The sequence below is a fragment of the Anas acuta genome, chromosome 4 (assembly GCF_963932015.1).
Source record: "Anas acuta chromosome 4, bAnaAcu1.1, whole genome shotgun sequence".
Lineage (NCBI taxonomy): Eukaryota > Metazoa > Chordata > Aves > Anseriformes > Anatidae > Anas > Anas acuta.
In genome coordinates this window covers 39,487,895-39,559,983 of record NC_088982.1, presented here as the reverse complement: position 1 = coordinate 39,559,983, position 72,089 = coordinate 39,487,895, and the positions used below count along the sequence as shown (strand labels likewise).

The window sequence follows — 72,089 nt, the reverse complement described above, 5'->3', positions numbered from 1 at the left end:
ACTGAAATCCTGCTGTCACTGTCAATATAAAACTCTTTAGGCTGGCATTTAATGTGCCTTAACCTGGAAAGTTATATTTAAGCGAATAATCCAAAAATTTTTTTTTTTTTTGTATGTGTGAACTAAGTGGATTTTAGGATCGCTTGCAGCTGCCTGGCATTATAGATGCAGAATGAATTTCTGTCAGCAAACTCAAAGGGTTCACAGGACTCTGCTCCTTGAAGGGAGCTGCTGTGAGTCCACAGAAAGAAATACTAAAAAAAAAAAGGAATTGTAGTGGCTTGTTTCAGGTGCTGTGTCCCACTACGGCAGTGACACAGGTACAACCACCCTGAGCTGCATGCAGGGAGGGACTGAAGAACATTAAGGGGTGCTTTGTAACTTCAAAGAAATCGAAAAGGCCATGGCTTTTTCTTAACAGAATCTTTTTCTTTAAGGGTTTTCTTTCCTTTTAATTTCTTTTTTATTCCTTTTTATGCTATCTCAGATTTTCTCAAAGGCTGAAAAATGAACTTGACCCCTTCTGGCAGAGGCTGGGCCAAGCCAATAACAAAGTTTCTTTTCTGCTTGGGTTCACAAGCCTAAAGCTCAGTTAAAATATAAACCCACATCAATTGGTTAATGGGTCATTAAACCATTCTGCTTTTCCTCTTCTGTTTCTTTCAGGAAGCTTTGCAGGGTTAATTAGGCTACTCCAAGGGTTAGGAGATGACATTTGCAGCATTCCCCTGGCAGAGTGACACCCAAGGCCACCGCAGCACATCCTATACCTTCTCTGTCAGACTGCTCTTCCCTCTATCTTGTCCTTTTCCTCAGCTGCCATCCCATACACTCATCCTGGAGCCGGGGAGAACAGCCCTGGCTCTGAATAGACAGCACACACCATTACGCTTCTGCACCGGGTGCTCAAGTCTTGGTTTTATGATGCAAGAAACTCTGCATTGTGCAACTTGTTATCAGCGTCTCCTTCCTTTCTTCTTGTGGCTTTGTATAAAATTCATAGGAGATTTGCTAAAAAATGAGGCTTTGTTATTTTGTTAGTCCCTTAATAGCCCTTCCTTTTTATTCTCCCGTCTCTTTGACAGAGGTTTACCTTGCCACAGGCCTGCTGCAATAGTGCAATGCTTTGTTTTTATTTGTATGTTTATTTGCCTGACATTGTCCCAGAACTAATTGTAAGGGAGGTAAATGATGTGAAGTGAGTTCACTTGGATTAAGCTGTGAGGAGATTTCAGAGTCATGTTTTTAGCTTCCCTTGCCTGATGGAGGAACTGAGGTCTTAACATCCAAACGACTGCGCTCTAAGTAAATTAAAAGCCACTATCTGACCTATGCTCATTATAGAGTTAAAACGTGGCCTATCATACCACCACAATTTCTGGTCTTCTATGCAGCCAAAGTGTTTTAATGTGTCTATTTGGCTATATAATTTATTATCCCCAGAGCTTCTCAAAAACAATCCATTTGGCTGAGACAGGGTCATGAGACCTAAAACAGTTTTGTACTAGTGCTCTCCTAGCTGGTCAATAGCTTTTGAACTGTTGGCCATCTAGCAATTGGCAAAGAAAGGTCTCCTGACCCTGTGAACTAAAAATAGATGGAACTCTCTAGAAGGTAAATCTAAAGCTTGAAGGGCATTTAGAGGAAAAGTGCTTTTTAAATTGAAATATTTAGACTTATTCCTCACTTTGTAGCTTCTTTACTCTCTGCTTGCTTTGTGGGATTGCCAGTCAGATTACAGGAAAGAGTGGTTGTAAAACAAACAAACAGAGAAAACATCGGGGAAATAAGAGTAAATATAGATACTTGCAAGCAGTTCCAGGGAAGTCAGGCAGCATTTGTCAGGCTGTCCTGAGTAAAATGAGATTTTAAAGTTGATGTGACTGACAGTATCTATATAAAAATACTAGAGGAGAAATGCCACTTGGATTAATCCAAGATGGAGGTAGGGGCTTTTTCCATTGGTGTTGCAATCGCACACGACAGGGAGAGAGCAAAAACTACCTGACAGACGGTATAAAAGCATTTCTAAAGTGGCAGATGAAAATGTCTACAGTCTGGACTTTAAATTTCCCAGGGAAAGGCTGTCTCCTCTATCTCAGTGAGGATACTGGATGCCAGTGGTGATTCCTTATATTGGAATCTCTCTCCTTTTTCTGTTTTTGCTGTCTTCTGGTCTTTTTTCTCTCTCAAAGCAAGGGAAAGTTCCTTTTTCTTATATGTTCTTACATGGCTTGTGCTTAGGTACAGACAGGACTGTCTATCACATTTGCCATTCCCCATTCCTGGCCCCCATTTGTTGTTTATTATTGTTGAATAAGTCTGGCTAGCACAGCATGGCTTCACCTCCTGATGGAAAGGGGGCTTGTGCTGTGTTTGCTACCTCTGTCCAGCCTGGTGGGAATAGTAGGGGCTATTTGGAGTTATTTCTCTTCTATGTTTGACTAATGTTTGAGTAATATTCTTCCTTCACCAACATCTGAGGAAGGGCAAGGTGCCTAGCTTCAAATTAAAAACTTTTTTTTTTTTTTCTTAATAGCAGGACTGCTAGAGATGGACTGGGATTCCATCACAGAAAATAAATGCTTAGAGAGTGAGAGCTACTCATGCTATTTCCAGCAAGATCTTTATTTTATTTAAGGCTTTTGGAAAAGCATTGTTTAGCTGGAATAATTCTTAGACAGTCAGGATGCTTCTTGGCAAAAAACAAAACAAAACACCCCCCAAAAAACAACCAAACAACAATCAACCAACCAACCAAACAAAAAACACCAGCAAAACCACTAATGGTAGGCTACAGTGCATATATTCTCTGGTAAGTATGGCTGACCAGTCACAAAAGCATTTCCTAAACATCCACCTGCTCACAGTGTGGTGTAAGTGTAAAGCTCATTTAGATGAGCAGAAGCTCTTGTCTCCCCTATTCCTGAAATATAGGACAGGATCCCTGGGTGATTTGAATCCGCAGCTCTTCCTCTCCTCTCCCCACAGGCAGCTGCAGGATGAGTGCTGTAGGCAGTAGGCTTTGCACTCTGGCTTGGTGCAGGGGATTCTCTGAATTCATTTCGGTTTTTATTTCCTGCCTTTGAAATGCCTTTTGCTTGAGATGAGCTGGGTAGCTGTGCTCCTGTGCTGGCTGTAGGGATGATCTGTGATAGCTGATCTGCATGCTTAATACAATTCCCTTCTCCCCTATCTCCCCACCCCATTGTCTGCTCCGTATTAGGATCTGAAACTCCCGCTTTTAGCCTAAAGCATCCTACCAGAGTCTCAGGATGTGCTTTGGCAAATGCAAAATTCAGCAGTCTCTGAACCCCTGATAATCTTCTGTGCTCTGCAGAAGGATCCTTCCATTCATCTGCTTTTCCACGAGGCAAGAAATTAAGCTATTGCTTTCTAGGCATAAATGAGCATTTTAAACAATGCCCCACAAAAGATGGGATGTAAGTGGCACTCATTGGGATTTTGATAAGGCACCCAAGAGCCTCCAAACAAAGGCTGATCTGGTAATGACCTGAACAAGCCACTTATTTGAGTGGCTTAGCCACCTGTTTGTTCCCTCCTTGAATCACAGATTTCCAAACATACATGACAACTCCTTGTTAATTATGTCCTTCTCACACAATAATTGTCCAGCTTAAGCACCTGTCACCAGCTTGCAAGTAAGGGCACATCAGACAGCATATTTATTTAGAAAAAGGAGGCTACCAAGGCAGGTTAATATATTTGGAAAACAGGTAGGCCTCTGAAGCACCATTTCATGCATTGCTAGATCAGGCCGTAGTCTTTTATCACCTCTCCTGGCTGCAGCAGACCAGGCTGCTGAACACGCAGAGTATTTTGAGGGTGATTTGAGGATGTTTGGAAGCTTAGCACAGGTTGCCATGAGCATTCAGCCCTCCTGAGATGAGCAGACCCTAGGCAGGACAGACAGCCCCAAGCAACACGGTCGTGTCCCTCTACCCTGCTGAAAGTATCAAAGGGCAGCCAGGAAGGTAAAGTGTTGGGTGCGTATATATGTTTGTGCATATACATGTATATAAATGGATAGGAAGACCACATTAAGGCCTCCTGCTTCCTGTCCAGCAGGCCTTGATGGCCCTGACCAGCCCCACCTGGCGTAGGCCCTATTTCAGCCCAGCTGGTGCTTAGGGTATCAGGGCTGGGTTAGGGGCTTCTTTCTAGAGGGAGAGCCTGGTGTATTGGGTGTGTGGAGTTAATCTGGGTGGTAAAAGGCTACCTGTTCTTGGTATCTCCTGGGTAAAACTGAGGGGGTAGGGAAGGTGGTGTGTACCTGCCTATGAGAGTGATGGGAAGGGGTGTGGAAATGGAAAAGTGCTGGTGGTACTGGTGTGCATGGGTAGGTAATTTAGTGAGGGTGTAAACATCACTAAGGGAAGTTGAGTCTCTTGCCTTTATTGACTTATCTCAGTTGGGATTTTTCTCTAAAAACCAAAAAAAACACCCTTGAGGATGGAGGCATTATGGCAGGCACCCACAGCTGTAATGTGTGAGATAGGTGACAGAAAAATCCTCTGTCCTGGACAAAAGTAACTCAGGAAGCCCTCTAGTGATTGTAGAGGCATTGGGATGCTCCTGTGCCTGGGACTGCCCAGTGTACCTAGATGATTTGTTCCCCCAACGCTGGGATCTGCCTCCAGCAATGAGAAGTAGGCTGGGAGCCGTTTTCCAGGGTCTTTGGCCTCCCTGCAGGAGACCTTTGCTTGCTGACAGTTGTGCATAATGGACTTAAAGAAAGTGCGTTTGCAGCATCCTAGCCCAATGGTCCTCCTCATCCTTTTACCTGGTGACACACAGAGCAACGCTTTTGAATTGCATGGTGTTTTGGCCAGGCTGAAGCTTGTGTTACCTTTATAACTGCCTGACAAAGAAAATGTGAGGTTGAGGTATATTGAGGATGTTTCCAGGCATTTTCTGTTGAAATGGATTTCAAACAATAAGCTCTTGCTTAGATATTCCTAGCTAAAGCTTCCTGTTCTTGTGTAGGCAAACCCACTCTGGGAGTTAGGGCTTTTGTCTGATTAAAGCCGACAAGATTTGGCTCTGTATTGCAGGCTCAGTAGTGGTGCAGATACTCACACTGCTTTTCTGAGAAACAGGGCAGAAAAGGCCATGTCTCTGTAAGAGACTAAGTATGACTGGCTTATAATTATAAACATCTGAATGCCAAACCCGAGCAACAAGAGTTGTACCCTGCATTTCAAATGCCAGCTTAGCTATTCATTTGACCATCTTTAACTGGAAAACATTACAGAAGGTATTAATACTGACTTTTACATTTTTTTTTCTGCAAGATTGATTCCCTCATATTGTATTGTCTTTGTGTCTCAGTTTCCTGCCTGTTTCAAGGACTGTGCTAGTTGCTGCAGATTATTTGGGTTGGGGAGAGGTAATCATGGCAAGCGTTGTTGAAGACATACATTTAAAAATGAGCTTTCTAAGACACAAAGTCAGGCTTGCTCTATAATGCAGGGCAATCGCTTTGACATACATCGCAGTGAATGAACAGATGACCTTACAGTCCCTTCCCACTTGAGTAAGTAATAATGCTTGGGACTTGAGACACTTTAGTGAGGAAATTATCTACTGCACTACAATGTACTAGTAGTGCAAAGGAATAGTGAAGAGGTGTTATGCCTACAGTTACAAAATTGTCAACATCATAACTTCATGTGGAGCAACCAGTACAAAAGTGTTATTCTGTCTGTGACCCATTATACATCAGTACTCATCCCAGCTGCGCAGAACTGAAAGATGTTGGGCAGCAGTGGGTAATAGTGGTCTGCAGGAATTTCAAGTGCAGAGATACTCCAGGAATGTCTGGGTTTCTTCAGGTATCACCTGTGGTACCTAGAGACTCTGTTTTTCAGAAAGCAGACAAGTTGTATGGTTAATACTCACCATTAATGTCCTGCTTATTATTAGTGGGGGTTAGAAGTAGATGACCTTTAAGGTCCCTTCCAGCCCAAAATATTCTATGATTAATGTTTGTAAAGTAGTCTGTATACTCTGGGTAATGTTCAAAAGTTTAACATGTTAAACCAAAGCTAAATGGAAGCACATCCTGTACCTGTGGATTGCTGCTCTAATCTGTAGCATTGGTTTCTCTTTACTGCTAGTCATTGCAATCAAAATGATGATTCATTATTCCAAATCCTGTGTTTCCTGTCAAAAAAAAAAAGGGGGGGGAGGGGGGAAGACAAACTGAGGAAGGTGGAAACAGATTTCCCTGGCCCTTCATATAGTCAGAGCTTTATTCTAGAAATAAAGATCTGCTGTTACATGTATGGAGACGATCAAAGACATTCATCTAGTGAAATGGCTTAATTGGCCAAACCCTGCTATCTTTCCTATCTGGAGTGGGAAGAACACCTCTGCACAGCACAACTTCAGTGCTAATGAACTATATCAGTCAAACTGAGTGTCATAAACAAGGCAAAGAGGTATTTTTATAAGGATGGCATAACTTATGTCATTAAAAGCTTGTCTTTAAGGTGTATGCTTGCTTGAGTTATAGGTACATATGTTGTTACTGAAGCCTTTGATGGCAGACAATGTTTGGCATCCCTTGATGTGACACACTAAACGTCATGCCTTTTGGGTGGAAGGGGTTCCTTCTATTAAGTGAAAGGAAGTTTTATAATGTACCACAACTGGCATATGTACGGTTTGCATTAAGTGCAACTGACAGCAACTCATGTAAATAGCACAAAATGCAGCATTCCAGTTTTACAGCAGTGAGAGGAGGACGTCTGTTTGCACAGCTCTTCAATCAAAGCAGCGAGGACTTGACTCCTCAGCGTTAATGGTGCAGCTAGTATGTTTTTCTGCAATGAAAGGTCATTTTCCCTCTTAGGAGAAAAACATAAAAAGTTTTTATTTTTTTTTTCTCCCTGTAAAGAAAGTGAACAGGATGGACATAACCTTTAAGGATGACATTATGCCTTGGACCACATACCCGTGATAGGAAGCAGTAGCTATGGGGGATTGATTCAAATGTGCTAGGTGCCTTTCTTCTCCAGAGATGATGGGTGAGAAATGTGAGAGGACGCTGGATTCAAGAGGAGAGTAAAGACTGCTTTCCTTACTGGCCGCAGAAGGTAGTGCGAGGCAGCAGTAGGCTGCTATCCCTTACTACAAAGCTGGTGTCAAAGAGAAACTGTGTGTGAGGGCAAGGTTAGCCCTTCATGCAGTATAAACACATCACACCTGGGAAGCTTAGATGCTGGAAATAGGCTAGCTGCAGCAATATGGAGCTCTGAGCACACAAATTTACTTGCAGAGTAAAATGCTGCTGTAACTAGGAGACTTTCAGGGGAAAAAAGTTGGCAAGATGGATGATTGCATCTGCTGGTTGAGCCTGCTAGCAGGGTTTCCAAATCCTGGCATTGGGTTGTGGCAGGTACAGCTGTGGTTCCTGTGTGTGTCAGTAAAACAGGTGACCAGTTAAAAGATTGTCTTAATTGTTGATTATGGTGAGAGTTCTGAGCACTTTCCTCTTTTTTTTTTTTTTTTTTTTTTTTTTTTTTGGTCTGTTGGGACAATTGAGGTTGTTCACTGTGCTGTTGATATTCTTTGGTATTTAACATGTCCATCTCATTACATGAACTCGTAAGTGGAAACTAACCCTTGTGAAAATAAACTCTATGGCCTATTGATTTGGAGGAGGAAATAGAGCTTGTACAAGAGTATGAATCTAAGGAGGAGGCTATCAGTTTGTGTTAGCAAGTGTGGCTACAGGGAATGAAACCTGCATTCACCAGTTGATTGATGCTAGCAGAGGGTCTAACCCTAGCTTTTTGCAATGATTGGGGTGTGAAACTCTTGGTGCATAAACCTGGGACATGTGATTTGAACACGTCAAAGTCTTTGAAACGTCTGGTGCTGAAGTTCATTACTGATTTCCAGTTTTGAAAGGTCAGCCCTCTTGTTTCTTTTGTTCCTCTTAATTAAAATTCCTTTTGTGATTGCCATATGCTCTAAAACAAAACAATTTTCTGCTCTAAATTCTTTTGAATAGTTTTCATGCTTTGTTTTGATTTTTAATTTCCTCCCAAACATAAGAACATTACCAACAAAGAACAACTTACATAAATCCTATGAAAGGTGCTAAATCAGAAGCAGGAGAGTTGTGGTACAGTACATCAAACACCGTGTGAGAGGTTCCCCACAGCGTGTGATCCTGCAGCTGCTCAGTGGAGGCAGAGCTTGCTTTCAAGAACAAACATGCACAGGGCTGCATGTTTTTAAAGAATAACAGACCAACAATGAATCAATAATTAAAATCCCTCGGATTTTAATTCCAGTTGGAATGAAAATGAGATGAGTTTGTTGCATCATTTGATACACTTCTGGAAGACAGCAGATACTTGTAATGTAGAAGGTGTTATCAAAAATGGGGAGAAAATACAATAGTGATGGAGGTTTCCAGAGATGCTAGGGCTGGGCCTGTGCTTCTAAAGGCTGTAACAGTAAGGCAGAACAGTTATGTTCCTCTGGAAAAGGTTTTGCTATGGAAAGTAGCAGTTTGGGCCAACTAAACATTGCTTTTGGAGGACCAAACAGGCCTGAAATGCACCTCTCGAGGCCAAAGAATGGAAAGTAAGTGTGCTCCAGCTTGTTAACCAGAGGCTTCATCTGCATGGTTCACTTACCCCAGATGGGTGAGGTGCAGGGTGAGGGGAAGATCCTGCAGTGCCACGTTCGTTTTGCAGAGCAGAAGGCAGCAGTGCAGGCTTAGCGTTCCTGGGATCAGTTTTACTGTGGTGCCTGTGTTTTGCTTACACTGAAATGAGAGCGAGGCAGGGCAGGGGAGGGAGAGTGAGGGAGCGTGTGTGTGTGGGGCTGTGGCTGCGGCTGCATTTGGTCCCCTGTTTATCTGATGACCTTTGGTTTCCAGCAGGTGGAAAGCTGCTGGCTTCTTCTTAACCCGAGTGTGCTCCCAGCCCCTTTGAATTTTGTTCACAACGTATCTCTTGCAGAATTGATGGAGTGCATTAAGCTGTTTCCAGGATGTCAGAGGGGTCTTTGATAGAGCTGATCATCCTAGCTCTGCAGTGACAACACGGATGACAGATGATACTCAGAGGAGCCCCTTCTTCATCTCCAGCTGCAGCAACTCCACCGCAGTCACGCTGTGTGTGTGGCTGCAGCTGCACACCCAGCACAGCCCCAGGTGCGTGGCAGTCCTGCACGGGCTGGCAGGAGGTGGGACGTGGTGGGACAAGGGCTGAGCTGGGGCTGCCCTGCTCCTCCAGTCGCATTGCTGATCTGTTAAGCTGTCACAGAAAATCAGCAGCGTGTAACCTCGAGGCTGCGGCAGCAACCTAGGAGCCGAGTTGTATAAACAATGCCCCCTAAATGTGCTGCATCTCAGACTTGCCATCTATTCTGTTTGGCCTTAAGTGCTGGTTAAAATAATACGGAGATTTATTGAATGTTGTTTGTAAGTTTCACATCTCTTTATATTCCTAAGGCCGTCTGACTTGGACAGCTTTGTGGGCTGAGTGTGTGTCAAAAGTTGTGCTAAGAGCAGAGCAAGCTGGCTGTCAGGCAGGATAAAAGATGCTAGAGAGGAAAACGTCAGCGAGGCCAGAAAAGGAACAGGTTGCAGCACTGTCACCTGTAGTGCTTCGAGATCCAAAAACCCATCCGGAGCCGCTGTGTACCAAAACTCTTGCTACATGGAGGCTCCTGCAAAACCTCTGGCTGCTGCCCTCCTTGGTGCCAGCTCCCCCAGCCTGTGTGGCAGGGTTTTTTTCCTCAGCAGGTGGAGAGGACAGGAGGCTGCTCTGTTGTCACACCCCAGCTCTACTGTTAATGGCAGGATAAGTATAGTAATGCGGTGCCACAAAATGCAAATGAATGACACTTAATGAAATGCAAGCTGATGACAATTAGCGTCAGCAGAAGGATCCCTTCAGGTTTAATTTCTTGTCTATCAGCTTCAGCTTGCAAGTAACGTATGTTAGCAGCAGCGTTTCAAACCCTGGTGCTAGCAGCTAAGCAGTTCTGATCAGATGCTGGAGAAGCCATCATCACTCTGGTCCATGCCTGTACCCTTGCACAGCTTGTTGCAAAGGTCTGGGTGAGGCAGCTTGTTCCTTTACTGTTCCTGTGGTGCCAGGACAGCCCTTTCTGCTCCCCTAAATTGTATCCCCCTTGGAAAGGGTGACCAAATCCTGTTTGGCTTCCTCAGTGGTTGCAGTCTGAAGGGTAACTCCATCTGAGCTAAGGACCGCCCGCAGTTCCCCAGATGGCAATGTCTGAGCCCTTGACAATCAGAACACATTTTCCCCAGTACAGCTATTACAAAGCAACCAGATTTTATGTCTCTCTAATTTTACAAGTTCAAACTGAAGCAGAGAGATGCTGAAGGCCCCCCCTTCCCAGCAGGGTCACAAGGGGAGCTCACAGCATTGTATTTACTTGTCTGGGGTCACCGAAACTGCCACTACCCTTATTAATCTTCCTTCTTTGTGATTAGCTTTTGAGTAGGTAAGGCAAAGTCCTGGTCTTACTGAAATTGATTGCATTTTTAGCTCTTGTTTTCATTTTCCTTCCATTATAAGGGAGGATAAAATGCAGTCCTCTAATCTATAGTTTCTAGATTTTCTTAAATGCAAATTTCCATCCCTCTCTCCCCCCCCCCCCCCCCCCCCTTCTCCCTCAAATTTTAATTGAAAATAAACTTCAAATTAACAGTAGAGAGTTTGAATGACCCATCCTTCTTTGCTCCCTCTGCTGGCTCAGCAGCTCGATGCGTTGCCAGCTGTCCGGCATCATTAATTCTGAAGAGGACGAAAATGGAAGTGTAGTGGCACGTCCAAAAGTAACTCAAAATCGAAATCATTAAATAATCTAATTATGTTCAATCACTTGAGTATAAGCAGAAAGACAAGGAGATTGAGGGCAGAAATTTTTGCTCTCAGTAATAAATATTTTCTGTCTTAATGAATGATAGAAGGTACTTGTAGCAGTACAAGTGACGTAAATGTGACAGCAAGGGAATGGTTTTGGGCAGAGGAGATGCATTTTAGTAAAGCAGTAAAGGGGAACCAAAACTGGACTGGATTTGGACTGTGCGTAACTGTGGTAGGTGTTTGGATCTGAGTTACTACACTATCTAATTTCTTTTACCATGGCATATAGGAAAAAATGAAATACAGTATGATCTCACTGGTACCCACATTGTTATTTTACACTAATGTGAAAAATGAGGACTGTTACTTCTGAAACTTGGGTCTTTAGAGCAGGAGAATACTTCACCTCCCACGAGATGTTGGGATCTGATTCTTCCAGCAGGTTCCAGGGTGGCAGCGTGCATTGCCATATCTCTTGGTTTGTGTTACTGCTCCCTGCCTGACATCTCCCACATTTTGCTGTTCAGTCTTAGCTCTGTTTTTTCTCCAACATACTTCAAAGATTTTGCAGTTGCTTATCTGTTGATAGCTAGAATGTGAGTTTCTAATTTCTGGTCTTTTAGGTTATTGAGTTTTCCTTCCTAAAGACTGGCAGTTTATTTCCTTCACTGCAGTCTTCTGAGACTTGGCCCGTTCTCAAAGATTTTAGGAAGTCATTGCCCCTGGCAATTTCTTGTACTAGTTCCTTAAAAATGGTGGGATGCTTCTAGCACCTGCATCCTGATTTTATACACTCCAATCTTTTTTTTTTTTTTTTTTCCTACCATTTGTCTGATCGCTTCTTTGTTTTATGCAAATAATCTGTAGCATTTAATTCGCTGTGTTGCTGTGTTTCTTATTTGTGTGCATGGGCATGTAAGGCAGGCCAAAAATGCTAGCTGTTTCAAGCTCGCTGTTCCTTCCCAGCGTGACTATTCGGGTGCTGAAAACTTCTTGCGAGCTGCTGTGCACTGTCAGATCCTATGAGCCCAACTACAGCTGAACCCCATTAATGACAGTAGGACTTGCAATGCACAGCGCTTCCCCGGAGATGCAGGGTGCCCTGCCTAAGAGCTGCTCAGATTTTAGTGCTCTACTAGACCATGTTTTCCTAGTAAACCTTTTTTTTCCCCCTCCTTTTTGCCTTTTAGCTACGTCTGTTTCATTCTGCTTCAGTATTTTCTCCTGCTGGATTTTAATGTGAGAATAATGGCACTACAAGCAAGGAGCAACAGGAGAAATGCCTCTCTCAGCCAGGGCCTGCTCATTTGCTTTGGCAATGCCGTCTGCCTTCAAATTCCTGATTGTCTTCCCCCATTGGTCAACACATGGACAAAATTACCTCACCTCTACCTGTTTTTTTTTCTGCTGAAGGATGACCTATTGTTCTCAGTCCAACCCCACGTTTATTTGATTTCTGTTTTACTGTGGGAAAGATCCCAGAAAATTTTAGAGAAGAGAATTCTCCCAACAGTCTTAGGCATAGCAGCCTGTTTGCGTTTGTCACCACAGGGTTATATGCTTGTGCCTTGGTCATGGTTGGATAGTTAAGCACCCTCCACTGTGCAGATGTGCTCTTTGGCTCTTCTCCAGAGCCCTCCCTGCAAAGAGGAAGGTCTCATCTGTAAAAAAAAATAATAAATGGGAGCAGCTGATGAAAAATGAGGCTGAGTACACTGATAAGAATATCCATAAAGTTGCATGTGTTTTAAAGGAATTTGCTAAACAGGACAACCAGAGCTGGGTTTGTACACAGCGATGTCCAGTGATTGCCAGATTTCTATTTCCAGCCTCTAGCACTGATTATACACTTCTGTTATTCTTGTTAAATATCATAACAAGATATTGTTGAGTGGCCCCAGGGAAATCCATAATCTGAAACTTTAGGAGAGCTGAACACAGAAGCATGAATATGGACATGAAGGCAGACACTCGGAGGAGAAAAGTGCTTACCTTTACGTGGCCACCTTGGACTTACTGCTAGGTTTATCTCATTCTCACAAAATCTGTTTGCCCATTTGGCGTAGGTAGTTGCATGGAAAATGTGGCAAGAATATTCTATAAAGATGTCATTCTTTCAGTAAAACAGAGCTTTGGGAAACCTGGTGATTGATGATTAATACAGCTCATTAAATTAAAACTCCAGCTGAGCTGGCTTACTGGTGAAAAATGTTTGATAGCAAGCTAATGCTCCAAAAATATTGTTTTCTAAGAAGCTGGGAGCCCAAAGGAGTAAAAGGTCCAAAAAAAACCAACAAAAACAAACAAAAAAAAAATTGTTGTCCTTAAGATTATGTATGTTTGGCTGTGAAACCTTAAAGACTTGGACTATTGAGAAGTTACAGTTGTCACCTTGTACATTGTCATTTGGTATTTTTTGAACCACTGGATTTTTAGAAATAAAAACGAGGCTTGGGGTGGTGGTGGGAATCCCTAATTAATCAGAAAGCCTCGCTTTGCAGGTTAACTGCTGTGAGGACATTTTCTGTGTCTAGGTAATGCCAGAGTAAAATTTAAGGTGAAATTTCCCTTAAGACTCTTTCTCCGCTGGTAGCCTCCTTTTTTCTGGTCCTTTCTCTGGCAGCCTGCTGCCTTTTCCTCAGTATTTCCCTTCTCTCTTTAATCCCTTTCTACCTCTGATTTTGTGTGAGCTATCTGAAAGTGCATGGTACCTGAAGGCTTATGTTCAAATATCCCTTTAAACAAATATTGCTGAGTTCTGAGTTAGACTTGAAAATACAGGAGTTGAAACGGCCAAATAGTTCTGTGTTTTGGAATGAAAAAAAAATATTCTCACAGCTAGTGATACTGTGTGAAAACCAGTCTTTTATTTTTTCCCCAATAGCTCGGCTACTTAGGGATTTACTTAAGGTTCTGTTTTTTATTGTGTGGAGGTAAAGTACAGTTTAAGGGGGATCAGATGCACACAAGAGGAAATGTGAAGATAGAAAAAGAATACTATGAAATGCATGAAGAAAATACTGAAAAAAAATAGGAAGAGCTTTCTACAAGACTTCTAAAAGGTCTAAGCAAATATGCACAGCTGTTAAAAATGAACTTTCAAATATAGAACTGTAATGGGGACCAGGGCTGAAGGATATAAGAGCAGAAATAATTTGAAAGGGAAAAATATTTCCCTTTAAAATAAAAGGGAGAATATATTTCCCTAAAAATAAAAGGGAAAAACAACAACAACATAAAACACACTTTAAAAATGGCACCAAATAGATAAATGAATTATCCTGGGACAATTTCAAGAAGTCCAGGTTGTTTACTGAGTCTCAGTGACTAGAATGTATTTTCACTTGCTGGAATTTCTACGATGAAAGTACATGACAATAATGTTTTGTTTTTACCTTCCTACATTAAGAATTTATTGAATGGATTCAGCATTTGCTAAGTACCCATTGGTAAGCTCCCATTCAAGCAGTATTATTTTTTGCTAGAGATCTGAATTCTTTAGCTGGTGAGTTCTTGCTTTGGGCTTGTTCTCCAGGCACTGACTTTATGCAGAGGGACCTCTGCACGCCAGGTGACCGTGGCAGGGTTGAGAAGAGCGCACGGTCTGTATGCTTGTTTGGTAGGCAAAACCAGTTAAGCTTGGGTGTCTAATATGCATGGTGACACTTTGCTCAGAAATCTGAACATTGTATGTAGGTGTCCAGCTAGGATGCTAGATAGAAAAGGGTTTTGCTCACAAATGAAGACAGAATAAAATTAGGAGGAGATCAGCTTTTATACCACAATGCTGCTCGTCTCTGCAGCAATTACAGTGTGATGGACTGTAGGGCAGCAGTGAACGCACCCTTTGGAAATCAGTGTTGATTTCCTTAATACATGCTTGTGTGCGGCATAATGTCCTGGTCTGTCTCTGAGGCAGGGGTGAGACCTGTGAGATGGGGAGCAGCAAACAGGCCGGAGATGGGAGTCACTGGAGGAATCCCAGCGGAGGCTGCCCTGCTCGTGAGTCAGAGGTCTGCACTTCACCTACACCCACACTATTTAGAAGAAATTCTGTCCCTGCCTGCCTTATCTCCTGCACTTATCTTGGTGCATTTACCAATGAAAACAAAGAATAATAATCTCTGTAATGTGTGAAGTGCTTTGAAGTCTTTTCTGACCTAGAGGATCAGAGTGTTTAGTGCCTATTCCTGTGATGGGCCTCTGGTACTTAAACATGCAGCAGTGAGTCAGAAGAATCAATTTGGTGCTTCTGTGAGGGCCGTAATTCATCCTCCCTGATTGAAATAATCAAGGATGCAGAGGCGGCTCTCTGCTTCTGAGTAAACACTCCTTTTATGTTGCTTTAACACAAATACCTGACACTAAGTGGGGATACACAAAAGGAAGTCAGGCTGCAGGCTTTTTCCTGAAGTAGGTGTTTTGTGATGGATTAATGGCGAATCACGATACATTATTTATCAGATAATAAGTGTGATAATTGTTCTTATTTATCATGAGTCTTGCTCAGCTCATTCTCCTGTCATTCCTTCAGTCAAGCTGCCCCTGGGGATTCACCAGATGAAAACCGGCCCAAAGGTCATGCCAACAATTTTTAGTCATAATGGCATGCTGATTACCTCCTAATTGAAAAGTGTAAACTACAGGCACTGTAAGTAATGCAAGTGACCCCTGTCTTTACAGCGCAATGTGGAGGGCCCCTGCTTGTCTCAGCCAGCCACAGAGAACAGGGGAAGAAGCAAACCTTTTCCCCATCACGGGAACATGGCATTGATGCATAGATAAAACATTATGAAAGCAATACAGATATGTTTGGGACTCAATTCTGAGGTGCACGTTAGCACAGCCTTTTGAACATCAGTCAAAAACCCAACTCTTTTTGTTGGCAAGGGGTGAGGATAATTATTGCAGTTTTGCTGCCTCTGTATTTATGCTTCTTGTCACAAGGAAGTGCAAAAAGAGCCACATGCCAGGCAAGCTCATAACTCTAAGAGTGGAAGAAAAAAGCAGAATCCATGTAAAATATTTTCAAAAATCATTTTGTCAAAAAGCACAAATTACAATGCAGGGAACTCACTGATTTTATTCTTTTATATCTCTAAGGTATTCTGGCAGCGTGATGTTAATACAAAACTCTAACATGCTGCCTATGAATGAATGCAGCATTGCCATTACTTGGTTCTACAGTTTCTCCTCAAAGCCCGTACTAACTGTGCAGTGTCTTTTTCTCCTAAATGATGTTTTCCCCCAGATTCTTATCACGTATTCTTCTTATACCTCTCTTGTTGTCAGCCCCACAGTTCTTTATTTGGGATTGGTCTGACTAGAGTCTGCAAACAGAAAGTTTTTATGTTGCAGCTCTATAATCTTTGGCACATACCTTACATTATTTTGTCTCCCAACCTTCCAAATAAAATTAATACGTAAAGGAGTATAAAATCCATGTCTCTATATAGGTACAAAGGGAGTGTCAAACTGAAGAAAGCATTTATGAGCAACAGATAGAGCAGCCCACCTGTGATTCCTAATCTGTGGTGTTCCCTTTGAAAATACCGTGTAACTGCTGGCCAGCGTTAACCTCACTGAACTGATAAATTCACATCCTCACACCAAAATGATTTCCTCTGGATTTACTCTTGGAAGCCTGAGAAATACTCTGAGCATACCAAGACTCAGAAGTAAGTCACCCTAATGCCAGAATAACTATAAGGCAGCACGTTGACTACACAGTTTTTATTAAGCAAAGTTCCCGAGATCAGCTATTAGGACACAGTAGGCCTGTTTTCTTCTGCCTGCGTTATTCATCAAGGTATCTCCCCTCTTTTAAAATATTAGAAGAGCTTCAAGTTACTCAGACTAGGGAGAGCAGATGATTTAATGCATACAGCGGTGACTCCTGTTTCTATTTAGAATAGGCCTGAATAAATATTATGGCTAAGCAGCATAAAACAGCTGTTCCACGCTGTGGGTTTTTTATTACACTTCATGAGCAATGCTTTGTACACCACAGATCTTATCTGAGTGGAATTTAATTTTATTGGCTTTATACATTCACAAGGCAGTTGTCTACATTTGTGTTAGTTTGCCTTTCCAAGGAAAATAGGTGCTCTTTACTTAACTTTCTTTAGATGCCTGCTTTAGTATGAATTTAATTGTGCCATAGAGACGTGCCTGCTTAATTGTCATTGATTTTGAAAGGAGCCCGGACAACCAGGTCAGATACTGATGTAGAAATCTGATCAGATGAATCCCAATCTTTTAGTCCAAAGTAAGTGCATCTTGTGAAGAAATGAGAATGACATTTAGATGGCTATAAGATTCATACTTTCCTATTTTTCCAGGAAAAAAAAAAAAAAAAGAAAAAAGAATTCTTTGAATAATGGAACTATGTCTGAGTTTCAGATGTAGAAATTGTTCAAGGTCAGTTACACTTCTTCATTGGCAAGGCAGTTTGGTCCTTTTTAACCACCAGTTTTAATATTTTGCAAAGCTTTATACACTAAAAGTTTGTTTTTTTTTTTTGTTTTTTTTTTTTTTTTTTTTTTTTTTAACACACTTTCTGCAAGGAAAATCAAATGGTTGAACAGAGCCCACTCTATGTAATGGCTTCCAGGTGTGGTCACAACCACAAATAATCTGGTCAAGATTAGCAGCCATTTACTCCTGAGAAGCAGTACCTGGCTTTGTGTACTCCTAGTTCATTGCAGAGAGGAAATATAACAGGTAATTCTAAACCACAGTAGAGATTACCAGCAGGTTATAAAATAAAATTATGAGATTTCTCTCAATGTGATTCCTAGTATTTAATCATGTTGGGAACATGCCTGTTACCCATTGCCACCTCTTAACTGAGACTGGTAGCGTTCCAGGGGAAGGTCAGCGGTTTTCTTGAGGTACGTTAATTTTATTCCCTGTAGCAGGGTGCTTTGTCCTCAGATTGCTGGGAGCCTAAGGGGATGTGTTTTGATAGCAGAGCGCAAACTTGTACCACTTTGAATTCACATTTCAGAAAAAAGATGAGTGGTATAAACTGAGTCTGTTCTAAGATTTTTTTTTTTTTTAATATATGAACAAGTTAGAGGATTTTATCAGTAGCCCATGAAACAGAAAATAGGATTTTTGACCAAGTGACTACAAATTTATATCTCTTCTGAATTCTTTTTGTAGACTGACTAGTAAAGAAAATAGATCCTGCAGGTATTTGAGCTGACATCTAATTTGTTTTAGCAATAATGTTCATATTTACAACTAAATCCTTCTGAGAATAAGTGGATCTGTCCTGTTGACTCTTGGTTTAGATTAGGATTAGCAAACACAACACTTGTTAACCTTAATGTGTTTATTCCTGATCAATGAAATTACTGAAGAATCTTGTAAGCCAACTCTAGTACAAATCAAGCTGCAAACTCAATCTCTTTTACTTCAGAAAACACAGAATATCTATTTACCTTCTTTTTCTTAAAATACAGTTGAAGCAGATATCTGGAAATTTCATAACTGAGAAAGCTCTGAGGGGCTGCAGCTGCTAAAGTGGCTTTATAACTTTATTTCACATTTCAGTATTTCTTGAGCATGCTGATTAAAATACACAAAATTCATTTGCTATACATGCTACTATGTAGCTCAAATCAGCACTTTTCCATGTGTTATCGCTTTAGTGCGGTTATGTTGATACAATTCATTTGCTCCTGTTCTTCATTACTATGCAGTAAAGGACTTAAAATAAATAAAAAAATAAAGCCTGGGACATAACCCTGCCAGAGCCCCCGGGCCTGTGGGCAGAGCTCTGTAAATTGTCACAGCTCCATTGCCTTCAAATGGCTAAATGTTAATGCCTCCCACAGCTGAAGGCTATCTGCCTGCTGTGAGATACACCAAGAGCTTTTTATTTATTTATTTATTTATTTTCCAGTGGCTTATTCTCTGCAGTGAATGTAGTAGCAGCCTTAAGGACCGCATCCAGCTGACCTAAATTTGGTAGGGCCTCTTTGGTCATTGCCTCCCTGTGCTTGGGTGATGCATCCAGCTCTCAGGGTGAAAGCATGTTAGTGGTTCCTATCTGAAAGCAGGGACTTACAGCCACTTGTTGCTGGCTTCACCAGCAGCAGCCAGTAGCCCAAATTCAGGGTGTGACTTGGAATTGTGCTGTGGGAGCTCTTAGAACAGCAAAGGTACCTTACATCTGTGCTTTCCTTAGTAGGTAGTATACCTTAGTGATATCAGCTGGTGTAGACAAAAATTGTCTGTAAGTAAAAGCTATGTTTTATTTATTTATTTTTTAGTGGATTGTGTGACTCAGTGAAGAATCATGCAGAATAAGGAAAATGGATGTAATGCTTTGTTAAGGTGTAAGTGTTGCCCTGTATTCTCTGCTAAGCAGCTGCATTGTAACAGCAGTTGTTGGATCCCTTGAGTTTCAGAAAAACCTGGATTATTACCAGATAATGCCTTATCTCTGAACTGATCCAAGTTCAAAGGCATGCCCTTCTATTTTGTGTCTCTTGAAAAGTTAATGATATCTCTCTGTGAAAGAGCTACGTGAACTGAGCAAGAGAGATGTATTAATGTAAGCTGGAAATGTAAGGAACAATGCCTTCTTGAAGGTAAATGTGTTACTAATGCATTTGTTCTCCTGCTTCACTTACCTCCAGTAGCTCATCTCTAGTCTCAGAGAGAGCACAAACATTACATGTTACAGACCACGGATGGTTGTAGGCACTCAGCACCTCTGAAACCTTTCCCTTTTTATCTTGCAAACATTAAAGGTAATATAAAGGTGACCTTCAAACTTGGATTTAAGTCTGAAGTAATTTCAAAGCTATTTGGTTTTAAAACCAGCTCTCAGACTGATTTGCCCTTTCTGTTGTTTGTTAATGTCTCTGGGGGATTGGGGATGGGGTGGAAAGACTGTATGGCCAGGCAGAAAAGCCTCCACATCATGCGTCCTGTGAAGAGGTTTGGCTTCTGCTCCATGTGCATGGTCTGAGAGAAGAAGCAGGAATGAACTGAAAAAAGGACTTGAAACTAGAGTTGATGTGGATCTGAGCACAGCTGCAGGAGTGTAAAGGCTTGCACATTAATGCTGAGAATCAACTACTGTGCTTGGACCTGTGTTTGCACAGGACAAATTTTCTCCAGTCCTGCTTAAGGGGCAACCTCAAATCCCAGTGACTTGGGTTTTGTGTGCATTTTCAGAAACATACTGTCAGGACAAATTTATTATATTTACAATAGACAGTTCAAACTCGAGGAGCGTAAATGCATGATGTGAATGCAATTTACTGTGTTGTTTAGCTTGATAGACCTGTGACTTTTAGAAAACCCAGGGACCGGTGAGCGTCAAACAGATCAGTTGGCATTGTGAGCTCATGTTTTGGATGGCTGAGAGATTTTTGAGGATCAGGAGGAATTTCTAAGCAAAGTTTGGTTTTGATCACATTCTGTTCTGGGTTTTCAGTGTCCTTTTAAGCTGTTCTTCCTCTTATCTCCAAACCCTGCTTTGAGTCCTCAGAGTCCCCAACCAAAGGGCAGTTGGCATTTTAAGCCAGTCTGTTTCATCCCAATGCTAATCAGCCCTGCCTCCTCCGGGTGAATTAGGTAGAAACATGTCTTTGTGAAAAACGTGAGTTGTTTTGATAACTAAGGCTTGTGAACAAAAATGGGGTGCTCTGAATCTAGCAGACCCAGGATTACGCTTATGGTTGGCACTGCCTCTAAGGTGGTATTGCATCACATTTGACACTGTTGTAGGTGTATCAGACAAGCTGTGAAGAAGAGGGAGTTTCTCATATTTTTAATAGTTCAGTAAGTCAGAGGAAAATGTAAATTCCTCATATTTAATGAGAAATCTGGCAGTGAGTGAGAACCTTCTGAGATTTCCTCTTGTGCTGTACAGCCTGCTGGTAAGTTGGGGCCATAGTTGTTAGACATAGGCTGATGGAGACGCCGATAGCAAACAACAGGGGAAGGTGTGCTGATTTGTCACTAGAGAGATAACTCCAAATAAATAGAAGCTGAACCAAACTCCTTATCAGCACTTTCCTTCCAGTCTTGGTGAGAAAGGGCTTTTCTTTTTAAGCATAACATCATGCGCATACAGACCAAATAATGAGAAGACAAGCAGTCCTTGGTTGTATGTGGGAAAAACTATCTCAAGCTGAGTTGCATGCAGGTGGATTTGCACTTTCTACTCTATCAACACAACCCATTTAAACCTCACCAGGATTTAGCTTTTACTACTCTATATTGCTGCAGCTATCCTCATGGAAACTGCTTCTGCCTGCTTTGTCATAAGGATCAATCGCTGTGCTTATGTTTTTATTGGAGTGGTCATGTTTGGCTGAAGGACTACTGATGTCTCAGTGGGATCTACAGAGGTCTGTGCCCATCTCTCCCTGTCTGTAGAAACAGGCTTCCATGCTTATTATGGAAGGAAACGATTGCAGCCTATATTCCTTTGCAGTATGCTTAGGCTGAAGTTAATCTTTGCAAATCTAATGAGGGGTTCGGTGGAATAGGCAGGATGGGAACTTAACTGATTCCCTCTAAATGAGCTTAGTAACAACCAGGAGTGCTGCATATGGATCAAATTGCCTTCAAGTGTCAGGCAGCTTTAAGCTTTGATAGTGGGGTAAAGCTTTTCTGGAAGCTACATTGTTTGATTGGAGATGCTTGCTTGCTGTTCTCGAGGAGTTATGTGTGAGGGGGAAAAAGCCTCAATGTATCTTTCTGCACAAACCTGTGATAATTACTGGTGAAAAGGGAAGATGACCATGGCAAAGAATTGTACCTGCCTCTCATGAGCAACATGTTTGATCTGTAGTGAGAAGATATAAGAAACTAAGTTTTGTTCTTCTGCATGAAAAGTGCACCAAAAAGACAAAAGCTGAAGTTTGGGGGGAACGTGTAATTTAAATAACCAAATTCAGACATCTGTCTTCCAGTATTGAGGCTCTGTTATTGCTTTCATACCTGGTGGCGCATGCCTCTTTGCTTTCCTGTACTTAGGAACTACTTTAAAAATTTGTTTTTGAAACTGTAATTGCTTGTGTTAGAGGAAACTTTATTAATCTTTTCCTGAGTTACCAAAATGGACTAGCTTACCAAAGATAGCACTGAGGGCTTGCATTTCCGTAGTGTCCTTTCTTCCAAAGGATGCAGGTCACTTGGTTTGGGTTATGGCTGTCCCATGGCTGTAATGGGAAGCCACGACACGTAGCAGCCAGCCAGCTATACTCACTGGCAGGTGTTTATAGCTATAACTCACTTTTCTATCGTCTGATTCAGAACAGAAAGGTTCCTACCATGCGTGTGGCAGGACAAAGTCTGGAAATAAAAAAAACAAACAACAAAACTCTACTGAAAGTACGGAAGGTGTATATAGGTAGGTAGCATGCAATTACTTATCTGGGATTGAGTTGAGTGTTGCCCCTGTAAGAGCCAACATTTCACTGACGTATAGGCTTTTTAGCTATGCATAGTTTTGGACGCGTCCCTCATATAATCTAAGTCTATTTTGTGCTGTGGTCTTTCTCCCCAGCCTCTCATACATAAGCTGCCTTTGGCTTTGGCACTAACAGCAGCATAAGTTAATCAAATTCCACGCAATTTCACCCTTTTGTGTGATGTTTCGCTTGAGAGCAGGCTTTGGGGTATGAGAGATTCATACAGCATGTGCACAATTTCAGGGAGAGAAGGGGGAAAATCAGGACAGACTGATAAGTGACCCAGCTAACCTCCCTCCCAGTATACAACCCCTGCTTTTTTCTTCAATACACTTTCTTTCAAAGCAATCTCAGTCTTTCATCAGAGCTTTCCAGTGCACTCCCAATGGGTTTACATAAATCTCACTGTTCTTGCTCTTTTTTTTCCCCCTCCCCCCAAGTCCGTGTGTTTCCATTTCTTTAAATCTTTTATCCTCAGGTTGCTACCGATGGCAATACGGATTACCTATCGGCACCTCCAAATATTTCACAAAGTCCTTGCCTGTTCTCACCCTGCAGAGCTTACAGGCACAGATGTGATGAAAGAAATTTGAAAGGCACAGCTAGGCAATCCTGAGCCAGGCTGAGTGCATTCCCCTTTTTTACAGCTTATTGCTTTCTGGATGTTTCTTTTGACCGGTCATCAATCATTGTGGTGGTAACTCTGAAGTTATTCCTGAAATATCTGTTCCTCTGATAAAACTTAACAATAGCACATACAGTGCAAGAAAAGAAAGGCGTTTGGGGCTTCAAGTTAAACAAGGGCTTTGTTCTGACTCTTGTCCACCCCTATCCCCCTCCCTTTTTTTTAAAGTAAAAGATTTTCCTCAGCAGGACCCCACTAGTTAGCCTACGAGAGACCTCTATGTGCATAAGAGGTGATCAGAAGCGGGTCTGAAGACAAATGGGGTGCACGCAGCCTCCTACAAGAGAGCTCCAGGGCACGGAAGAGAAAAGCAGGATGCCAGCTTAGAGCTTCCTTTCAGCCGCCAAACCTTACCTTTCCTGGGAAGTTTTTTAGAGTGCTTCAACTCTGAAAGCGCCTGGTGAGCCCAGCGGCAGAGGCAGATCACTGCCTGAGTGATGGAACAGGCCCTCAAACCCTGCTGCAACCTTTCAAAAGGCAAAGAAGCATAAGGAGCTCCGTGCAGCCCAGCTGTCCCTTCTAGGGCTCAGAGGCACCGTGTGAGAGCTTGTGGTTACCTCTGCCTGCATCAGGGGCAGTGGGGTGGCTGGTATGAGGCAGTAATTTGAGGGGCCTTATCCTTCAGGAGGTGCTGCAATCCCAGGTGTTTGCTTAAACACTTTCCCTCTGAGCTGTATTCATTTTTTATGGGGTGAGAGGTAGAAGCGAGTAAAAATAACTCCTGTCTTTACCCTGTTCCTGCATTGGTAGGGCTCTTCCCAGAGCTTTGATTTGCTCCTTTTCTTTGCTTGGATTATTTCCATTTTAAGGCCTTAGACGCTTAGAAGTGAATCACCCTTGTAATTGAGCTGCAAGCTGTGAGCCTTTCTCCGTTCTTTGATTAATCTGGCCCATTGATCAGAATCATTTTTGGGAAACTCTGGAAGCTTCTGAGTTGCTCTTGGTGTTTAAGATGTTCCCGTGCTTTTGATTAACTCAAATAAAAGAGTCCTGGCAGGACTGATGGATTCTTTTGCCCCAGTAGTGATGCTGGCAGTTCATTCTTGTCCATCAGCTCGACGCTTTGCAAAGAACTTGCAAATGAAGAAGTTTTTATTACCTTATTACCGGTGGATAGAAAGGCAAGGGAAATGGGTCTAGATTAGTCAGACTTCAGTGGCTATTTGCAGCAAAAGGCAGAAAAGTTCAACAACCAGATTAGAAGTGGAAAAAAAAAGATTTTTCAGATGCCAAAGAATCCAGTCATCCATCCTTAACCTCTAGAGTAAAACTCATCTCTAGAGTAAATACAGGAGTTACGCCGGGGATTGAGTTAGCTGTAAGTTTACAAGAGGCAGCTCTCAGCAGATTGACATTGCACAAAAGCTTCCTATAGAGCCCACAGTAATTTATCTATGAAGAAATTGCCAGGCTTTGTAGCTCTTTAAAAGTTCAGACTACCTCATTTTTGCTGGAAATTGTTTGTTTAGCTGCTTTAGTTCTACTTGTCCGAGTAGTCTTTCACATGACGCAGATCTTGTGGTGGTGGTTGGTGGTATAAAAAATACCCAGGTAGAAAGGTTTAGTTTGCCACTGTTTCATTGTAAGAGAGCTTAAGCTTACAATGGATCTGCCATCAAAATGAGCAGGAAAAAATGCATATAAATTGCAATGGAGGAAATCTGAATAAAATATTAGGGAAAACTTCGTGAAGATGATGATGGTCAGAGCACTGGGAAATAACATTGTGGCCCCTGCCTTTCTGGAGGCTTCCAGGATGAGGTTTGAGAAATATTTGTAGGGAATAACATGGGTGTAGTGCAATTGTCCTTGGGGCAGGAGCCTGCAGCCAGTGCCTCAGTGTTCCCATGCAGCTCTGTGTCTCGCAGAAACCCGGCAGTGTGAAGGCAGTGAGCCTGCTGCAGGTTTGCTCAGCTCAAGTGGAAGAAAGGAGGAAAGGCACTGAGGTTTGTTTTGTGTGCCTTCTTGTCTGCCTCAAGGCGTTGGCAGTGTGCATTTCCTGCATTTAGGATCAATCGGAAGGACACATACAGAAGTCTTAATTCTCCATTCATTTAAGTTAACCACAAAAAAGGTCAGTTTATTTTCATACATGCGCACTACGCCATGCGTTACATTTTTGTAGCTTTAGCTAAATGCAACGCTCTAGGCTGTCATATGAAAAGATCATTTAGGATTAAAGGTAGCGTATATTTTTATTTGCCCAATCCCAGGCACAAGCAATTAGACACGTGTGATTTCTTGCTCAAAAATAAGCTGAAAAAGATAACTGCAGGCATTTCTGGGAACTCTTGAATGGCAGTGCCATATGCTGTTCTTATATTGGAATAGAAAATAAATACATTTCCCTGCCACATTTCGCAGATTATTTTGGGTGATAAACTGTGGGAGATCAGTAAATGCCTATTACTGATTAACGCTATCAGGAGTGCTACAGGAGCAATTCCCAGTGCCCTGGGGAAGAGAGTGCTTGGGGGGCCCCCAGAGCACTGGGAAGGGGGCCCTGTCCAGTCTTGCTTTCTGTGTTTATCTGCTGGTACCAGGTTGTAGTGCAGGACCAGGTCTCTCACCACACCAGCTCAGGTGGCTTTATGGGGGAAGGTGGGCAGGATAAAGACTTTTACATCTTCCTCTTGTGATTCTGTGCTACCGGTCTGTGAGGCACGGGCTTTCATGTCTCCTGATGATGCAGTTGCAGCTCTCTCTCTCCATCTGTACAACCATCACCATCTGCTAAATGGTATGTTTTTGTTTAGGATTTGGGCAGAAGAGCTTTTGAGGTGTGTTTGGCTCCATAGGGAGGCTTCTAAAGAACCATACCTGTTTTTCAGGCTGTCCAAGGTCAGAACTGGATAGGATTTTTGAGATCACTGGCATCTAGCATGTATTTATGGTTCTGGCATTAAAGCAGATTACATGAGTCTGTTATTTCCCTTGTTTTCTTGCATTTATGCTGTTTGCTTATTGCTTTTCGCTGCCTGGGCAAGTTCAGTAACTGTGTGCAGTATGCTGGCTTCAGTAGTTAATGATTTATTTGTTTTAAAGACAACTTTTCTTACAGTGTTTTCTTTCTCCTGGAAAGCATTCTGCTGGTATAGATGAATATTGATTGATTGTATTTGTAAGGCTGAGAGAACAGATTTGCTTGGGATTCATTTGGCTCTCTAAACTATAGTGCGGACCTTGTACAGTATCTCATCAGCAGGCAAAGCCACTTCTCCTGCATCTTCCAACCTCAGATAAGGGTTGGGCTTTCTTTTTGGTTTATGCTCCTGAGCATCAGATTTACTACTGCCATAAAAAGGGCTTACTCAGTGTGCCCAGTGGAGCAGTGTCTACCAGAGGTTAATCCAGTGGTGAACATCCTCTGTAGTGTGTTTGTGGCAGCACAGATCTTACGGATTTCTGCTTTCTCCCTTGTCTGTGGTGCTCCCGTTTTAAATGATGAAAGAGGATTTTAAACTTGTGCAGAAAATGGCATCCTTGCTGAGGGCGCAGTAGATCACGCAATTTATAGCACATATCTGCTGCAGGCTTGTAAAGCCTGGGAGTTGCCTACTGGAAAGGAAAACTGCCCTTCCTTACGGGGTGTTGCAACAGCTGAGTCAGCAGGTAGGGTTGAACTTGCAAGTCCCCAGGATTTATGAAAGAGAGGGCTGCCAAGATGCAGCCATTCATCAAGGGCCTTCCACTTTTTTTTTTTTTTTTTTCCCCTCCCATAACCATCTATTTGAATAAAACTCCAGTTGTGTATTAGATTAGGTTTTACCATTGTCACCAGGTTTTACAAAATGGGTTATGGAAGCTTAGCAGAGGGTGGTATTAAGATGTACATGAGTAACCACAAATTTACAGGCTGTGCTTTCTGTGGGTTAGTTTGCTATTTGTGAGATCATGAGAGCAAAAGTATATATTAGCGTATTAATAGGCAAAATAACTAAAGATGTTACAACCTGTGCAGATTATCTTGTCACTGGGTCTTTCTACATTCCTTCTGCAGTACTGCCTTGTCAACTGTACTTTTTGTTTTGTATTTCTTCCACTCCGTTTGCCTGAAGGCCTGTCTTAAAACAACAAGAGAAGCAGAGTGGTTGCTTTCTGTGTAAGAAATGTTCTGTTTTTAAATAGAATTTCAAGAATCGTAATGTGTTTTGTGAATGATGGAGCCATCATTCCCTGAGATAAAGCGTCATTTCTTTTAGCATAGAAAAGAGAAAACAAAGGAAAGGTCTCTGCAGTCTGTTACTCTGACATCTTACTTACTATTAACCTAAGTTAGGTGTCTAGGCTAAGCCAGGTGTTGTCACTCCCTCAGTAGTAAATGAAGAGAGAGAAGCACCTGAAGGGCTTGGTCCATCCAAAGAGAAGTTTCTAAGACGCAATGCGCTTTTGGAACAGCTTCTTCCAGTGACTGCAGACAGAGCTCAAACAGTTGATGAAAAGTAAATGTCTTTTAAATGGTTAGTATCAGTTGGATAAATCCAACGCTCGTTATGAGAGTGCTCTCATCTGGGAAAGTTGAAATAAACAAAATCATTTCATTTAAACTTCCTATGAGAATTGTGACTTCTGAGCAAAAGCAAACTCTGAAACATATGTTTGAAATGATCTTTGTTTGGGAATTGTTTTGCAATGTGTCCTTTTCCAGTGTAATGTGAGCCTTCTGTGGAATGGTATGTGAGACAGCTTGGAGAATCTGAGTTGTAATTGGGGAATAAGGGCAGGAAATAACCAGGTGGTTCTTTATTTAAATAAAACATTGAAGTAGTGTATGGAGGGGGTGCTTGTATATTTTGTCTTCTCTGTTTTTTTGGTGGAAAACTGAGACATGCCATGGAAAAAGACTTTGGGTTTAAAAGCAAAAAAACCTTAGTTTTCTGTCATGGTGGTTTAGACATTTTTTTCTTTTTTTCTTTTCAGTCTGCTTTACAGATTTCTGTCTATCTGGAATACAAGTAGTGTGGTTTGTGTGTTAAGGTATGAACTCAGGCATGTGTGACTGACTCTTAATTCCAGGAGTTTGCAAGGAAAGAGTGAGGCTAGGCAATGTCTGTCTGGGTGAAAGATGACAAGCTCTGTGTTGTAGGTCTGAATGTTTTGTTTTTTTCTCTTCTTTTGTCTGTAAATTTAGAAGAGCGCAATGGCTCTCAATATACATCACTCTGCTGGTCTCTGTTAAGGAAGAAACTTGGTGGTGAGCTCATATGGGTTAGTCCTGATGACACAAGTCAACAAGCAGGCACTGGCTGGTTCAGGCAACCTGCTGAAGATGAAACGAAAGAGAGCACACAAAGAAACAATTCCCATGCAAGGAACTTTGCTGCTCAGCTAGGATTATGGAGGAAACAAAACTGCTCTGTAATCTGCCATAATTGCAGCAAACCAGGCTAGCGGTTCTTCCCAGCTTTCATCCTTTTGTGAGGACTTTGCTTAGCAGAGACACTGTGCCGGTGATGCACAAAAAGAGAAGTGTCATCGGGCTGCTCTGTGGCCATTGTGCCTGTGACAGACCCATCAGAACATGTGTCTGCAATAAATGTGAGCCACAGACAACTTAATTAAAAAAAAAAAAAGAAATGCCAGCATCTGGGCAGTTTGATGCTCAGCTTTACTGGAGCTTAGGGATGTTGGATCTCCTGTTCCACGTAATTGTATAAACAGACTTCATCATCTCCTCCCCAAGCAGGTCCTCTAAAGGTAGTGCAGATGAGTGAAGCATTGAAGGGTGGCAAACCTATGACTTTCCATCTTTCTCTTTTTTTCAATTTTTTCCCTTTTTGTAATGAATAGGGGTGTTGTCAGCTGCCTGCATTGTGTTCATCACTGTCAGGGCTGGCAGTGTAACAGATAACTGGATGGATTCAAGGCCACCCAGGGAATGGAGCCTGACAGGACCTCATTCATCACTTCCATTTCAGAGGTCTCTATGGAAGAGCTGGCATCAAAGAAGTAATCAAGGCTCACAGGACCATGTGGGGGTTTGGGAGGAGTGCTCTGCATTGCAAACAAACCGAGCTGTCAAATCTGTTTTGTAAATGAAGTGTTTTTCTGGAGACTGTGTTTATAACTGTCACCCTAAGCATACTCCCCATAATATACAACTACTGTGGCAGCCCAGGGCCACAACCCGGTCTATTCCCAGCTTCCAAAAAAAAAAAAAATTGCAATCGCAGGGAGAAGTTAAAAAGGTGTGTGTGGGGAGGTGGGGGCGTTTAAAATACGGTTCATCCTAATGGTTTGTTTTATCAGGTGGCCTCTCTATCTTCGGTTCTGGTCTCGGCACCCGAGCCCCATTCATCTCATGTAATTGGCCCGCTAAGCATGATGCCTTGCCTTCTGCAGACCAGGCACACGGTGCAATTTGCCACCGGCTATGTGAACTTCGTGACAGCAAATGAGTTTGCCCTAAAGATAAAAAATATCCAAGGGGACAAAGGGAAGGCATTTGTCAGCCGTGAGAGGCTGGTACTGATAGCCCTTACATATGAAATGATGCCAAAAGCTTTAGGTTTCCATCGTGACAACAGGTGAGCTGTCTGCTCAGCCTGGTGACTGCTCACCTCTCAGTCTCTCCTGACAGGCAGGATAGGTAGCTGTCTGCACATACAGCACACAAAGAAGGAGGAGTTCATGAAAGGAAGAGTGTCTGTACTAAAATTTTATGGTACACTTAACTACTTTGGACTGGCAGAGTAGAAACTTCCTATTGGATTACCATTTTTATTATTAAATACTGTAAAACACTTACTGTGACTTATGCTTCTTAGAAATTATGTGTGTGTGCTAAGAATAGCTTTACATAATGCAGTGGATATTTTCTTTTAAGTTGCTAAGTTTTTTTCTGAGTCCTAAGCTCTCTTGAGGCAGCAAAAGCTTAGTAAATCCTGGAAATAATACTGATTGAATGCAGCTTTAGATGACAGAATGAAACAAGCAGAGGTAGTGCAAGGCCTTCCCCTGCTTCAGTAGCCTGGGTTACGCTCGGTGTTGGCTGCCCAAACCATTCCTAAAGGACAACCCATGGCAAAACATTTGCCACACTGAGAATTTCATAAGATGGCAATGATCTTTATTCGTACAGCACTTTTCACCCAGGAGAAAAACACAGCGCTTCACAAAGCAATTTTTACAAGCTGTACACCACCGAAAAACAAGCTCCTCCAGGACGAAATACATCAGCTGCTTCACAGCAGCACCACTGCATGAATAAAATAATAAAGCTATTTGGAGAGGAGTTAATGGCTGCCATCGAGCCAGTCAGTGACTGACAGGCAGCAGTAGGTTTTGCTGAAGGTGATGGGTGTCCTGAACTCCTCCATTTCAGGAGAACAGAGGGTTGCAATTCAGTGTCCCTTTGCACAGCGAAAGCTGGAGGGAGCAGTGAGCCCTCCCCTGGTAACAGGCTGGGTGGTGAGGGGCTCCTCAGATGCTGTGGAAGGAGGTTGATGAAGGAGGTGAAACAGGGTGGGGAGGTGATAGCTCACCAGCTACGTTGACAGGTCTCAGTCTCATTCACCTCAGAGCTTTGTCTTTGACATCCTCAGCACCAGACAGTGCTGATGATCTTTGCAGACAAAGGAGATTTCACCAAAGACTACCTGTATGCATACAGCTCCCCTTTGCAGGCTAGGAAATGACCTGACAAGTCTTGCAAGATGAACTAGGTGCTCAGGCCAAGGGGTTAACAATGATCTAGTTCAGTGAAGTGGCATGAAGGCAATTGGAGCCACGGGGGCTGAGGAGGCTAAATTTCTGTGAAAAGTGTTAAGATATTTTATATGTCTCAGCTATCTGCAATTTCTCCTTCACATGTATTTTAGGAATGCTACCTCTGGAGACAAATCATGTCCTTTTCCTGGGTGGTGGAAGGATACTTTGGTGCAGAGAAGTGTATTGCTGACCAGACCTCCTCCAGAATCTGACCGGCTTCCCAGAGGTAACTTTTTTTAATATAATTTCACTACTTCTGGTTGTACATCAGCTTCAGCAGTCAGATGGTGAGAACTTAAGAAGATTTAACAACATGTAGAATGGGAATTTGCTCAAGTGAAGAACTACTTGCAAAATTCAGACACAATTGGATTTGGTATTCAGACCCAATGTTGTAATTTAGGACCATCTTTTGTTTACAGCTGTACTTATTACTGGCATTAAAACTTCAGGAATTTTCTGTGGCACAGTGGAAGTCTCAGTGAGAATCACCATGTGAAGGTCAAAAGGAACATTAGAGAAATTTGGAGGCACATTAGGGTCTGAGAGGAAAAAAAAAGAACTGTGAGTAAATTGAAAAAGAACATTGGAGAACTATATTGGGTCTTGTAGTGAAGGACACAGATTCCTAGTTAGTGGCTTCTGTGATCATGTCACTGTTAAATGAACAGCTGGACCAGCTGCTATACAGTAAAAAAAAAAGTCCAATTTGCAGTTATGATACTATAAAAACCTTGTAATCCCTCACTTCCAATTGCCACATGAACATGTCTTTTTGGTATGAATAACTGGGTTTACTGCTACATAAGAAATAAGAAATGCATGTATTTCATTTTATTCAACACAGTTGACCCTGGAGATGTTCACAAAATGTGTCAAGCTATGCAAATCAAGTCAAAATAAATATAGTAGAATCAGATGTTTAGAATTTGTTTAAAAACAAACAAACAAAAAAACACAACAGTGTAACAGGGAGAAATCTGGATGCACATGTAGACCTTGGCCTGTGACTTGAAGATGAATCTGGTTCTGGCCATATCATGTTGCCTGAGAACTGAGGTTGCTCCATAGAAAACAGCTGTCCCAATCATGCAACTCCATGAAAAACATGGAAGCAACATCTTCAGTATGTAGTAGGAGGCAATTTTGTAAGGGCATGGGAGTCCCACAGCTGATAAGTGTGTTAGCCTTACAGAATTTGAAAACAAGTAGATGTTTTGGATTAGGTAACATACTTGTTCTTCATGTTATGTAACCAAGAAAATCAAAACTTCAGTTGCTTTGCTAGTATTTGGAAATTCTCCTCTGTAAAGAGCCTGTCCTCCATTTCAGTATCCTTATTTCCTCTTATGCTGAGATCAACTACACTTGGATGAAATTATAAACTAAGAGGAAAGGTGAGGACAGAATTGCAAATCAGGGATGAACTGCTTTGAGGTTACAAAACAGAGGGAGGAAAACAGAATCTTTGCTCCTCTTTATTGCAGTAGAACCTGGAGCTGTGCTTGTGCAGAAATAGAAGCACAAAACAGAAAAAGCAAGTTGTCAGTTACCAGCAACTTGTTATGGAACTGGATTTGATATTTATAGTACGTGGAATGGAAGGGGGAAAAGACAGGCTTTTTTTTTCTACTGCAGAAGGCAGACCTGATGGTGTTGAAGGTCATGTAACTTTGCAGTCTCTCTTATGTAGTGAGTAATGAGCAACCAACTTGGGGGAAAAAAAAAAAAAGACTTTTTATCTCATTAAGAAAACAGTGCGATCTAATTAGCATAGCCTGTTTTTAATTAGTATGTAAGATCAGCTATGGTAATGAAAGGGAAACAAGAAAGCTGGACAGAAGTTTACTGGGGTTCAACTGTGCAAAAATAATTATGATAGAGCAGCTCCTAAAACATAAATAATTTGAAGCAATTCCTTTTGATAAACAGTATACTAAAGATCTGCAAAATAGTAACAAATGATAACAGCTGAAATAGATGTCAAGGCATGTTTGCCTTCATCAAAGGGGTAATAGAATTATTTATGTTTTCTGGCATCTGTAATTTTTACCTATTGAAGCTGAAGAAGCAATCGTAGCTCCTAAACGATAATTGCAAATATGGTATTTCTGCTGTAATTAATTTTTCTGATTGTGGCTGAAACAGGCTATTTCTCGTGATACGTCTGATACAAGCAGTCTCAGCTGAAGGAGGCAGCTCTTGTAGGTGGTGACTGTGGTTTTTAAAAAGAAATCTCCCCTCTTGTAGCCTTGGCGGTGTTGTGCTTCCTGTAGGTGCTATTGTGTAATTCGAGAATAGTCTTTCAGCTATTGTGGTTTTAAAGCCAGCTGAGGAAAGGGTTAGAGAGCATGGTGCTAAACCCCTGCAGTGCCCATTGTTAGTGGTGCCCTGGCCCTGTTCCAGGGGACAATTGGGCCCTGTGACAAAGTGATTTTGCCAGGTGGTGCTGAGGAGGGATCTGCAAAAAAAAACATTTCTGACTTCTGTACCAGCTGCTACAGCACTGCACAAGGGATCTCTGATGGACAAAAATGACCTTTAGGGCATGGTGAGGCTCTACTGTCAACAACCTCCCCATGTAGTACAAACTCTGTGCCAACTAGTGTGCTTCATCAGTGCTTGTGTGGCAGCAAAACCTTGTGGGTATGGGCTATCCAGGCCACTGTGTCAAACCACTTCCTTGTTGCCTTTCAGCAGTCTTCGTTTTTAATGTTATGATATGGATTGATCCTCTTCCTTCACATTTGTTTTCACCACAGGCACGGTAGGTGGTTTCATTTCAGCTGTTATTTACAGGGTAGTCCAGTAGAGGGAATAGGCTGGACTCTCAAAAGCGTGTCAGTGGCAGCTAAATAATGAAAGGTGGTGGTTTGAGTATCTGTGGCTGAGCAGTAAGCACAAAAATAACATCAGTCCATGGCAGGATTTGTACTCGCTCTGTACTCTGCTGCCAGCCAGGCTTTTGGACCCTCTATGCACCATGTGAAAGCAGTATCTGGTTGTCCTGGTTCATTTCTTTTAAAACTTCTGGAAAGAGAAAGGGAGGAATTGCTTGCAGAGGGAGTGGGGAAGGAAGAGAGGAGGGAGCTGTAAACATAAAAATTATGTTAAAAATAAAATTGTCCTCCTGGAAGTGGTGGGAGCATGTTTGTCAAAAGAGAAGATAGGAAAAGTCTGAGACTAAACATAACTGAAGGCAGAGGCTTTAAGGTGCTCTGTGAGCTCAAGGTGATAGCCTCCACTGCTAAGAACCAATCCTCTGATTTTTATTTTTTGTCCCTAAATACTCTTACTGCATGATGAATAGGGACTCTGCCTAAATTAATGCCTAACTAAAGTCAGTGCAGCTCTCCTGTTTCCTGATAATGTGTTTTTAAAGTGCCTATAGCTGGCAGATCTGGGATGCTGCAAACATAATAGAAATAAAACTGGACTCAGTGGCCTAGTTCATCAAGCACTCCAACAGCCATCACCACAAAAAGGAAAACAGGCAAAACAGTCTGGGGAACTACGAGCACTTGAAAAGAGCCAAAGCAGGATAAGAAGGTGCTGTTCTGGTGCAGCAAACAGACAATTCAGAGGGAAATTTAGGACAGAGAAGAAAATAAATGGCAGTTGCAGTCACATTGGCCTAGGGATCCTGTTACTCAAGTACTTTAGGGCTAACTATTAAGGGCTTTCATGTGCTATCAGCAAGACGTTGTGTCAATACGCCTCGTATTGGTGTACTGCCAATTCTTTCTGGATAACGTGGAAAGTGAAGTATGCATTTATAAGTGCCAGGAGATAAACCTTGATTTCCAAGTTATGTTTATGTTTTTCTATTAAAATTTGTCATTGGATTCATCTGTTACATAAACATAAATATGGGAACACAGTGAGCTGGGCCATCAATACATTTCATGGTAACATTGACATCATAACCCACAGGAATTTTGCTCTTGCGGTTTATTTTGCTAGTCCCAGAACTGTGGGAAGTATTTATGGTCTTCACGATTCACCGATTATATTTATAATCACTAGAAAGACTCATTTGTATTTGGTAAGAAGATTTTTTTTTTTAAAGATTTATTATTTTTATTTCTCCAGACTACAGCTAGAATTTAAAGCTAAAGTTCAGCAATTTATAAGTGCTTTTCTGTCATACACCCAAATAGGATTCACCTTCCGCTGTGGTGGGAGATCTGTTAGTATCCTGAGCAGGTCTGAATGCTCTGGCAGTGGCTGAGCTGGGGGAGGAGGAGAGCTGGGTGGTTTGTTTGATGTAGTCAACAGTGTGTGAAAGAAATACTGCATGCTCAAGGTCACGCTCGCAACCCTGTATCACATTGCATGAGCAGCGTCATTTGAAATCTTATGTGATGGCTGAAGCTGCCAGAAATAAAAGAAGATGCTCTGGAATAGCATTGGTTCAACTTTATTCCTCAGCTGTCAGAGATTTCTGTGCTTATGAAACCCTTTGGGCCTCCCCTTCCCCATCTGGCTTCGTGTTGGTCCCCTAGCAAGTGTGTTGGGGTGGCTGTAAGCTGCTTGCCTTGGAGGGCTCGCTGTCACGTAACTTCAAATAATTCCCCAGGATGGAGGTGCTTGTGTTTCCCTGCAGTGAGTTAGAGCTGGAAGCCTGTAGGGCTCAGGCAGCTTCAGTGGGTTTTGGATAGTATCGTCACCTTTCTCTATCTGAATTACTTTCTTTGTTCAGGGTACAATTTCACCGAAGTTAGTCTTCGTCTTTCATGGGGTCACTGTCATGTACTGACCTGAATATGCTGATTTGCTTCTGCAGTACAGGACATAGCAGGAAGTGTAGTAAATAAAAGGAAATGTTTGTCCTTGGAGAGGAGTATTCTCACTTGATGCTAGAGCAGCCATTGCTCTGCTTTCATTCAGTTTGACTTCTGGGAAAGAATGATGCCATTCAAGGAGGTTTCCTCCATGAAGCCAACAATAAGGAGTTCCCACCTTGGGAGAACAGGCTACAGGAAGGGGGTGTAAATAAAACACAAATGAGATGGGGCCCCAACCCCTTAGTTTGAAACCCAGGTTAGTAACAGCGACTTCACTGGAGAGATTCCTGGCCATGCAAGGGTGTAATCTACATTTAAAACAAAATCTGGAAAAAGAGAGAAAAAACTTCTGTTACTATGTATGGTTTTGCCATGCCCCATTTTTCACCTGCCCTAGTGCCCACCAGCTCGGAGAGAAGTTTTTTTCAGTTCAGCAGGTGTTCAGGGGGAGCTCCCATTCTTTGCTTCTTCTTATATAGACTTTGTTCTTTCTTTGCCATGTTTTGATCTCGATGGCTGGGTTAGCTGCACTCTTGATTAAAAAAATATATATTTTTGTGTAGGTACAAAATGTCTCAGCATTGCTGAGGTGTGTGAGAAGAATAGTGTCAGCTGATTTTTTTTTTTCCTGCTTCTCAAACCAATCTGTTCCTTTGAGCTGGCAAGCAAGAAAGAACACAGCTCTTCAGAACCTGTTCTTCCTAAGTAATAATAATTAAGAAATGCTTTTTCTGCACTGTATTTGCCTAGTAATTTTACCTTTGTTAATTCTAAGAGCAAACCCTCTAGTGGCATTAGTGATCCTGAACATAAGAAGGATTTATACCAAAATCCCAGTTCTTAATCTCATGCAGTCTGAAGCGTTTAATGTTTGATGAGGTTTGTTTTCTGAAGTTTGATATCTGTGCCTCTGAGAGTTTAAGCGGTGTAGTCCCTTCAAAATTAGGAATTTAGAGAATTAGGTCACAATGCAGACAGCACGTTTTCTACAACTCTTATTTTCTTCACCTTGTGCAGTCCTATATAAATCCATGTAAAGTAGTTGCAAAGAGCCTTCTTCATTGCTAAAAAGAGGATTTTTATTATTTTTTTAAAGCTGTAATATCTAAGGTGTGAAAATCCCAAAGTGAAAACACAAGGAAGGTGAGGCTTCTTAGCTTTAGCACATACTAAGGAAAGAAAATTGACCTGTGTTTGGATAAATAGTGTTGATCTCCCCTACTTTTAATGTTTTCATCTTACTTCTGTAGTAAAACCAACTTACTCTACCTTTGCACAGGTAAAAATTGATCTGTGGTGAGCGAATGTTCCTGGTTAGCCACTGCTGACATAGCATACCAAATGTAACCTCCACAGAAACCTGTTCTTGAGGCTTGGGTCTGAATCTGCTTTGCCCCCTCATTCTGCATAGTAATCTGAAGAAATTTGGTACAAGGATGGCTGATGTTGTGCTGATTACTGGCACAAATGTCTGCATGTCTCCCAGGAGAGGGGAGAATGTGCTCCTTTATTTCTTTCTGCCTATTCAGGTCTCTCACTCACTAATTAGCCTGAGCATTCTCCTCACCTTTGTGCACTTACCCTCTTGATTACCCTGCTGCAGCCTTCCAGCCTGAGCCTTTACGTTTCAGTGCAATGTTTTTCCTTATAACTCAGACTGACCGCTGTTTGAGGTTGACAGGGCTATTTAGTACGTGCATGCTTGGGGTTGCCTAGAAGGCATTGCATTTTGGATCAGAAAAGTTCCAGAGGGTGTGTAATGAAACATTAAGCTAGATAAAACCAACTCTTTCCCCTTAGATATGGGAAAGTTTTTGTCAGGAGGAGGTTTTTAGCTACTACGAACAGATTGGTGTAAGTCATCAATGAGAATTAAAGATCAAGTCTCGGAATATATGACTATAGAGCTCCTGGTCTGAGAGGAGGTGTCTAGTTTTCTAATTGTTGTAACCTGGGGGGAAAAAAATAAATAACTTATCCAGATTCGCTGCTATCATGGCTCTGACTGGGACTTCTGGTTTAGCAGATGCTGTCAGGCTAAGAGCCTGATAGCCCTTTTTCTTTGTGCAAGTCATACACTGAGGACTGCAACCCTACAGCTGCTTTGCTCTCAGCCACGTTATTAACTCTGGTGGCACATCTCCTGTTTTACGTGATGTTTGTGACTGTTCTTCAGACTTGATTCTCCTGCTCTTTAAATGATGTAATTATTGCAGTAATGTTTGGGTTGTGAGGTGTGAAGATTGCAAAGAGGTATTTACAATCTATTGAATGCTGTATTAAAAATAATAAAGTATTGTCTGTAGAAACAAGAACATTCGAGCCAAACTTTGTTTCTATAATCTCTCTTGAGGAATAAGACACCAGTTGCCTGGGTGTCTTGCTGTGTTCTGAGGAGAGAAAAAAAAAGCATTAAAATGAAAGTAAAAACAATAAAACCAAACCCAGTAGCAGTTAGTACACGGATTTAAAAGGTGCCAGTGTTTTGGTACAAATTTGCAACCAAAAGGGCTGAAGTGTGCCTGGCTGAAATTGTGAACATTGTTCTCTTATCCCACTTAACTAAGCTATTTCTAAGTGAACAAAACAATTTTGAGATTAAAGGTATCCTGTGATGTATATATGGGAGTTAGCACAATGTGAGGGACTGATCTGAGTTGTATGAAACCTAAGAGGGGCTCAATTGCTTAGTCCAGAGAAGTTATTCCATCCTAACAGCAGCGTTAAGACTAATAAATGAACTAATACTAAGGATCTTAACAGCTTCTGCTAAAAAGCATAAACTACATTTTCCTGGAAATGAGAATAAATCAATGTGATAGACAAATTTAAAGATTTATTTTAAACTGAAAATGTAGTGCTTTAATCTGTGATTATGTGCATATTTTTTTTTTTTTTCAGAATGAGTATAATGACTTGCCTCTGCTCAAGTTAACTTCATTTTCCTGGTGGTGCTGAATTCAGTAGCTGCTGCTTCTCGGCTCAGGCTTAAGGCTTTTTGCTCCCTCTTTGAGGGAGGTGATGAGTGGGCTTCTCACACAAGACCAGAAAAAGTGGGGAAAAGATGAAGGCTGTACAAAGAGTCTACTGTCTTCCTCCATCTAGAGAACTTCTATATTGTTTTCCTTCTAGACATTTAACAAAGAAGGCAGCCACACCCTCGATAAGCTTTAACAGTATTCAAAATGTGCTCCTGTGATCTTTCCTTCCTCAAGTGTCTTTGTGTTTGCCTTGTTAGCTGTCTCTTCTCATGAGTCGTTGATCTGTGAGTAGGTGTGCAACAAAGTTCACTGTAATTACAGGGACTTCATCGTATGACAGGATGTTATCAGAACATTGCTAACATGAGGATTTAATGCTTTTCTACTGTTTTGCTTTGTAAAGTTTCAACAGGGTTTAAGAGAGCACCAATCTCAAATGTTCCATACTCTTACATAGAGTTTTAAATAGAAATGAAGCATAAATAGGTATAAATGTAAGTTAAGAAATTGTTAATAGTAGTTAAATGTCAGCTCTTTCACAATACTTTGAACAGGTACCTCATGCCTTCTATGTTTAGTATTGTGGCTCTTTCAAAGTTTCAGAGCTTTAACCTTAAATGGCCTCCTGTATTAGTTGCCACTTACAATGCAGTCGTGCTGGTGATTACAAGCATTTATCTAGTTTTGATATCAAGAAACTGCTATATGTAATTCTTTCTTTAGATGAAAAATATTTGCAAAATGGTCTTCAAGAAATTAAACCACCTTTAAATGTCTAAGGAGGAAATGAAAGTTTTCATGCTTAAACAGAAAAAAAAAATCAATTTAGGAGTAATAAAGAACTCCAACAAATCATTTTATATATGAATTTCCTTCTTTGATATTAGAAGAAGGAACATTTTAGAACAATTACAAAAGACTTTTTTTGTGTGTGCAAACTTTTTATTGGGATTTAAATAAGGTTTTCCTGTGAAAAGTTGAGACACTTCTCAACATAATACTTGAACATCAGCTCTGGTGAAATATGGATTTCAACTCAAACACCCCCTTTGAAGTATTCTGAGCACAATGCAATCTCTTTTAAAAGCCCAAAAGGGCTTTTCTAAAGTGTCTTATCAAATTTGTTTTTCAGAAATAAAATTCTATATGTACCAAACTTACATCTGAAAATAATCTCTCATCATGCCCTGGTTGTGAATAAGATAATTTTGTTTTTCCTTTTTTTTTTTTTTTTTTTTTTTCCAAAACTGTATTTGTTGATTTATTTGTCACTTGCAGTAAAAGAGCCTTATACGATATACACCTTAAAAAATGAATGTCATCTTTCAGAATACACTAGAAGAATAGATAATATAAAAGGTTAAAATAGAAATTATCATCTGCTATGAGACCTTCTCTCTAGACTATTTGTTATGGCTGCTAAGTCTCATCTTCTGATGTGTGAGGTGATCTTTAAGAGCAAAAGGAGAAATCTCCAGGAGTGCCCTTAATTTTCCTGAGCATTTTGTTAACCAGAACATATAATTGCAGACATCAGCGAAGATTGTGCCATCTCTCACCATCTGTGTATAATTGTGGATAACCTATTAAGAGTGCAGCGGTGGCAATTACAGGTGGGACTGGAAGCTTTACTTTTTACTAGGGTTGTCTAGCATTTCCCATTATAAGACTATTTTCTGTTCAATTTAATAACTTTCTAGGATTTAAACTCATTTTCCATGCTGGGTGACTGCCTCCAGCTCGTGTGTGTGATTTTTTTTTATTTTTTTGAAAAGGAGTGAAAATGCTTTTCCTTAAGGAAATAATTATAGTGACCCTTTTCCCTTAGAGGCATGGCATTTTCCCTCTTTCCTCAACCCTCCAGAGTCCTTCAGAGCAGAACTCATACAGCATTGTGCAGGAGGTCTGCCCTCCTGAGCAGGGTATTTTTTTTGTGCTTGTTAAAACCCTGCATGTTCGGGCCACGTTGCAAGCCTCAAAAACCCAGAGAGCTTGCTGTGGCTTTACAGCCCAAACCTCAGAAGGTTGGGGTGCCCGTGGGCCACTGATGGCCAGCAATCCATGAGTGAGCATGGCCAGGGACATGTGTCCAGGCTCTGTACTATGGCTCTCAGAGGAGGGTGTCCCTATCCACGTGGAGAGGTGCCGGCTGCCTTGAGGGTGCCGGGGAGTTTGGCAATGAGCCATTGGGGCAGATGCACATGGCAGGGCTGTAATGCTACAGAAGTAGCTATAAAAGAGCAGATGAAGGCACCCTTCTGGTTTCTCATGACAAGGTCACAGTGTTTGCTTCCTGAAATCCTGTCTGTCTTGTGACGTGTTTGACACCTCCTCTGTAAATGCTGTTGGGGTATGAGAGATGACAATCTTTGACTCTTCTGTTTTTTCTCCTGAAGTGACCATCTATCCAATTCAAGGGATGCACAATGCAGGCAGAACTTGTTTTACCAGCAATATTCCTTTTGTTCCCGGATTTTTTTTTGTCTCTACGTTCTCTGAGATGTTACAGAGGAATGTGTGGTTACAGCAGTTCCTAGGCTTGCCCCCTGTAGATGAAGATGGGTGCTCAGGTCCAGGGATCAGAAGAGAATGAGGAGCACCATACGGCCACTTATTGTCACATGGCAAGTCTTCAAAGGAAGCAAGGACTGTACTGAAATTCTGTTGTATTTGCTTATCCTACATGCTGGTTGCCTGCAATACGTAGAAATGTCTAGCTAGTTGTGAGCTGTTCACCTGTTAGTGTAATTCAGTAGCACAGCCAATAACTGCTAACTTTCTATGCCTCAGGTTGCAGCACCTAGAAAATGCAAGCCTGGTTAATGCTCTTCCTGTACCAAGGACTTCATATTCCTCCCTGTGAAACAAAATATGCACTTACTAAACCCTACAATTTTATGTTGCTTAATTTCCATTGGTAATAGCGAAAACAAATAGTTTAAGTGTGATTATAGAACTCAGTCTGCAGCATGTATTATTCATGACTCACCAGCACTCTTTTCTCCTTCCTTGCTGTGTTAATGTGGCCAGTCCATAAGGTGTGATATTTGGCAAACAATCTGTACGTGGTCTGCTTTGAGCTTTATGGTCTGCATTATGTGCCGTGTTACTTGGAGCCATTTGTAACGCAGCCGGAAATCGGATGAAAACAATTTCTCTGTGTGTAAAGGAGAACTCTAGAGTCGACTTGTTTCTCAGGACATCTGCTGTTTGCCAGGAGTGCAGGGAGCTCAGTAGCTAAGGATGGAGCCCAGGTCTGGTGCTGCCCCCAGGCCAGCAGCCCGCTTTGTCCACTGCTATACGGCTGGAGAGGTCTCAGGTAGGTCTGTGCCCCAGGTGGGAGCAGCAGCTCAGCACCACCTAGGATCAGTCCCTGCAAGGCTGGTTCTGCCCTGAGTCACACACGCTGCTCACGGTTCCTGATTGTGCTAGGGGGGAGCGGGAACTACTGAGGAATGAACTGAGCAGGGGAGTAAATAATGAAGGCAACAACTTGCGGGTCTTGTGTGCTGACATGTACAATTTGCCTCATGCGCTGAACATGTACCTATGTAACTAGGTTCTTGTTGAAAGCGATTTAGTTAGCTGGTAGCTCGAGTGTGGGCACTTTCCAAGAGATTAAAGTGCAGTTAATACCTGAAATGAATTAAGTTTGCTAGGAGCCAGAGCCATAAGATTAGACCCAAACAGTGATCTCTCCTAGAATGCCAATCTAAGGGAACTACAGTGAAACTTACTCCATACTAGCACGCCTTAATTTAAAGCTTTCACACTGCTGGAGCAAGCGGTACATGAGGCTTTGAAGTAAAGAAAACACATAACAACTGGTGGAGGTGATTACTGGCTTTTCATCGTCTATTGATGGTTATATAAGGCTGGTCCCTGGCGGTCCAACAGAATGGGCTGAAAACTCTGTAAATACTTATTCATAATGTCTGCCTGGTATCTAGAGATAGTTCAGCAGAAAGAGAGAATTTCCTCAGCTCTTTCAGACTGTGCTATAGCATGGTGTTGTAATGTGGATATATGGGACTCTTGGGGGAAAAAACACTTTTTCTTATTTCTTGTTGGATGCTCTGGACTGTGGGGAAAATACTCCCTCCCTGCCCCTCCTATTTCTTCTGCAGTTCAGAGCCAGTGAGGCTGCATACGCAATACATCTGGGGATTGTTCTGGGTGAGAATAGATTGGATGTGAACTCTGATATCTAATAATTTAGGGGTGTGTGTGTGTGTATACATACATACGTATATATATATATATTTATAAAATATACACTTACACAAGCTGAAAAGCTGTCATTCTGGAGCCAGATGGCATGGCATCTCTCCCACCTAGTGCTGAGCTGTGCCAGGTGGGCAGGAGGGTCGACCAGCAATGGCACCTTGGGGAGCAGCAGAGTGCCCTGGCCTAGCCTGCCTCTCCCCTTCCTTCCTCCCGTGCCCCTTTGCTAGCTCAGGCTTTCTGCAGGAGCCCACCCTCACTGCCTGTGCTCTAGAGAGATCTGCCACTGTGGGAGTTAGGCGAGGTATTTCCAGCTGTGCTTTTTCACACTCCAACCCCTACAGATAGCATTTCAACCCTTAGCTTGTTGCCTTCATTTCATGTGAAAGCCAGAAATTCTGCTTTAACTACTTAATTGGCTTAAAAGTGAAATAAATGGTGTTTTGTTGGCAGGCAGTTTTATCCTGTGTTTACTTCTTTCCCAGACATTTTACACTAGTGAACTGGCCTGATGATTTTTTTTAAAGTGTGTTGAATCACAATTGCTTGTTTCTGTACACCAGTCAGGATATGACAGTTTTAGAAAAGGTTCCTTGGAGCACTGCATTTCTCCTTCTCTTTGGCTTTCTTCCCTAACAGTAGCAAAGAGTTATCTTTGCTATCTCAGTTAACTGTGCTAACAGCAATCCTCAGTACATATTAAATTTGGATTGCCCAATTCCTTTGAAGTGCTATTAGGGTAATAACAGTGAGTCTGTAAATAGACTCCCTGGTCAGTACAGTTTCTTCCTCACTGAACACTGGCCAGGTTGTAGCCACTTACCTGAGGCAGTAACAAAAAGTTTTGAGGTATTTTGATACTCTGTGAAGCCAGCACAGTTTAGGACATCCTAGCCTGTCTCTCCTGATTTTCTGAAACCTCAACCAAATTGCTAGCAAGGTTCCACTAAGATAAATTTTATACTTGCTGAGGTCAGAAACAGGAAGAAGCTGGTTTCACTCACGATACCGGTTCTTGATTGAAAAGAACAGCTCATGTTTTGTATCTGTAATCCCTTCTCTTCCTTTCTGCCCCCTTCAATTTGTTTCAGCTCAGTTGTTCTGACTTTTTCTTACATATGTAAAATTGTTTTGGGGTTATGCTATTTGCATGTGGGCACCAGACTCGAGTGAATTACAGGTAACAAAAATGATCAAGTAGTAATAGTGAATTTGACTCCTGGATTCTGCAGTGGCCACACGACTGTCTTTTTTTTTTTAATTTTTATTTATTTATTTATTTTATTTTAAGACCTCCTTCTGCTGTTACCCTCTTTGATCTACCCAGACATTTGCTCCTATCAAAATCTGCTCATCCAAAACATGTTCCTGACAGTACTTTTTGGGAGTTGCTGAATGACAGTGAATAGAAGGGTTAATTTTTAAGTGTTTCTGAATGTCATTTTTCAGATGATAGACACCTTAAAATTAAAATGGATTCATCATTATGCACCACAACCATTGCTTCCCTAAATAAAAATGAGTAAGTCACCAAAATTAATCACTGAATTGCTTGGTATTTTAAATAGACCACAGTCATGTAGGTATGGGTTAAGTGAGTGGGTTTCCAGAATAATGTTTTTTATTATGTCTTTGTCAGTCAGGGCAATTTATTCTGGCATTGTTGTCAGAGGAGAGAGCGTGAATAGGGTCACCCTAGAGTATGAAGCAGTCACTCATGTCTATCAATCACGGATCTAAGCACATTTAAACTTGCTCGAGAAGTTCATTCTCCTGCTCAGGATTTATCTGATTCTTAATGCAGAAGCACTTTAAATACCAAATTGTATATAGAGCTCCATCATGTACCTAATTAATCTTTCATGCTCTCCTGTAGCTGCTGTGCAGCTGTTTCCAAGAGATTGCTCTGCACAAGGCTTGGGCTGTGTGGAAGATCCTAGGAAGGGACGCTGTACTTTCCTGAAAGGAAATGGAATTAGTTCATCATTTCTGGGTTAAAATAAATTAAAAAAAAAAAAAAAAAGGGGGGGGGGGAGGAAGACTTTGGGTGCATGGGGATGATGAAACATAACAGAGAAAACCAGGCTGCTTTTATATTGTGTCCCAAAACCTTGATGAGAAGACTCGGGGAATTATGGTGTCTGAGATGAGCAGTTGTTGGTCTCGCTCACGTCCGATTTGACATTATTCAGCCTCCTCCACTTCAGTTTATGAGGCTGCTGGTGCTGGAAGGTGGCTTTATGAATGCTGACTGGAATGTCACCTTGGGTTTCAGCAGCGGCCAGCTGAGCGTGGCAGGCATAGTCAGTGCCCGTGATGATGCCAGAAGTCTGCCTCTGGGTCTACATGGGGCTTGAGTCCCCTTAGCAGCTTCTGCAATGGAGAGAGCGAATGGTGTCACTAATCTGTACAGTCCTGTACCGATCCTTGTCCCCATAGACACTGAGTCTTGGTCCTCCTGGTGGTTTTCCTCTCTTCTGCTCCTCTGCTGAGCCTTGTGAGCTCTTCTCACCCTGTGTGGGGCTGGCTGAGGAGAGGATGTGTGGCCTTTGTGCCCCACTGGTGGTGAGGGCCTAATGGGGCCTGCCAGCCCCTGCAGGCCTGGGGTGGGCTGCAGTGGGACACAGGTGGCCATAGCAGGGGGGAGGAGGGTTTGTGCATCTTGCATTGCTGTTCTGTCTGTGGATCAAGGGATCTTGTCTTCCCGATCTGTTCCTATTCAACTCCTGGGAAGCTATCCTTCGTTATCGGTGCCTCCTAATGACTTGCTGTTGCTGCTTCAGGAACGTGGCAGAGGTGCCTAAATGATGTGGCCCATGATACCTGTGCTGACCCTGCTGTCATAGGCTACAGGCTATCCTGCCAGGGCTTTCAAACTGTGACAGCCCTGATGTAAGGGCAGAGCATGGTATTTTCCACTCACAAGCCCTGAAGTTGAAAGTGTGATAATTTTGTTTGCAACTAAATGTAACTACGGGTGCACGATTACCAGCACTTGTGCAACACATCTTAATCGTTGTGTGTGTATGGGGGGGAATGGGAGTAAATGAAATAACAGCTTGCTTTTAAAATATGTGGACTTTTAAATATCCGTGTGCCATTAATATTACTGTCATTTATTAGGTAGATTATTATTATTATTTTCAAAGGGAATTTGTTAGTCTTGTTGCACTGGCCCCAGCAGTGTGTGGTCCCTGTTTCCAAGGTGAGGAAGGTCAGCAAGACTGCTGAGTGATGTGGTAATAGATGAGAGATGGAGAAGATGAACTGCCTGGTCCTGCCCACTCACCTCCATCCTTTAGACAGAGATTGACTCTAGGACATGCAAGGGCTGCCAAGTAGTTAACCTGCTGGAAAAAAAAAAAAAAAAGTGCAGCTGCAAACAAATGAACTGTCCTTTGGTGAAAACATCTTAATGCTTCCTTAATTACACCCCTGTAGGGTATGCACATCTTAATAGCCAGCAGTGTCCACATGGAGATGGCAATTCAAACTTAACTCTTGCAAAGTTGCAGACAGAATGGATAAATAACCCCTTTACTGTAGTTTTTGAGAAGTCTTGAGGGAGAAGAAATTGAAATGGATTGGAGAAATGGGGTCTAAAGCGTCCGATATTATTCTCTTACATTTCTTTTCTGCCCCCACCGCAATAGCAATATGCGGTATAAAAACATCTTACTGAACAGATTCTCACAGCTTGTCTATTTGCATGGGAAAGTTTTTTTTACAAATTATTTCAGCAAAGCTGTACTAGAAAATTGCCTTTTGTGAACAATTCTCTTCCAGTGCAAACACATCTGCATGAGGAGGCAAATACAACTAGATTTATTTAAATCCCTGCTTTTGGCTACACTAATATCTGTCCCCCTTTGGGCAAGACTGAATGGATATCAGATTTTCAGATGAAACGCAGAAGTTAAGGAAAGGGTGATTACTGAAGTTATGTATACTGGTTTTCCCTTTCATGTCTCTGTTATAAGCAATATAATCTCCTGTCATGTATTCAAGTATGGGAAAATGTAACAATTTGTCTAAGCCCTCAAACTATGTAATTTGAAAGTGTTTCAGGTTGTAGATAATAAAAAAGATGCTTTTGCCTGAATCTGTCCAGATTTTGCCTTCAAGTCACTGAAATATGCCTACATGAGGTACTGCTGTACTGCCTTCTGACAGCTGGCTAAGTGGCTTTTGAGCAGAGAACCACCAGTTTTCTTGCATCTCAGGCAGTTACATGTTAGGCCCAATATTTAGTGATATCTGAGTATATAATTAGGTGGCACGGTGAGGATTTCTCCTTCTGTTTATGTGCAAGTAGGAGAGATTTAACCTGGAAGCAGTAGGATATAGAGTTACGGGAACCTGACAGCGAAGCAGGTTTTCTGCTTCAACAGATGCTCAGCAGGCTGTTTATTTGGGTCCTGTGCCTTGGGACCCAACTGTACTCTGCAGTTTCTTTTGCCTGAGGTGCAGCAGTACTGGCTGTCTCTTTATTTGGTGGTTTGCACACTGCCATCAATGACATGGGACCAAGCAGTCTGGATGCCTTGGGGTCTGAGGGCTTGTCCCTATCCCCCCTTCCTCATCTTTCCTAACTCTCGCTCAGATTCCCAGGTGCACCAGTGAAAAATTGACTTTTTGTTGAAGAAAATGAAAAGCTGAAGGGGGAAAGATATTCTTGGATCAAGTATTATCTTTGTGAACTCTTTCATTTCGGAAATGTTTTTGCTTTTAAGTATTTACACTTGAGTGCATTTTTAAATGAAATGTTTCCAAACAGTTAGATGGTGTCAAATTGAAAAGCTTTAAACATAAGACATATTTTCAGCCAAAATGACTTGCCAGATTTGGCATTAAAATAATCAGTAGTTTCAGTTGCCTTAAATTCATGCTTTTTGAGAGCACATGGGGTTGAAATACTGCCTGGAAATGTGCCCTGATGACTTCTGCATAGCCGTCTTTGAGGGCCTATTCTGGGACAGCATGCGGCCTTTTGGGCAAAATTGTCAGAAAAGCCCCAAGGTTGATGTGAATGAAGATTCAGAAAAGATTGTGTTTGCACTAACACAAGATTTCAGCACGTCCAGCAAAACTGTAACCCCCTTCTTCAGTTCCCTTGTTGCTTTTGCATGTCCTTCACGTGAGTGCCCTGTGAAGACCATGCATTTCTGCCTGCAGAAAACTCATCGGCTCTGACTCAGTTTCTGGTTGTTGTAAGTGTAAATACTGAGGGTGGGGACAAGGTGTATCTCAGCTGTTTTGGAGAACACTTTGTAACACCCCGTGTACCTCAGAGAACCTTGAGATCCTTTTCCTTAGAGCAGTTCTTTTCTGTGTAAGTATTGTCATAGTTTGAACATTATTTTTATCAAAATCATTAGCAATTTGTTTTTTCTCCTTTGTTAAAAATGATATAGGCATGCCCTTTGCCCAGGGCAGCAGAGTTTTAACCTCAAAAGGCAGAAAAGCCAGTAACTGAATATTTATAGGGACTTTGCTATTGCTACAACTGGGAAATACATATTTACTAGAGAGGCAGGGAAGTATAAGTCCTGGACAGAAGTAGTATGTATGAGGCAGCAGTCAGAATCTCTGCTGCTATCCTCTGAGAACAAAGAAAAAGTTCTTCAAGAAGAAGCAAAGATTAGTCAAGACTGGAGAGATGAATTTTATAGTCCAGACGAGGACTCTCCTGGCTTTCAGTGACTGGAACACGGTTTTCAGCTTGGCTCATTTCTTTTAAAGACAATGAGGATAGGTAGGAACAAAACTTGCATCAGGCTGCACGTGGCATGCCAGGCTACACTGGTTATGTCTTTTCAAGCATTGCCCAGAGGAAAGATGCTGGTGTCAAAAGTTTATTTTATTTTTTTTCTCATCTTCAAAAGAAGAACTCCAGGTAGGTGCAGTCAGCAAAGGATGATCACTGCTGAACCGCAAATTAGATTGGAGTGACTCTGAGTAGGCTTTGTAAATTATACAGCTAAGACTGAGAGCTGCAGTAAACCCTTCAAATTTAATTTGAATGTGGCAGTCATCAGTGGATGAAAGATTTCAGGACATCTGAGCTTTAATTCTTCTATTTTTTTTTTTTTTTTTTAAGGAAATGAAAGAGAGGGAAAGAGAGGCTCCCATCACAACAACGTAAAACATTGGCCTTCGATAGGTTATTCAGAGCAGTTGACACATTAAAATGAATGTAATATCAATATTATAATCAAGGCACATAAGCCTCAGAACAGTGCAGGCTCACTTTTTTCCCTCTGACTCATTATTTATACAAATCTGCACTGCCATTCTGCAGTGCTTACTACAGAAATACCAGTTTCCCTTGTAGTGCTGGCTCTCAGCCTTTTGCATGCTAATGCAATATTCTATTTCTAACTTGACGGTAATAGATTAGCAAATACATGAGGCTATCATTTCTCTGCTAATGTGATTCCAGCCATGCAGAAAACTTGAGGTTTGTCTTAAACAGGCCAACTTCTGAGCATTTGTCATATGAAATTCAATTTAAATAATTTCTAATTTAAGTGTCTACTTTGTTTTCTGCCTTTCATTTGTTTTTCTTCCAAGAAAACTGGAAAGAGTTTGCATTAATGGGGGGTGGAGGGAAGTTCTGTTTGCCTGAGTCAGCTAATTGTTTCAACCTTTGTTATCCTCTCCTTGAAGGTGAGGTGTATTTTAAGTTCTGCATGAAAGAGATGTCTTGATTAGAACAGGAGAGCTTCAGCCCCCTTCTGGAGGGCGGATGGACACTTCAGCTGTTGTTTTGCTTTTGGCTCTTGTTCTTTCTGGTATATCTGCACAGATGGTGGTGCAGTCCAAGAACCTGACAAAGAAATGCGTGTACCAGATCCCAATTATATTGTAATTCTCCATGTTTTCAAATACTGACTTGTGGGCAGCATTGTGAAACTCTTCATGTATGGCCTGCTGGGCTGACGGAACTGTAACTCTGAGAAATTGAAGTAATTTTATTCTTGTTTTCAAAGTGAAAGAAGAAGGGAGAAAGCTATTGAAAGGTCTTCTAAGAGGGCTATTTTGTTGAAGTAATCAAACCAGGACTGCAGAGCTCCTTAAGTGCCACAGTGTGGGATGTGCACAGGGTATTAATAATGCTTCTTTCTGGCCTTCAAGCCCTGGCTGTAGAAAGCAGCATACCTGACTTTCCCTGCCTGGTTCCCAGGTACCAAAGCACTCACGTGAGGAAATGCCACCTGCTTCCTACCACTGAGTCCCAAAGAGGCTGTGAGAAGGGGAGTTTCTGGGGACGTGCTGGCCCGAGTGACCACTGCTTTCTTGCTTCCTCCCAGGGTTGGGATCTGGACGATCCAGTGGTGCCCAGTGCTGCCAGTGGTCAGGGAGGGAGTCCTGGCACAGAGACAAGCTGAGGGTGGTTATTACTTGTTTCTGTGTTGCATGACCTGGAGATGCTGTGTCACAGTCTGAAGCCTTTGGGTTGTTTTGGAAAACAGGATGGTGACATGTAGGATGCTATTGAAATTTGGGATAGGCTTAGGATGTAAAGGGGAGGATAGCCCTTCTGATTCTTTTTTTTCAGGCACAGAGCAGACACCACAGTTACAAGTCAGTCATTTAGAGTCCAATCCTTTTCCTGCTTTGCATTTTATAGCTTTTAGACTTTGCACTTCTACAGTTAATTTTTTTCATCAAGGATTGCTTATGCTGAGGAAAAATTGCATTTTTAAAATGTATATCTATTTGCTCTGGGCTAATCTCAGGATGAGATACAATAGCTTAGGGATCTGGGAAATAAGATATTAGTCAATGCTATCTTTCAGTTCCTTTATATGGCATAAGCAGATTCACTTCACTCGTAAAATATCCTCATACACTTGTATTTTAAAGATGATTTTCTCTTTGTCTGTCTACTTCTATTATTCACATTGCTTTGATATCTGCATGTCAAAGCATTCCAGAGAAAAATCACCTTACAGCTGAGAGCAAGTGTGAAACATTTTAGCTCAAAAAGAGAATTTTTCATTAAGATATAAATAAATAAGAGTATGGATTATATTTGAAGGTAGGTCTTATTTATTCAGCATCTACAGCTGTGGTTGTGTTTTACAGAATAATGTAAAACGTATCCCTTTGTTTTATAGAACAGTTTCTCTTTGCCTCTGTAGACATCAACAGTTGGAGTGAATAACATTAATTTGATCCTGTCTCTTTTCACATTTATGGGAGCTTTTCCATCGACTACAATGAAGCCAGAAGCTGTTCTAATATGTTTTAACTTAGGTGTCAGACAGAGTTTAAACCTGGGTAAAGCTGTTTTCTGCCAGAGCTGTATTACTTTATTTTTCACTTGTGTGTGGTTCTCCGGTGTGTAATGGGATGTTTATCCAGACTTCCAGGTGCCTGCATGAGAGTTAGAGAAACAAGAGCTGTTTGATCTTACCCTTCCCCTCTGGAAAGGTCTCTCTCCCTATGCAAAGCATGGTAAGAAAGGTTTCCTTCTGTAGGTCAAACTCCAGCCCTGGTGGGTCTCCATAAAACTGCTCTGGAAATCACCCTGTTGGGGGGCCACCACATGTACTTGCTAGGGTGCTTCCAAAAACTAGCAGGGCTTCAGCATTCTGTCAAAACCAGAAGAGCAGGATTCATTACAAATCTTGTTTCTGTGGTCTAGGGAAGGAGTTTAAACTTGAGGCATTTTGGTTACTGAAAGACTTCGAGTCTCTAAAAGGCGAGAGATTTTTAGAATCAAAATAAACTTCCCTGGAGTGCTTGCAGGCCTAAGGTCTCATATCTTGTCTCTCAGATGGAGAAGTGGATTGAGGCTTGACTTGAAATGTTAATATCACAACTGAGAAGGCTGCTGCATCATTCAGTCTGACTCCAGAGGGAAAAGACCAATCACTTTAGAGTTAAGATGCATGAGTGAGAGAGTGCACATGGGCCAGGAATGATTGACATCAAGAGAGGTTTTTTTTGCTCCGCTGGTTGGTACCTGAGAAGCTCCCTAGGCTTAGAATAAATAAGGGTCACTGAAGAACAGTACTCAAGGCTGCTGCTGCCACATAATCTATGGGTATGATAACGAATTTCCATGCTCTGGAGAATGGGATGCTATATTTAAACTGTTTAAGCCATGAACAGGTTTATACAACAGTGTCTTCCTTTTAGCTAGCAGCTGTGTAGGATCTTCCATGAAATTTGCTGGAAAGAGTAGGTTAAATAATAGTTTAAAAAACAAACAAAGCAAAACAAAACAAAACAACCACCAGCAATATCCTAGTCTCCACAAGCAGTCACCACATAATTTAGGCAATTGAACCTGTCATTCCAGATCCTAATCTGATAGTGCAGTGGGAATCCTGCACTGATATAGCCAGGCAGCCAGGGTATGGTTTGGGGAGTCTGGATTTATTATTGGGTTATGTTCAATAAAACATGTCAGAGTAGATTTCTGTTCAGGAGGTGATATGTAGGCCTAACTCTGGGTTTTGTAGCTATTCCATGAAACAGTTTCTTGAAAGAGTCTTAAAAACTTAATGCAGTTAAGGTTTTGCTCAGCCAATTTATGGCGTCTCCAAAAATAAATACAGTTTCAATAGAACGATGACTCCCTTGAGAGCTGAATCCATCCGTCTTGAAATTTAGTTTTGAAACGAGAGCTGACAATTGCTTCAACAGTCAAAGTGTCTTTGGTTTAGTCTGAGGACAGTCACCGTGTGACTTTTCCTTTCTAGGCTACGTAAGGCAGAAGGTCACAGGGAGGAGGACTGTTTCTTTCCAGCATCAGAGCTGGCACTAGTTCTCACTGTGATTACAAAGAGAATTTCCTATCTTGGCTTTGGCAATGCCAGTGGCCTGCTGTGTAATTAATATGTACCGGGGCTACTGAGAGGGGCAGTAGCATGGAGGAGAACTGAAAGATAATAGTGTCAAAGCCCTGAAGAGTCACCCAGTGCACGAGTGGTATCTGTCTGAATGAAATGTCTTTATTTGGTAATTCCATAGTGGAATGGTATTTTGGGTGTCAGCTGTATGGCCAGCAAGACACCAAGCTGCTAGGCAGGCATCAAACACAAATCAGGGCTGCTATCTAGCTTTGGTTATCTTGAATCTTTTTGATGAATACGTACTACTTTTTCATTATGTTTCTTCTAAGAAGAATGTCTACATTTTTTTTCTTAAATTGGAAATAGTCGTATTGACAGATATTAATGATCACATAAGAGACTCATTTTAGTTATTGTGCTAAAGTGATTTTTGAAAAAATCAGCTCCTGAAGCCTAAGTTTTCCAGTGTTATTACTTTAACTTGAATCTCAAAGGCTTGAAACTCTGAAGCAGCATCTGGTTTGATTTAAAAATAAATAAAAGTTAAAAGTCGAATCTGCTTGTTTCTCAAGTTCTCTGATAGTAGCTCCAAAAAAAATCCCCTATCACCTCCTATAAAGAGGTCTTGGAAGGTTTTAATGTCAAGCTCTACAAAGTACATTGCTTACAAAACACCGTATTCTGTCACTATAATAATTTGGTTTCTACATCAGCATTTAAGAATTTATTTTCAGAATTGTCTGCAGAGGAGTGAATGAAAAAGCAAAACCAAGATTTTTCACGCTTATTTTAACATATATGAAAGTAGGAATTAAAGCATTCCTTTAATATTAATGGTGTTTGCTGCTTTGTTGGCAACATGTAAGTATCAAAATACATAGATTCTCTTTTATGCCTGGATTTCTGATCATGCTGAGAAACTATTGTACTGCTTGTGCATCAGAGAGGAACATACACGTATGCATCCCATGCGACTAGGAAGAAAGGGTTTGTGGGTTCTCTAGCACTCCTAATGCTGTTAAACCAACCTCTTGTGGCACCGTGCTGTGTGTGTTGTCATCAGAGGAGGTGGCCAGCTTTATAGCAGCTTGTTACGGAGAGGACTTAATAGCTTAAAGTAGCCCCAAATCATTTTTGAATTAAGTGAAATCATATTTCATAGTAATTTTATATATATTGAACTCTTCATGTTGAAGTGCTTCCTCAGTAGGATTCTAAGATGACCACGACTAGTAGATATGTTACTAGGGCAAAAGCACAGCACCCTGAGTTATAGAATTGCTATCACAACGTTATGATAACTGGTAGCACTGCTTATGCATTTTAATTTTTCTCCATTTCTGAAGAGCAATCATACTTAGAAGGGGGGTTACCAAGGCACTGCTTAAGGCATAATTCCACGCCTAAATTCTATAGTAAGATCTTGCAGTTTTGGTTAAGTTTTGGCACGTTGGGGCTCTTTATACATATCTTAAAGAAGTGTGCCTATTTTTCAACTGCTGGAAGTAGTTTGTGCCAGACAGAAACCAAGCCTAAACAGTCTCTGTCATGGTTAGATCTATGGGTCTGCACCCAGCGTATGGCCTAAGAATAGCGGTGCTGAGCCCAGTCGCCTTTGTGTGCTTTATTTGTTGAGCGTTGCATTAGTGATATATTCAATCCGCTCTTTGCCTGGTATTTGAAGCATGGAACTAGGCACTCCCTGGAAGTGGATTTTCTTTTTTGAAATGACAGCCAATTTACAGTAATTAATGTGATAAGGACAGCAGCTGTAGCAGTCTCTAATTCCTTAATCTTAGAGTAAGAGCTAGAAATGGATTAGTTAGAGATAAATATAGCTTATGGCGTTTTCTCCTGAGAACAAGCCCTTTAAAAATACTGCATTCTTGTAGCAGGACTGGCCAGCGGTGATGAAAGCAATTTTCCTTTGCTGGAGGGAATTATCCATGCTGGACTGAATGGAAAGAATAAATGTTGGCTTACTTTGAAGAAGGCAAATACAATTTTGACTGGAGGCAGTGAAGATAGTTTTGTGGGCTGATCTCGAGAGTGCGTTGGCCCCAGTAAGAAGGGTGTCTAGGTTCTGTCTGGTGTGCAAGGGTTTAATGCACGTGTCAGCCAGCGGACTGGGAAACTGGAGGAGAACAGATTGGGGAAGGGATGCTGCTGTTAGCACTTCTGCTGAGAGGCTTTTTTGTCCTTCTTGTCCTTCAGTGCTCGAAGGAGTGAACAGGAAACATCGCAAGCATAAGGTGAAGAATATTTTTAATTAACCAGAATGTGTATATTCCCAATTCATTTATGTTTCCAAAGGTCACATAGGATTTTTTCCTCCATTAAAGAAATCATCACTGTATTCATAAGTGAAACTCACTTCCAGAACCTGTTGGAATTGTTTAAATGAAATGTACTATGAAAGAAAAGTCCTAAACTGACTCTAATTGAGGTACTTAGACACACCTTGACTTAATCATTTGCAACCCCAGTGTATTTATACGTCTAATCTGGAGGACAAGCTAATTTGATCTCTTTACTCTTATGACCTTTGCTGAGACAACCAAGAAAGCTGTTGGAAAGTGCTCGGGCTGTTTCATCTAGGGGTGTTGTCCCCTAGAGACTAGTCTGAGGTTGTTATCTCTGACAGATGAGATCAGATTAATTTTTGGTTGCTGGATGAAGTATTAAAGCAGGTTCAGACCAAACCAATTTCTGGTAGTTTTTAAGAAGGCCATGATTTTAAAATCCTTGCTAATTGAAAATAAATTAGATCCTTAAAAGTTGCCATGCAGTTAACCTGGTTTATTATCCTTCCCAAAAGCACAACATCCACTTGCCAGAAAATAGCTAATAATTTAGTGTGCATAGACTTGCGAATGGTAAAGCTTTGCGTTGGTCTGCGCTGACCTTTCTGTCTGATTTAAAGTCTGTTGTGAAAGAGCTCTGAGGAGAATCCCCGCATCTTTCACTGCAAAGGTGAAAGCTTTGATGTGAGCGCTCAAGTTAAAGGCTGCTGTGGGGGGAAAAATGAACAGCTAATTCCTTGGTGAGGTTGGCTGGGAAAAAAAAAAGCCTCTATTGAGCACAGCCGTGTCAGGGTGTTATGGATGTTAAATATAATTTTTGTGGTGGTATTGATTTGGAATTGTAGTTTTGGAAACTGAGAGAGAGATGCTGAGGAAAATCAGCATATGTTTTAACCCGTTTCCTGTTAATGGTGCAGGGAGTTTGTTTTAGCCACCAGAGATGTGCTAAACCTTTAAGGAAGTCCTTTCCTGGCATTTGAGATCCCTTCCTGTTGCATCCATTTGCAAGCCAGGTGTGCTAGCATCCAGCAGACTCCACATCTCCCACGTCCTGTCTGCTTTCCAGCAGGCTGCTGGGGCATTGCAGAGCCACCAAGGAGAGCTCCGTGTGGTCTCTGGTCACTGACAAAGTGTCCTGTGCCCACAGCAGTGTGTTTGCACCTTCCTGCTGAGTCTGGGAGGAGAGGTGACTGACTGTGCTCCAGAAGGGCAACTCTTCATCACCTGCACTTCAGGTGATCACAATGTAGGTCTTGCTTCAAGCGGTGCTGTAAAACTGTTCTGTCGAGGTGGGATTGGTACCTTATGTGAGCAGATACTTTCCTGCACATTTCCTTGCCATGTTGTGCCTTTTCATTGCTGAATATGGCCATTTCTTTGAGATGAGATACATCAGTATCTCATATCTTAGAAGTGAATTGATTTTTTCCCCTAGTTCCTGTTCAATAAGAACTTTAACAAAACTTTCAGGAAGGAGAGGTGTATTTTCATTGCTCAAGTGTGCCGGAGCGCTTTTCAGCTATTTCCAGCCTGATGGTGTTTGTGAAAAGTTACGAAGCTGCTGTTCTCACTCATGTGGAGTAATAGTTTTGCAGAAATCAGCTGGACTATTATTGAGGCAAAATACCACTCAGCATGAGGAAGGCTGGTAGGGGGAGGCGATGTGCAGCACAGAGCTTTAGGTAGTGCTTATAATAACCACACTGTTTGTTCTCCACACTGGTGTCTGTGCTGTGGCAGGGCACTGGAGCATCAGTGATTGAAAAATTGATGGCATGTGGCGATGTGTATGTTGGCCAGCTCTGAGGATGTATTTGTCATGGTGTGCCTGTTCTGTGAAGCAGCAATGAAGCAGTTAAGATAGATGGGAATCGTGTGGCTAAAAATCCCGCATTTACTTTGAAAACTCATCCAAGGTGCTTACAGACCGTTTTTATTGCTGTCCCTCAGGATTTGTGCACAGTTTCTGGAAAACACAGTGTATGCTGCTGATAGAGATATGTCTCCTTTTTCTGCCATCCAAATGCCAAACAAAGAGGAATGGAAACCAAATGGAAGTAGAGTGCTTTTGTTCGTGAACTGAAAAATTTATGGATATTTGTAAAAATGCAGAAGAACTTGGTCTGCTGCTGAGAAGCAAAGATAAGAAGTAGAACCTGTCACTGGCAGGGTATTTTGGGGTCAGCTTCAGGCAGGGTGCGTCAATCCCTGGATGCCCACGTGGTGAGTAGATTCCTGCCTAAACAATGGGCCTGAGGTGCCTCCTTTTTAACATGCCTTTGACTTGACAGAGCTGGTCATTACTTTGGCCGCTGAAATGATGGAGGGTTCACGGACTGTCTCTGCTGAGTAATAAATAATGAGTCTGATTTCACTGGGACAGAGCATCTGGGCTCATGATTAAAAAACAAGTGCTGCTATTATATACTTTTGGAATTACTTAATTGTGAATACTTAAGCAGAAACTCAGTTCCTTCACTGCACAGAAGACTGTTGTGTTTGAAACAAGTTATTAGCTTCTGAAAACATAGACTTTATCTTCATTTAGAACTGCATATCCAGTGCAGCAGCCCTCTCCCCTTGCATCCCTGGGCCCTGTGTGGCTGCTTTTGGGAGTCTTGCTGCAGTTCTAATCTCGGTGACCTTTTGGAAGGCAGCGGGGGGAGGTTTCACTTCCCTCTGACAACTTGGAAGAGGTTGAATGAGATTTATTGGAATCACTTGCTCTGCTATTGCTCTTCCTCCTTCCATATGAGTATTGTGCTTCCCTTTTCCCTGTCTTCCTTCCTCATCAGTGTTTGCCAGTGATGTCCTTAGGGGCTTCTGAAATTTATTTTTGAGAATCAGAGTGGGAACTTTTTGCAGGAGATTTTACAAAATGCAACAACTGGAGGAAAGAATAAACAAATTGTGGCCAGTGAGCTCTTCCAGAACAATCACTGCTGTTTGCAGGTTACTTCAGAGAATGGTCATTTGTTGGTGTGCTCAGTAATTTGTAAGTAACAATTAGCAGTGTCAGGTTGTCCTAAAGCTTGCCTGGCAGTTACCTGGACTTAGAAGTACAGAGTCCAGTATATATGTATTGTTTTTATTTAAATATTTTTGCGTGTGTGTATAGACATATCAGATAGGGCTGAATCCATGTCTTCAGTTATACTGTAACCAAAGCCACACTTGGTATTCCTGGATATTGTAATTATAAGGTCAATGAATTACTACTGGATGCCTTCTAAGTCTGTGTAATGCCTTTTATAATCAAGTACACACAGTGCTCTTGCAGCTGCAATTGTCTGAAGTGAAGAAAGGCTTGTAGAAAGAGATTTGGCTTTTTATTAGCTGGAAAAATCAGAGAAGCTTTCAGATACTTATGCCAGCTATTTTTTTTTTTTTTTTGCTTCTGTTTCAGCAAGAAGGTCAAAGTAATCAAAGTATCTAAAAAGCACATCACAGTAATGTCTTGAATGTTAGTAGAAATCTGATTGTGTGGACTCCAGGAGCAATCATTTTGTATTGAGCAATACTTCCTGCCTCACCAGGTAAATACCCCTTGGATCTTGGCTCTTCATTTTCACAAATGTAAGAACATTTTTAAGCCTTATTGGGACAGGCTGGGGGAGGCTGACTGGAGGGACGTGAATTCAATGTGAATGGAGGCACTTCTAATGCTAATATACCTTCTACAGCATCAGTAATAAACGCTGGAATAGGGTGTTGCTGGCAAGTTTATAATGACAGGCTGCAGCAGTGTCGTTTTCTGTTGCCATTATGATCTGGTCCCGCTAACTGGGCTGGATTGCTTTAAGGCTCCGTGCTTTCTTTGAATTACGGCCTTTGCTTCTCGACTCTTCAGGAATCTTTCATTGCTGCCTCTCTCGACATCTATTTGCAGCTTCACCATTGCAATGAAAGGGATCAACAAACACAGAGAAAATTAAAGAGGCCATTGCATTAGAACACGTAACTATTCACAAAATATATTGGGCTATAAAATTGGTTACTTGTTTTCATTACAAGGGCTCCATGGCTAATATTATATTATACAAATTAGACCATTCTTTTAACAATGACTGTAATGGGGATGATGTACTGAAAGCCTTAGTTTTGTTCTTCTAACAGCATCAATATTGAAAGTTTATGTCCTCCTCTTAATAGCTCTTTTACTAAACAGAACTTACATTTGAGGCCCAAAGACTTCTTTAATTGCACTGTGCTAATTAGAAATGACGCGTTAGTAGGAGTTTTACAGATGCTATGCAGCTGGCCACAGGAGGGCTACTTGCAACATAACATGAGTTCAGTAATGTGGCACTTCCAGATTATGATGGGTATAAAAATTACTTTTCTAAGTTGTGCCAAAGCAGGCTTTTTGGAGGGAAGGATGAAGTTTTGAGGAAAGCAAGCTTAATTATTCTAATCTGAAGAGGTTAAATTGATGATGATGGCTTTTCAGGGAGGGGCCAAGAGAAAAGGGAAGAAAATCAGGTTACAAAGTGAGAACAGCTAAGGAACAAAGAAGAATACTAGGGTGGTGTGGGGAGTGAGGACTGAAAAGGTTATAGTTGCTAAAGGTATGATCCGCTAGTGTTCAGAGATTATCTTTTTGGGCATATTCCCCTTTGCTTTTTTCTTATGTGAAAGAGCACATCTCATGCAAGAAAAGGTATTTAAATTTTTTTGTTTGTTTTTGCATTGTGCTGACTTGGTTGCTGCTTTCCATCTAGTTGGACCGGATGGAATTATGTTTATTTTGGCTGAAATTCACCAGTTAAATATTTACTGTTTGGTGACTGATGTCTACCAGCAGTGCTGAGGTCTGATCAATTTTAACTTCTCTTTCCACTGTACTTGGTGGTCCAAGTGATGAGAAGGCTGTTTTTGCGTGTAGGAATTTATTATCCTGATGTTTACATATTTTAAATCAAATCCTGCATGCAGTTTCAGATGTAGATGCACGCGTAGGCTTCTGGTAAGAAACAAGGATAAATGTGCATTCTACTGAAAAGTGAAACGCCTAAGATCTCACATTTTCATGCAAAAACACTGTGATACCTTAATTCTCTATTCCAGAAGAGCCTTCAGATCTGCCCTCACTGCTCTGGTTGCTCGGGATGCAGGCCATGTCCAGTTATTGTGGGGAGCTCTAACAACTGACAAAACCTTTATCTAAACCTCCATATGGCACATCACCGAAGTACCTAGACATGTGCACTTTTGTCTTTGGTCATTTCGTACAGAAAATACAATTAGGCTTGGCTGTCAGACAGATGAAATCTGTCACATTCCTCCTGTAGGAGCTGAACTTGGTCCAGCCCAATAAATAGGAAGAATACTCACCCATAAAATTGCAAGTGGCGCCTGTGATTTCAATGCACGTGGGCTAAGATTCTGTGGAATCTGGCACATGCCACTTTCTGGCTGAACAGCCTGTTTCTGGGATCAGCGCTGCTTCCCTGCTCCGCCACACTAAAAACCCTTGCAATAAAGCTGCAGATGGCTTTGCCACACCTTCCCTAAAAGGGCAGTTTCCTACAGAAAGTGGGACTTTGTAGCTTTCTGAGGAAGAATCTTACCATCGAGATTTGCTCAAATCGCCTTACTAGAAAAACCTCATGAAGTGATTTGCTTTGTATTGCTCCTTCTTGCATCTTCATAGTTTTTAACATGCCCTGCCTGCCGTAGACATGTCAAAGAGGAGGAAAAAATTACGACCCAATCAGAAGTTTCATAATGTCTTGTTTTCCTGTTCCTGAGTTATCCAGCAGCAGGTCATATTTCACAGAGCCATTTGTTATTTGCAGTGGTTGAAATCGGGCTGATGTTGGACAGGCTGGTTACCCTCAGGTGAGCAGTCACAGGTAACTGCGTGCTGGGAGCTGTGCCTTGGGTTAGGTGGGGATTTGGGCTATGTGGAGCTGAGCCCATTCCTTGGCTGCCTGGTTATTATGTTATGGCCCCTCTTTCAAGGATGGAGGGCTCCAGATGCCCTTTACTGACAGCTATGGGGGCAAGCTTGCAGAATAATTATCACCAGTGGTGTAACGGACAGTATATCATTCTCTTCTTTCACATTATTTCTGACAAAATGCCTTTAGGTGTGCGTGTGACAATTTTATTTTCAAAAGGGCGCAGCCTTTTATCACGGCATTTCTCAGGGCAGCAGCTTGTGTATTAGAGCATCTGCCAGGGGGAATTGAGGTATTGCCTGTATTTTTCTTGACACAACATTGTATTTCATACTGTAAACCTAACAAGTAGGTGGAATTAACTGATCTTCACTTGTACCATGGCTATGTGTTATCACACTTGATTATCACCTGTGTGCACAAAATCCATTTTGTAAAGTTGTCCTTTAGGACATTGTATGTCAACAAAACATTAAATGCTCTTTTCTTGTCCTGTCCTGTACAAATACTGTATGACGGTTACCAACTGCTTGAGTTTACTGGTCTGTCTTCTGTTTCCATCCCTACAATTGTCCTGCTATTGCAAACAATTTAGTAATTGTGCTGTCTGGTCCCAGAGGTTTCAGTACTGCGTGTTGTTCATTTAACTAATTGCATGGAGCCCTGACTCTAGCTGAAAGAACAATGGTGCATTAAATCAATAGTATCACACGTGGGGGTATTTGCTCTATCTGTCAAGTGTGCTTTCCAAACACCGCTCCTCACCTTGTGTTGTGGCTGCCAGAACCAGCCAGTTCTGTGCTCCACCAGCACAGTGAATCAGAGAATCAATAAAGATTGGAAGAGACCTTTAGGTTCATCTGGTCCAACCATCACTCTACCACCAATATCACCCACTAAACCATGTCTCTAAGCGCCAGGTCCAACCTTTCCTTGAACACCCACAGGGATGGTGATGCCACCACATCCCTGGGCAACCTGTCCCAGTGCCTGACTGCTCTTTCTGAGAAGAAATGTCTCCTAAATGTGGGCTCTCTGGGTTGTGGCAGGAAGCGGTGTGCTAAGGACCCTGTGCTCAACAGGCTTGGGACCACGTTTACTGCTGCCTGCTGCTGGGCATGAGGCTGTGTTTGTGTGAGCAAGGTCTTCAGGAGAGGGGTGGTGATCACTGGATGCTTCTGCAGTCTTGGGAGAACTTGCTCATGGTGTTGCTGGTCCCTGCTTCAGATTTATTTCCTTCTTTGCATCCTGGTCACTTAATGGTCAACTGTCCATATTTTTTAATTCTAGGGAGCTAGCTGAGGAGGAGTTGCTAAAGAACTGCTCCTTAGAGGCTTTCATGGGCACCAGCTTTACAGCTTATTTCTGAGCAGATAAGTGCCTGGACTACAGGCAATAGCTGCTACTGTTAGGGTCGAAAGAGCATTACCCAGTGGGGGGGCACTGCCAATGGGCTGAATGGGCATGAATTTGTATTGCTGTCCCAATTCTAGGTATTCAGGACTGAAGTCTCCTGGAAAAACAGTCAGAGGTGAAGCATTACTTCTGTGTGTTGATATGTATGCTCTGTGGAAATAAAGCTTTGCTTTTCAGGTGCTGTTAATATTTTCCTAAAACTCTATTCAGTAATAAGAACATAAAAAAATGTTTTAAAGAACTACTTGCATCTCAATTTGCTTTTTTAGCATTCTGTTCTTGTTGCCCAGCATTCATGCTTTTGACAGTAGTCTTGAATTGTAAATATCTTCATTTGCAACACTTCTTTTCAGTATGAGGCATGTCACTTTGACAGGAGGTCATTCAGGACTTTCATATTGCATCAAGGAGTCCAAGATTAATCTAAAAAGGTGTCTAGAAATAATTTAAGTGCAATACATCTCAGGTACTATCAAGGTAAAAGTCAAACAATGGCAGGATGCTGTAAGCCAGTGATACATGCAGGACGGGTAGCTAATTCACAGGCTTTGTCTAGTACTTTATCCAGTTTATAACAGAGCATGCTGAAACTGAAAGGCAGCTCCCAGTAATCATTTGAAGTCTTTGCTACTTTACAGAAACAGCTTCAGCAAAACTGAGAGGCTGGGAGAACAGTTCAGTAGTAGATTGAACACAGGGCAAGTGTAAGTGTAGGACTGTAATGGACTATCTAGGACACTAAGTCCTGTACCAGGAATCTTAGGCAGCTGTATAGTAAGCAAAATCATATGTTTCTAGAAGGGTTTCTCTGATAAGTGTGCTTCACATTTTGCCTTGAAGTCTGGTTTCTGTTTTCTTTTTCTTTTTTTTTTCTCCTCTCCTTTCTTTTCCCTTTAAAGCTGTAACCGAAGTCTTTTGACTTACAGTGAAACTGAGTTGATGGCTTCTCCCCCATCAGGAAGACACTTGCAAACAATTGCTCTCCTGTGACTCTCTTGCTGCTGGAAACTTTTTTAAAGATTAGTAGTCTACAGTGCCATTTCAAGATTCAGACATTCATTCCATGCACCATTACCCATGGAAGAAGGAAAAATAGACTATTATAACTGTAAGTGAAATACTCTAAGCTAATGGACAGTATAAGAGATGTGTACTTTGCACATACACACTATTGGTTTAGAAAGAGAGTGCATGACTTTGACATGCCTTCCTCTAATGGAAAAGCAGTTAATAACATAGAATATTCTTCCTCGGAAGAGACGTGATTGCCACCCACCTATCTTACGTGGGAAGAACAGGTTTGTGAGAGAGAATATGGTTTGTGAGAGAGAAATATATTTAGGCTCAGTTAAGAGACTTCATGACACTAGAGAGCTAGTAGTAAAGTATAGTAGAGCCATTTGCTTTTTACTGCTGACCAATTAAGATGGAAAATGTATGAATTGAATGTCCTTGCTAAACAGGAACAAGAAAGGATCTCTCCAGTGTGATAATTGTAAGTAGTGGAGAGGGTGCTCTTGTGATTTTTCTGCCTACAGTCTCTCTTGCTTTTATATGTTAGCTTTTGAGGCAGTAGCATGGATTTCATACACACATTTGTGTTTATATATAAATACACACACTCACACACACACACATATACATGTATATAACTATATATAAAAATACACAAAACTTTGTAAACAAAAAGGAGGGTCAACTGTCAAATAACTTGCTTGGTTACATTCATATCTGTTGTGTGTGGTTTGCTTTCACATCATGAGCCTTTCTTTCCAAAGTTCCTCTTAAAGTTTTTCTGCTTAATTCACATGAAAGCCACCCAGTTCCGTCTTTTGAATACTGTTTTTAGTCGACAAAGCTTCACTCCTATGCAAACTTTTCCCCTCTGTCTCATGCTACAAACGAAGCTAATCTTTCTGAGCAATGCTTAGAAGTGTCTGCTTTTAACTAACACAGTATGTGTCAGGAGAGTAAGACTAAAAGGCTTTAAGTGATTGGGGCCTGTCTGCAAACTGTTTCAGTCTTCAACTATACCGTTTCTTTTCTTTACTTACCTGCTTGTTGATGACCACAGTTTATGCACGTTCTGTCTCTTTCTAAAGATGTTGGAACTGAACTCAGTTTTCTCCTGGTGCTGTATACAAGGATATTCCTGGAGGCATTCAGTCTGCTTTGGACTGGACCCAAAAGATGTAAATAACTATGTCCTCCTTGCAGAAGGGAGATATAAAGGAAACAAGATGCATAGTTTTCATGCAAAATTTTTATTCCACAGATTCTTTGTAGTGCCCTTTCTAGGGCAATCTATAGATATAATCATATACCCTGAATTTCCAAAACTTTGTCTGACCTTACTAATGACTGAAAAGCTTAAAAAGCCTTTGGGTCAAAATAACTCTTCTAGAATTAAATAGTGACATTTTGAAAAGGCACAGGTGATTTTGCTGTTTGAATTTTCATTTTCTTTTAGATTCTCTGCACACTACTCAGAAAATTCTCCTTGATCTAATTACCAGCTTTTCCTTAAATGTTCACAGTCTGCCCAAATCTGTGTCTTTCTCCTACTTATCCTGATTTATTTCAATCCCATTCTCAGTCTCTTAAGGTGCCTTGGTCCTTGGTTCACTTCCTTGCCAACTGTAAATCTTCTTGTTCTTCAGTTCCATTTCCTTCCTAAAAGATTTTGGTCCTCTGGTTCCTCTCCTTGTCCTGACCAGGTACTTCTGGATGTCTCAATTATTTCTCCAACAAATCCTTCACTACCTTGTGATGTTGCATCTGTAAGAGAAGGATGCCTCGGAAGGTCACTAGTTTTCTCTGCTGGGTTTTCTCTGACTACTAAAGATTTTGCATGGTCTTATCTTTCTTTGAGTCAGTGGGCTGTCGGCTCCATGGCTTACTTAACGCTAGACACACTTCAGATCTCTGCTAGTATGAAAAGAGCGATTGACTCAACTCAGATTGCCGTGCCATGCTGGGATCTAGACAGTTTTTAGCGAAAGCAATGTGGAGATGGGGACTGTCTTGTACAAGGGAGGGATGGCTTTAGTCCAGTGCACGTAGAGGAACTAGCGTGTGTGATAGCTGGTTGGAGAAAGTGGTTCAATAAACATGATTAATAATGATACTTTTATCATACAAAATGGAATAGCTGTTCTGACATAATATGAAAAACTGTCTGGCTTGCAAACTTTATCATTGTATTTAATTGATAAGCATGGTAGGAATACTGATCATAAAACAGCAGGCTGTAGCCTCTGAGATCCCTATGAAGTATATTAATGAATTGTGACATAAATTATGTTCTTTTTTAAAATTTGTTATACATTATAACTCCAATTATTATTTGGACTTAAACAAAAACAACACAAAACAGAAATAACCCCAAGCCAATAAAACCCCACGCATACAGAACTTTATAAAGTACATAAATTTTGCTTCAGTCTGCTTCCTTTGAAATCAGTTGGAAAATTCCTATTGACTGTGATAGGAGCAGAGGTTTTTGCTGCACTGAATACATTTGAAATTTCCTTTATTTGTATCTATAGTTAGTGTTTAGGGAAAAGCCTAGGAATGCTAAGAGCTAAGGATGTGGTTGTGTCATCTTCATCTGATGTGGAAGGGGCTTTCTTCTAAGTGAATGGAAGATTAAAGTTATCTTCGATATTGGCTTTATTGCAAATCATAAGGTTATTAATTAAATGGCCAAGACTTATTAATGATGAGAGAATTATTAATTAACAGAGAATTATAGCTTCATCAGGTTGTTCTCTTCTGGATCTGAATTGTAATACCTCATAACTTTGACATGGGTATTACCAGCTTAAGCCTGTCTATGTTAAAAAAAAAAAAAAAAAAAAGTTTGATTATTTCTGTAGGCCTAATTGTTCTCAGAGTTATTTAATTTTAGCTGAACAAATTGTAGTAAGGTAGGAGGGTGTTTGTGGAAGGTAAGGAGAGGGAAGCTTTGTGGTATGGCTTACTTGAGCCAAGGTTTACCTTTAATTTCTTAAGATGTCAAAATATTGGGGACTAGAACATGGTGCTGTCTAACTCTGGTAATAGTTAGACCAAAAAGCTTTTGGCTTATGCCATAAACATGCATGTGTGGCAGACCAAACAGCAGAGTTAATGTACCTTCAGATTTACTCACAACTCTTAAAACACTGACGTGCTGTTCTCCCTTTGGCTGCTGCCCCTGCAATCCCCTTTGCTGGTTATCAGATACTTCCTCTGAGCGTGGCAGGTCTCCCTTACCACTGCTGCTCAGCCAGGAGGCTTGGGCAGTTTCTCTCACTCATACGGTCATCTTTGGTCAGCAGCCTCCCTCAGGAGGTACCTGCACCCTTGCCCTGGAGCCACACTGGTGCCCTGAACCTCAGAGAGATGCCAGCACACAGCGTGTTCATCTTCCATCCCAGTGGGATCACCCACAAGGGCGGTAGCAGAGTTGTTGTCATGTTTGCCCAATTGCATTGCCTATGGCTGCTCCAGAAGTCAAGAGTTAGATTCCTTAAACACAGGTCTAAGTCCTGTGTCTAGGACTTCTCAGTAGTGGTTAGGCTGAATGCAACGCTCCCTGAGGAAGGTAATGGATGCTAACTGATCTCTGCTATTGTAGATTCGAGGCAAGTGGCACCTTTCTACTTTCTCAATCCTTGCCAAAATACTTGACGGGAGTTGAAGGGAAGCAACGTTCTTGGTTTAGACATAAAATTGCCAGTGCAAGTCAGAACTCAGCTTGTAAAGCAATAATACATGAGAGAGAATTTCACTAAGACAAGTGAAAGAGTGAATACTACACAAATTCATTTGAGAAATACATCTACAAAATACCATTAGGTACAATTCCCTTTGCTTAATATAAATACGGCTCTGCCTAAGCCTTTAACAGGTCTGTAGCCATGGCATTTAATTGCCAGCTGCCTTTAAACCTTGAGCAGGTCAGCAGAGACACAATGCCATCAGGGATAATTTGTCATTTATGTATTTCCATGGAGTGATATATAATGTCTTGCTGAGAAGGGTCCTTGTGGGTGTCAAATACTGCTGCTGCCTGTAATGGAAATAAAGGAAAAAAATAAAAGGCTGGCAAATAGATGTTTCTGTAAATGTAACTTTTGGTTTGCAAGTAACCTTGAGGCTAAAAGATAATTCCACCTCTGCTGGGGGGCAGTAATGAGGTGGCAGGTGAACAATTCAACCTCTGTGTTATTTATTGATTGAAAACAACTCCCAGCATGTGTGCTGCTTCTGAAATTTATTGAAGCCAATTGAACATACAGTGTGTGATATACACAGACTTGCTCTCTTCTTCCCTTTCCTCATTTCAATTTTTAAGTGCTTCCTAGAGACAGATATAGAACCAGTCATCATGTCTGGCATGTGGTGTGCATTTAGGGCTGGAGCCAAAACCTATTGAAGTCATCGGTTGTCTTTCAATTGACTTCGACTGGCTTTGGCTCAAGCCTTCAAGACAAGAGGGGAGGGAAAAAAAAGGAAAACAAAAGAAACAAGTATGTTGTATGTGGCTCTCTCTAAAAAAAAAAATTGAAGTTTTCAAAAAAAAAAAAAAGTTTATCTTTTAATCAGAAAAATAAAAAAATAAATCTTGAATGCTGTTTAAATACATGTCTCCTAAACTGGGTTTTACTGTGCTTGCACTTGCTTGGAGGGACCTGCTAAGGTGTCCTCTCTGTGGGTGTTTCCACCGAGCCCTGCAGGCTGTGCTGTGCAGGGCAGTGATGTTTCCACCGAGGGAGCCAACGCTGTCCCTTCTGAAATGCCACCACAAAGAGCCTGGAGGGAGGAGGCTGAGCCCAGGTTCCTGGCATGGCTCTGGGCCCCAGGCAGCTGAATGTGTGATAACAGCCTTTGGAGGGGGAAAAGGTGAAAACGTGGAGGAGTTCATCACAGGGCAGCCGAGCTAGCTGCAGCAGCTGGGAACAGAGGGCTGCAGTATCAGGAGATGGGGAGATGCAATTTAGGGATACCATTTTAGATGAGATATTTAAACGGTTATAACTTCCAAGTGTGATATGGAGTATTGTCTTTTATATTCTGCAACGATGGACAAGCTCTCATGTAGTGCAGGATGTTTTTTACCTCACCTAGTTTTCTGTTGCTATAACCCCCTCACCTCTCTGCACTGGCTTTCTGCCTCAGAGTTAGCATTTCTCCTCTTCCACAGAGACAACTTGTGCTGTTTGTCTAAAACCCTGGTGTCGTGCACTTGGCTCAAGCCACGACAAGGATCTGCTAAACCATTTTTCTTCCAATGCCAGCAGATTTGGGTTGGCCTCGGGTTAATAATGATCAACGGGCCTTCAGTATAAGACACTATTTTTTGTCTATCATGTTCATGAAGACTGCACCTTTTTTTTTTTCCTTTTTTTTTTTTCTTTCTAAGACTAAAGTAATAAAACGCCCCCTCCCATTTGGCTTTGGCAACTCATGAGGGATGGTTGTGAATGATTTCTTTCTCTTATTCCTAATGGGATTAACACTACATCATCTACTTATTGTTCAGAGAGATTCAAGAAATTTATCTCTTCCTGCATCTCGGTGACAGAGAGGATGTGCTGTGCTGATTTTGTACTTGGCAGGTTGTATGGGACATAAGGCTTTTGCATTGCATTATTGCTGCTGGCAGAGCAGAGCCAAAAAGATGGATGATTTGTTTGCAGTATTGCCTCCTATTCATTTTTCTCTCTTTCACCCAGCCCCATTTTCTTCCCAGCTCCGATCCTTATAGACCTGCTTCAGCTTAAGCATCTCTCCTGGTAGGAAAAAAAAAAATAAATCAGTGTTGAAACAAAAAATTTCCTTAGACATCCTTTAAGAAGGCTTCCAAACAGGCTGCAGAACAAAATTCTCAAAAATACTTTGTTTCTGCCTAACTGGCAGTGTTTATGTATTTTTATGTATGGGCAAGACCTTATCAGGGAAAAGATGAGGCCATGCATTTCTGAGCCAAGGCTTTTGGTTTGGTTTTGTTTCTTCTGTAGGAAATGCCTGGGCAAAAAGGATTCCCTTGGTCGCCACGTGTCACGCTGCCCCTGTTGGGGCCGTGCATTGTTTCGTTGCTCACAGCCCTGCTTGGCTTCTGACTGCATTGCTGTAATTTATGGACGCTAGGAATGCTGAATCTTGAAACGCTGGCACTACAAAGCTTTATGCTTTATAACACACACTGATCCCACATCATTTCAGGCTGCCACCTCTTCTCTTTTATGTCAACTTTCTCATCCTAGTTGTCAGGCATTGCAAAGGCATACTGTCACCTGCCCGAGCTGCTGTGGGTTTTCCAAAGCTTTTTTGGAAGGAAGGAGAAAATTGTTAACTCCACTTCATTACCTCCCACTGCATTCCCTCACTTTGAGTCGCCGGGAGGGTGTCTAATTGTCCTTGTTAGTCCTCCCTAACTCCTCTGTGGTGTTCCTTCAGGTATGCTTACTGATGCTAGTTCTGGAGGTGCCACTTTTCTGCTGTTGCCCCTCTGGCTGTAGTAGGTGCCCATCACAACTCTGGATAAACACGAGCTGTCAGTGCAGAGCTGTGGGCACACTCTTTCCTGCTCCCAGCCTTTTTTCTGTCTGCTTTACATGCTCCCCATGTGTCCCTGCTGCTGCTCTGGTGCTGAGGGACCAGGCCATGCTCAGCCCAAAGCTGAGGAGCCCTGAGGGGACCTCAGCGCAGTCTGCCACTGCCTAACTACCAACCTGCCTTCGAGGTGGTTGGTATCTTGCCTGGGAGGTTTTGGGGACTGGGGACCTCCGGCCACCCCTTCCAGCCCCTGTGGATCCCCAGATCTTCTGATCCCCTCTGCTTTCCCATGCACACCTGCAGGTCTGACCTGCTCGCTCCCTTTTAGTACCCTTTGAAGGAGTATCCCTCTGTCCTCCTAGTCACACATGGCATCAGGGTCTGTATGCTCTTGAACTTTTCAGGATTTTCTAGAAAACCGTGGTGCAACTGTTGACTCCAGAGCTTGAGCCATTTGGAGTTTTAAAGAGCTGGTTGCTGAGCATCACCTGTGTTGTGCTGCTGTGGAAGAGGCTACTCTGTTCCTATAATCATCTCACTGTTCAGTTGCTGTATGATGAGTTTTTCTAGCTATAGATCCCCAGCTTTTCACCTATTTGCATGTAATATTCTGGGGAACCCACCAAGCATCAGATGAGGACCACATCATACAATGCTACATGTTCCCTGAAAACTGGATGTGTCTCATAGAAGGAAAGGAAAACCGGGTGAGGCCCGAGCACTGCTAGAAACACTTCAGAAGCCATTAATCCAGAAGGGGTTACAAGATTGGACCCTGATTATCTAACATAACACCAATTTAAATAAACAAGCTTTTCTTTTCATTGGATTATTCCTACTGGAAGCTGTTTATAATTTTACTAATATTAGAGTTTTCTGAAGAAAACCACTGCAAAACCCTCAGTGAAGGGAATAGGTAAATTGGCTTTAAAATTCCACCATCTGGAGACAATCTGGAAAATTGGTCTTTAAAACAGACAATAATAATTAAAAAAGCTGTCATCTATTTTTCAACTCCAACTGTTGTTCTCGGTGGATTGTAGGTTGGAATATGGCAAGTGCTTTAATTGAATTCTAGTCCCTCTACACTACATATGATACCCTTGGTGTACGTGCATGATTTGTGGTTTTACAGCGAGCAAATTTAGCCATACAACATTTCGTTTTAAGGTTTCATAGCTAACAGAAATGCCTGAAATGGGGCGAGAGAGATTTAGATATTGCACAAACTGAGCAGAAAATCTAAATTAAGTAAAAATGGAAAAAAAGTATGATGGGAGTAAACATGGCAGTGTCCAGACTTCAGTATTACAGTCATAAAACGATTCTCAGAGAGCTATCAGCCATGTCCCATTGCCTCAAGCTATAGATAAAATACATTCCCATAACACTAATTAAAATATTTCTATGGAAGTTGATTGCATGTACTCCTAGATCCTAATTGGTTATAGCACCTAGTATGCAGGTACACAGGATAAAATGCCTAGCCTCTGATGTGAGGGGTAAGCGACCAAAAGGCATAAGGGAGTTAAATTATGGCGTACAAAACCCTCTGAGCTCAGCAAACTGGTATCTGAATTAAAATTTAGCAGAAACTTTGTGTTCTTCAATGGATAATCAACAATCAAGACACATCCTGCTGTTCTTGCTGTTTGTCTTCCAGGTCTGCTTGTTTAATAGCTTTCTTTCAGAGATCTTTTCAGTGTGCTGTGGAGGTTGTGTAGGTATTAACAAGCATTTTTCCCGCCCCGATTGTGAAGATGGGAAGACGGAGCTGCAAAGTGCAGCAGAATTAATCCTGGGTCACCAAGTAGTGCAGCAGCTGGGAGAGGACTGCGCAAAGATCTCCTCCTTGTCTATGCCTGGTGAGCTGGGGCCCTTCCCAGCCTTTTCGCTTGCCATATTCAGCATTGAAATCCAGGAATAAGATGTGAATCATAAAATGCCTGTGCTGGGCTCAACGTGTAAATCTGGCCTCCAGGGTAGCTCAGATCACCTCTTGGGACCTCTCTGCCTTGATGCAGCATCCGTATGTCAGGATGTCTCCACCTGGAGGGCATCTTGCCTGCTCCTCTGGTCCCTGCACATGAAGAGCTGAGTATTTGTAAGGGTTGAACACTTGCTGGGAATGACAACAATTGTCTAGACGTACTTAGCTCAAAACAGCAGGGAGCTGTTTGCCCAGGATTGCTGCTTTCTTGGGTAAAACAAATGGGGCTGTAGTCCCACCTGCCATAACTAGGCTGTATCTTTTAAAGTGAGCTGATCCACTTGGTGAGCATGATGCTGACCCATTGCAGCTTGGTGGCAGTGGAGCATCTGCAAGCTGATGAGAGAGCTAAGCCATGAGCTGTGGGGTTGGTGCTGTCAGGAAGAAGGTGGCTCTTTTACCTCGTTCA

The 72,089-nt window shown here is 41.8% G+C and overlaps 1 long non-coding RNA gene across 4 annotated transcripts; it reads left to right on the top strand.

Moving 5' to 3' along the window:
• Positions 1-17,501: 17,501 nt before the first annotated feature.
• LOC137855992 (uncharacterized) lies at positions 17,502-61,459 on the top strand. Of its 4 annotated transcripts, XR_011096130.1 has the most exons (5): positions 17,555-17,606; positions 17,684-17,776; positions 30,833-30,948; positions 56,777-57,049; positions 58,233-61,459. It is a non-coding gene; the product is annotated as an uncharacterized lncRNA (long non-coding RNA). The 4 variants fall into 4 exon arrangements; XR_011096127.1 differs by lacking the exon at positions 17,684-17,776 and having other exon boundaries at positions 17,502-17,606; XR_011096129.1 differs by lacking the exon at positions 17,555-17,606 and having other exon boundaries at positions 17,613-17,776.
• Positions 61,460-72,089: the final 10,630 nt, after the last annotated feature.